At 48.3% G+C, this 72,089-nt stretch overlaps 2 protein-coding genes and 1 long non-coding RNA gene across 3 annotated transcripts in view; 2 read left to right on the top strand and 1 right to left on the bottom strand.

The window, feature by feature from the left end:
• UBE2B (ubiquitin conjugating enzyme E2 B) overlaps window positions 1-3,389 on the top strand; it is a 189,604-nt gene extending 186,215 nt beyond the window's left edge. The window contains exon 6 of the mRNA XM_063928287.1: window positions 2,918-3,389. Coding sequence (XP_063784357.1) covers window positions 2,918-3,046 — 129 coding nt within the window. The 3' untranslated portion in view covers window positions 3,047-3,389. The remainder of the gene's footprint in view (window positions 1-2,917) is intronic.
• A 40,733-nt stretch (window positions 3,390-44,122) lies between these two features.
• CDKN2AIPNL (CDKN2A interacting protein N-terminal like) lies at window positions 44,123-45,620 on the bottom strand. The gene is made up of 3 exons (XM_063928286.1): window positions 45,342-45,620; window positions 44,990-45,089; window positions 44,123-44,443 (listed from the first exon to the last, which is right to left on the bottom strand). The coding sequence occupies exons 1-3, from the start codon at window positions 45,515-45,517 to the stop codon at window positions 44,435-44,437; spliced, it is 285 nt and encodes a 94-aa protein (XP_063784356.1). The 5' UTR covers window positions 45,518-45,620; the 3' UTR covers window positions 44,123-44,434.
• Window positions 45,621-45,644: 24 nt separating this feature from the next.
• LOC134933229 (uncharacterized) lies at window positions 45,645-66,525 on the top strand. Its single transcript, XR_010179645.1, has 3 exons — window positions 45,645-51,393; window positions 51,524-51,660; window positions 66,395-66,525. It is a non-coding gene; the product is annotated as an uncharacterized LOC134933229 (long non-coding RNA).
• Window positions 66,526-72,089: the final 5,564 nt, after the last annotated feature.

The following is a 72,089-nucleotide window of genomic DNA, read 5'->3' as shown; positions in this document are numbered from 1 at the left end:
AGGAGGAAACTCTGCCCCCGCAATGGCGCGTTTTCACCTCAGAGTTTTTCATACAGTATTTATACTGGCGGGGGTAGGGCTGTGCCTGGGCATCTTATGCCCCCTTTTAGCCAGTATTTTGCATTTTGAACCCACTGCTTCACTTATGAGCAGATGTACTGAGTGGTGGAGATAAGGGGGGTACACACGGAGAAATCCGTGCTTACATTCTAAGCAATCTGATTAGTTTGCTTAGAAATTAAGCATGGATCTCTCCGTGGGTGCAATATATCGCTGACTCTAGATTTGGCCTGCATGCATGCCAAATCTAGTGAGAGGGCTCATTTCACCGCTGGGTGAAATGAGCGCCCTCCTCCCTCAACACACATTGTGCTGTGCCGTCTGTGCTTGATTGCTCAGCATACATCTCCCTCATGTGTACGGGGCTATAGCTAAGCTACCAACCAAACTGTCCTTTTTCAAGCATAGCCTCTAACATGGCAGTTAGGAGCTGAATACATTGTACTTTATTGCTACACTTTATCACTCTCCAAAGCTTAGTATATCTGCCTCTCAGTCAGACAGGAGCTGGAGTATGAATTAATAGGGTTAGCTGACTGCACTTGCAGTCTCCTGCTTGGTTATAATTACACTCCAGTCAGTGTGTGTCAAACTCCAGCAGTAGCAGCATCGTGGGCAGGTAAATAACACCTGCTTCTGCCAATTGGAGAAGCCATCTCTCTCTCTCTCTCTGTGTGTGAGATGGGGGTGGAAGGCTTGAGTGGGTGCTGATGCTCCCGTACCTGGTTGTTAGGCACAGAGAACTAGCCTGGGTCTTCTTTATTCCAACATCTAGGGTGGGACCAAACCAGGCATTGCTGTCAGCACTCAACTGCTACCTTCTCACCCTCACCTTCAGACCCTCATCACTAAGCCTGACAGTCTCCTCCTATGATCCAAGTCCATAGTCTCCTCAGGAGAGCTTTTGCAATCCGGAAGGGGGCCATGAGACCTATAAATGGGCATATGGGAGCTCTGATGTAGCATATAAAGGGATATGAAGGTGCTCTGAGGATGATATGTTCATTTTTGTCTGAGGTGGGAAGCCAAAAGTAAATTTTTGCCCTGGGCCCCACTTCTACAAACGGCCCTACATTCAAATCAGTTCACCCTTAAGGTAAACCATTTTCATAGATCAATTATATTTCTCTGATTTTCCATCCACATCAAGTATATAGAATAGGGAAAAATATAATAGTTACTGGCATTATGCCTTCTTAGAAGGGTATACACTTCATATTATAAGTTGCACTAACATTAAATAAAAAAAAAAAAAAAGATTCACAGTACATGGGTGGTCATTCCGAGTTGTTCGCTCGGTAAATTTCTTCGCATCGCAGCGATTTTCCGCTTAGTGCGCATGCGCAATGTCCGCACTGCGACTGTGCCAAGTAAATTTGCTACGCAGTTAGGTATTTTACTCACGGCATTACGAGGTATTTTCTTCGTTTTGGTGATCGTAATGTGATTGACAGGAAGTGGGTGTTTCTGGGCGGAAACAGGCCGTTTTATGGGTGTGTGCGGAAAAACGCGGGAGTGGCTGAAGAAACGGAGGAGTGTCTGGGCGAACGCTGGGTGTGTTTGTGACGTCAAACCAGGAACGACAAGCACTGAACTGATCGCAGATGCCGAGTAAGTTTGGAGCTACTCAGAAACTGCTAAGAAGTGTCTATTCGCAATTTTGAGAATCTTTCGTTCGCAATTTTACTATGCTAAGATTCACTCCCAGTAGGCGGCGGCTTAGCGTGTGTAAAGCTGCTAAAAGCAGCTTGCGAGCGAACAACTCGGAATGACCCCCATGATCACAACACTCTGCAAACATCTGTGTACCAGAACATGCAGTATAGTGCCTATCAGCCATACAAAAAGTCGTTGGCCCCTTTCATCCAGTGACTACTCCGATGTGAAGTCAGGTAGGGTTACACTGAAGCATTTTGATCATATTTGTCTCAAAGTGTGTACCTGCTGTTCAAAGTAATCACTGTTCACTCCCTTTGAGCCAATAGAATGACAATCTACTGATAACGTGGTTACCTGCATCTCAAATGTATTACATCTCCCAGAAATCTTTCACTCTTGAAGATATGTCCATATACGCATTGACTTCCATGTTCCACATACCGTAAGCAAAGTGATCATTACACCAGAGAACAGTGAATAATGTATAGCACTTTCCCCTAATTCAGTTTGCGAGTCCCGGTTCATTACATTACACGGCCATGATTTTGAGGAGCTGAAAAAGTGTTGACACCACCCATCCCAACTTTTTTTTTTTCTTCATTTAACAAAGGTACGCACAACGACAACTTTCCAATCTGTCCCAGCAGCTGGAGCAAGTTCAGTGGTTGTCTGGACTGGTGGGAGAAGAGGCCCCGTCTTCGTCCCCCCTCCCATTGTTCACCTATTGTTGTGGGAGTCATCCTCTGTATATAGTTTAAAAATGCAGATGATGAGTGGGAAGCAATGGTGTTACAAATGTTGGGCAGCCATATTGTTCTTAGACATACAGTATGTTTCATTAACACGTATACTGAAAATACATTTTCTTTTTTAATGTATTGTATTTTTAAGACAATTTAGAAAATGTGTAAAGGGGAAATCCATAGGAATAGATCCATTTGCAAGTATGTGTGTGTAACCAAATACAGAACCATTCTGTAGATCTTGTGGAAATCATTGGCTTACCCACTTGAGTGATTTAATTGTGAGGGCAGGACTGGATGTAATCAGTGCCTTGTCAGAAGAATGGAAGCAAGCAGGAATCCAGACCATAAAATATTGAAAATTGGAGGGTCATCTGATGTTGTAAGGTTCTGCTGAAAGTGTGTATGTACAACAGTTTTATCTGTCACTTATCTGAAACTTTATTTATTTACAGTCACTTCTTGATGAACCAAATCCGAATAGCCCTGCGAACAGTCAAGCAGCACAACTTTATCAGGAAAACAAACGTGAATATGAGAAAAGGGTATCTGCAATTGTTGAACAAAGTTGGAATGATTCCTAATATAGCCCTCCCTCTGCTTCACCAGCCTTCCTTTTATTTTTTTGGTGTGTACAATTTACCATCACAACAGACAGAAATGGAGGATACTACGAATGCCACAATTAAGGATTTCCATACGTTGATGACAATACACAGAATACTCTTAGTCCCATTTTTCCTGTATCCCTTGTTTGAAAGTGTAAGAGCTTGTGTATGTCTACTAGTGTATTTTTTTATTGCATGTTGTGCATGGTTTGAAAAATAAGTTATTGCTACATTTGTAATATATCCGGTTTGTAATTTTTCCTCTAATGTATAATGTTGGCATGGAATTTTCATAAAACACATCTTTTGTAAATCTAAACTATTTTTTCTTTTATCCTTCACCACTTCTCCCTTAAGGTATATGAATGCCACATGCAAATATTGACAGCACATACATACATACATACATACATTTTATTTATTTATATATATATATATATATTTTACTTACCGGTAAATCTATTTCCCGTAGTGGATGCTGGGGACTCCGTAAGGACCATGGGGAATAGACGGGCTCCGCAGGAGACTGGGCACTCTAAGAAAGATTTAGTACTACTGGTGTGCACTGGCTCCTCCCTCTATGCCCCTCCTCCAGACCTCAGTTAAGGAAACTGTGCCCGGAAGAGCTGACATTACAAGGAAAGGATTTTGGAATCCAGGGTAAGACTCATACCAGCCACACCAATCACACCGTATAACTTGTGATAACATACCCAGTCAACAGTATGAACAACAACAGAGCATCAGACAAACCTGATGCCACCATAACATAACCCTTATTTAAGCAATAACTATATACAAGTATTGCAGAAGAAGTCCGCACTTGGGACGGGCGCCCAGCATCCACTACGGACTACGAGAAATAGATTTACCGGTGAGTAAAATCTTATTTTCTCTAACGTCCTAGTGGATGCTGGGGACTCCGTAAGGACCATGGGGATTATACCAAAGCTCCCAAACGGGCGGGAGAGTGCGGATGACTCTGCAGCACCGAATGAGCAAACACAAGGTCCTCCTCAGCCAGGGTATCAAACTTGTAGAACTTTGCAAGTGTTTGAACGCGACCAAGTAGCTGCTCGGCAAAGCTGTAATGCCGAGACCCCTCGGGCAGCCGCCCAAGAAGAGCCCACCTTCCTTGTGGAATGGGCTTTTACTGATTTTGGAGGCGGCAAGCCAGCCGCAGAATGAGCCTGCTGAATCGTGTTACAGATCCAGCGAGCAATAGTTTGCTTTGAAGCAGGAGCACCCAGCTTGTTGGATGCATACAGGATAAACAGCGAGTCAGTTTTCCTGACTCCAGCCGTTCTGGCTACATAAATCTTCAAAGCCCTGACTACATCTAGTAACTTGGAATCCTCCAAGTCACGAGTAGCCGCAGGCACCACAATAGGTTGGGTCAAATGAAAAGATGAGACCACCTTTGGCAGAAATTGCGGACGAGTCCGTAATTCTGCCCTGTCCATATGGAAAACCAGATAGGGGCTTTTACATGACAAAGCCACCAATTCTGACACACGCCTAGCCGAAGCTAAGGCCAATAGCATGACCACTTTCCACGTGAGATATTTTAACTCCACGGTCTTAGGCGGCTCAAACCAGTGCGATTTCAGGAAACTCAACACCACGTTAGGATCCCAAGGTGGCACAAAAGGGGGCAGCACTCCCTTTACAAACGTCTGAACTTCAGGTAGAGAAGCTAGTTTTTTATGAAAGAAAATGGATAGGGCCGAAATCTGGACCTTAATGGACCCCAATTCTAGGCCCAAAGTCACTCCCGACTGTAGGAAATGATGGAAACGGCCCAGCTGGAATTCATCTGCAGAGGCCTTCCTGGCCTCACACCCAGCAACATATTTTCGCCGTATACGGTGATAATGTTTAGCCGTCACGTCCTTCCTAGCCTTTATCAGCGTAGGAATAACCTCATCCGGAATCCTTTTTTTCTACTAGGATCCGGCATTCAACCGCCATGCCGTCAAACGCAGCTGCGGTAAGTCTTGGAACATACAAGGTCCCTGCTGCAACAGATCCTGCCCTAGAGGCAGAGGCCATGGGTCCTCTGTGAGCATTTCTTGCAGCTCTGGATACCAAGTCCTTCTTGGCCAATCCGGAACAATGAGTATTGTTCTCACTCCTCTTTTCCTTATGATTCTCAGCACCTTGGGTAAGAGAGGAAGAGGAGGAAACACATAAACCGACTGGAACATCCACGGTGTCACCAGTGCGTCTACAGCTATCGCCTGAGAGTCTCTTGACCTGGCGCAATACCTCTGTAGCTTTTTGTTGAGGCGGGATGCCATCATGTCCACCTGTGGCAGTTCCCACCGACCTACAATCTGTGCGAAGACTTCTTGATGAAGTCCCCCCTCTCCCGGGTGGAGGTCGTGCCTGCTGAGGAAGTCTGCTTCCCAGTTGTCCACTCCCGGAATGAACACTGCTGACAGTGCTCATACGTGATTCTCCACCCATCGAAGAATTCTGGTGGCTTCTGCCATTGCCACCCTGCTCCTTGTGCCGCCTTGACGATTTACATGAGCCACTGCGGTGATGTTGTCTGATTGGATCAGCACCGATTGGTTGCGAAGCAGGGTCTCCGCTTGACTTAGGGCGTTGTATATAGCCCTTAGTTCCAGGATATTGATGTGAAGGCAAGTTTCCTGACTTGACCACAGCCCTTGGAAACTTCTTCCCTGAGTGACTGCTCCCCACCCTCGGAGGCTTGCATCCGTGGTCACCAGGACCCAGTCCTGAATGCCGAACCTGCGGCCCTCGAGAAGTTGAGTACTCTCCAGCCACCACCGGAGAGACACCCTGGCCCCGGGGGATAGTGTGATTAACCGATGCATCTAAAGATGTGATCTGGACCACTTTGTCCAGTAAGTCCCATTAGAAGGTCCTCTCATGGAACCTGCCGAAAGGAATGGCCTCGTATGATGCCACCATCCTTCCCAGGACTCGAGTGCAGTGATGCTCTGACACCTGTTTTGGTTTTAATAGATTCCTGACCAGTGTCACGAGCTCCTGAGCTCTATCGGGAGATAAACCCTTTTCTGGTCTGTGTCAAGGATCGTGCCTAGGAGAGGCAGATGAGCTGTAGGAACCAACTGCGACTTTGGAATATATAGAATCCAGCCGTGTTGCCGTTACACTTCCAGAGAAAGTGATACGCTGTTCAGCCACTGCTCTCTTGATCTCGCTTTTATGAGGAGATCGTCCAAGTACGTGATAATAGTGACACCTTGCTTCCGCAGGATCACCATCATTTCCTCCATTACCTTGGTGAATATTCTCGGGGCCGTGGAGAGACCAAACGGCAACGTCTGAAATTGGTAATGACAATCCCGTACCGCAATTCTGAGGTACGCCTGATGAGGTGGATAAATGGGGACATGAAGGTACGCCTCCTTTTATGTCCCGAGTCACGATAAAATCCCCCCTTTCAGGCTTGTAACGACCGCTCTTAGCGATTCCATCTTGATCCTGATCCTTTTCAGGTTTATGTTCAGGGATTTTAAATTCAATATGGGTCTGACTGAACAGTCTGGTTTCAGGACTACCACATGGTCGAATAATAACCCCCTCCTTGTCGAAGGAGGGGAACCTTGACCACCACCTGTTGAAGCTACAATTTGTGAATTGCAGTTAACCCTGTTTCCCTCTCGTGGGGGGAAGCCGTCAGGGAGGAGGCATCTTCTCAAAGTCCAGCTTGTATCCCTGAGACACAATATCTATTGCCCAGGGATCTAACAGGGAGTGAACCCACTTGTTGCAGAACTTACGAAAGCGTGCCCCCACCGGGCCTAGCTCCGTCTGTGGAGCCCCAGCGACATGCGGTGGATTTTTGTAGAGGCCGGGGAGGACTTCTGTTCCTGGGAACTAGCTGTGTTGTGCAGCTTCTTTCCTCTGACCCCGCCTCTGGCAAGAAAGGACGCATTTCGGACTTTCTTGTTTCTTTGTTCGAAAAGCTGCATTTGATAATGACGTGCTTTCCTAGGCTGTGCAGGAATATAAGGCAAAATATCTGAATTACCAGCTATAGCTGTGGAGACCAGGTCCGAGAACCCTTCTCCACACAATCCTCAGCCTTCCATATGCCACTTAAGTTGGCATCATCTGTCCTTTGCATATTCTACAGGACACGTCAAGCAGAAATCGACATAGCTTTGACTCTAGGACCCAGTATACTCATGTCTCTTTGGGCATGTTTGATTATATATATATCTCTTAAGACAGCATCTTTAATATATATACATCTCTCTCTCTCTCTCTATATATATATATATATATATATATATATATATATATATATATATATATATATATATATATATATACATACATACATACATACATACACACACACACACACACACACACACACACACACACACACACACTACGGTCTCAATTTCAGCTGATAAGGTACCTGTCCACGCCGCCCCAGCGCTATAAACCCATGCCGACACAATCGCCGGTCTGAGTAGTGTACCAGAATGTGCACGCTATCTGCAGGATCCCTGAGAATAGCAAGTGCTACCTTCTGGGCAAACATGACACCCTAAGGGAAGATTCCCATCACATCCTGGCCCTAGTGGGGAAAGGATACTGCCTAAGAATTCTTTGTGGGAAGCTGCAGTCTCTTGTCTGGAGATTCCCGCTCTTTTTCCTCATGAGAGGAGGGAAATTTACCTCAGCTTTCTTCCCCTTAAACATGTGTACCCTTGTGTCAGGGACAAATGAGTCATCAGTGATATGCAAATCATCTTTTATTACAATAATCATATATTGAATACTTTTCTGCCATTTTGGCTGTAACTTTGCATTATCGTAGTCGACACTGGAGTCAAACTCCGTGTCGATATCAGTGTTTATTATTTTGGATAGTGAGCATTGTGAGACTCTGAAGGTCTCTGCGCCATAGGGACAGACATGGGTAGATTTCCTGTCTGTTCTCTAATCTTTTGTGCAATAAATTCACCTTAGCACTTACACATATCCAAACAGGTGTCGGCGTTGTCGACTGAGACACCCTCTCACACACACTTGCTCTATCTCCTCCTCAGGGGAGCCTTTTACCTCAGACATGTCGACACACACGTACCGACACACCACACACACACACAGGGGATGCTCTATTTGAAGACGGTTCCCCCACAAGGCCCTTTGGAGAGAGAGAGAGAGAGTATGCCAGCACACACCCCAGCGCTATATGACCCAGGAATCACACAGTAACTTAGTGTTAACCCAGTAGCTGCTGTATATATTGTTTTTACGCCAAATTTATGTGGCACCCCTCTCTATTTCATCCTTTTCTATCGTGCTTCTGCAGGGGAGAGCCTGGGGAGCTTCCTCTCAGCTGTGGAGAGAAAATGGCGCTGGTGAGTGCTGAGGAAGAAGCCCCGCCCCCTCAGCGGCGGGCTTCTGTCCCGCGATTTTGTGTAAAAATAATGGCGGGGGCTCATGCATATTACAGTGCCCAGCTGTATATATGCTGCTTTTTGCCAGGAGGTACTCAATTGCTGCCCAGGGCGCCCCCCCCTGTGTTCTGCACCCTACAGTGACCGGAGTGTGTGGGTTAGTGTGGGAGCAATGGCGCACAGCTGCAGTGCTGTGCGCTACCTCATATGAAGACAGGAGTCTTCTGCCGCCGATTTTGACGTCCTCTTGCTTCAACCCGCTGTCTTCTGGCTCTGCGAGGGGGACGGCGGCGCTGCTCCGGGAACGGACGACCAAGGTTAAGTTCCTGTGTTCAATCCCTCTGGAGCTAATGGTGTCCAGTAGCCTAAGAAGCGAAACCTAGCCACAGTTAGTAGGTTTGCTTCTCTCCCCTCAGTCCCACGTAGCAGAGAGTCTGTTGCCAGCAGAAGCTCTCTGAAAATAAAAAACCTAACTAAAATACTTTCTTAATAGCAAGCTCAGGAGAGCTCACTAAAATGCACCCAGCTCCTTCCGGGTACAGATTCTAACTGAGGTCTGGAGGAGGGGCATAGAGGGAGGAGCCAGTGCACACCAGTAGTACTAAATCTTTCTTAGAGTGCCCAGTCTCCTGCGGAGCCCGTCTATTCCCCATGGTCCTTACGGAGTCCCCAGCATCCACTAGGACGTTAGAGAAATATATATAATTTTTTTTTATAAAAGTCTCTATAGCTTGATTTTTTTTTTATATTTTAAAGAAAGCTGATAAATTAATAACTCACAATAGAGTTGATTGAACAATCTTTGACTTGTTTTTCTTATTTCAAACCATGTTTGTATTTCAACTATAACCTACTGCTTCATAAATAGCAACTAAGAGTAGGGTTCCCCATCACAAGTACATATTTAGGTAAATTCAAGAAATTGTTAAAGTACAGAATAGAAACCGCCAGTCAGTAAAGGTTTAGAAAATATATAGCATTATTTTCTCTTGTAATCTATTTGAATATGCACAGTATCTACTTTTTGTGTTTTTTTTTTTTTTCTCTTTCTCTCCCAATGGGGCGAATGTGCAATTTACAATCCTTTGCAGGAATGTAATCGTTAATTGGTCAACCGTTCATGACCATGGCTTTTCTGCTGAACAGGAGGGGTGTCAGTGCTGCGGAGGGTGTGGTCAGAATTGAAAGTCTGCCAGGACTGGAATGAGGTGGCGAATGACACCTGGCTGGATAGGAGGTGCTGCTTTCACACCTCTTCTAGCAGACAATCTCTAGAATGGCCTCAGTCCTCAAGCACTTTTTCTGACTCCTCTCACTGATATCCAGTTGCTTTTATGAGCCTTGGAAATAAATAAGATTGAGAAGTTACCCAAAGCAACCAATAAGCATCTCTCATTTCAAAGACTGTGCTAGATAAATGACAGAAGCTAATTGGTTGCTTTGGGCAACTCTCTCTATTCTCCAAGGCTTGATACATCTGCCCCTAAATGAAATTCTAGAGGTAATGGAGCCAACAGGGAAATGTGTTGCAGGAGGTGTTTACCTATAGGTAGTTGTCCCAAAGTACATATAGAGTATATAGCACCTTATACAGTATTTAAATGATAGTGAGGTGGTGTTGTGTGCCATAAAAGCACTAAGCAACTTATGTGACTGCTGGCATGCATCTTCATACAGTATGTGTGAAACTAATGGATGTTTTATACTGACTTGCATCAGTTTTAAAGTCCCAGCTTTTGAAGGCTGAGTGTAGCCATAATGAAAGGTCTAAACATGGATGGTACTTTTCTGCAGTCTGACAACAAATTCAATCAAAATCTAAGCAAAGAATTCATAATAATGTAATTTGTGAACAGCTATTTGGAGTTACCTTATGGTAAAATGCCTTGTTAAATTGTCAGTTACTTTTCTCTGACGTCCTAGTGGATGCTGGGTACTCCGTAAGCAGTAGCGGATCTTGCCACGGGCAAGCAGGACTTTTGCCCGGGGCGCCGCCTTCCGGAGGGCGCTGGCGCCATGGCAAGATCCGCCACTGCTGTGCCCTCCGCTGCCCGCTGTGTCCCCCGGCTCTGCGTCTGTGGTCCCCTGTGAAGGGAACTAGACGCGTAGCATCTAGTTTCCCTTCGCGGAGAGGACTTTTGCTGAGCGGTGCGCGATGACGTCATGGGACCATGGGGAATAGACGGGCTCCGCTGGAGACTGGGCACTCTTAAAAGAAAGATTAGGTACTATATCTGGTGTGCACTGGCTCCTCCCTCTATGCCCCTCCTCCAGACCTCAGTTAGAATCTGTGCCCGGCCCGAGCTGGTTGCACACTAGGGGCTCTCCTGAGCTTCTAGTAAAGAAAGTATTTGTTAGGTTTTTTATTTTCAGTGAGATCTGCTGGCAACAGACTCACTGCTACGAGGGACTAAGGGGAGAGAAGCGAACCTACCTGCTTGCAGCTAGCTTGGGCTTCTAAGGCTACTGGACACCATTAGCTCCAGAGGGATCGAACACAGGCCCAGCCTCGATCGTCCGGTCCCAGAGCCGCGCCGCTGTCCCCCTTGCAGAGCCAGAAGCAAGAAGAACATCCTGAAAATCGGCGGCTGAAGACTCCGGTCTTCATTAAGGTAGCGCACAGCACTGCAGCTGTGCGCCATTGCTCCCTATGCACACCACATACTCCGGTCACTGATGGGTGCTGGGGGGGGGGGGGCGGGCGCCGGGGGGGGGGGGGGGGGGGGGGCGCCCTGGGCTGCAATTAGAGTACCTTACATTGGCAAACAGCACATAATATAGTCTAAAAAACTATATATGTGCAAAAATCCCCCGCCATAATATAAATATAAGAGCGGGAGAAGTCCGCCGAGAAGGGGGCGGGGCTATCTCCCTCAGCACACTGGCTCCATTTCCTCTTCACAGCTCCGCTGGAAGACAGCTCCCCAGGCTCTCCCCTGCAGTTTCCAGGCTCAAAGGGTAAAAAAGAGAGGGGGGGGGGGGGGGGCACTAAATTTAGGCGCAAACTGTATATGTAAAGCAGCTATAGGGAGAAATCACTTTGTGTTAGTGTAAATCCTTGATTATATAGCGCTGTGGTGTGTGCTGGCATACTCTCTCTGTCTCCCCAAAGGACTTTGTGGGGTCCTGTCCTCAGTCAGAGCATTCCCTGTGTGTGTGCGGTGTGTCGGTACGGCTGTGTCGACATGTTTGATGAGGCTTATGTGGAGGCGGAGCAGGTGCCGATAAGTGTGATGTCACCCCCTTCGGGGTCGACACCAGAGTGGGTGGATATGTGGAAGGTTTTACACGACAGTGTCAACTCCTTGCATAAAAGGTTTGATGACATAACAGCTGTGGGACAGCCGGCTTCTCAGCCAGTGCCTGCCCAGGCGTCTCAAAGGCCATCAGGGGCTCAAACGCCCGCTACCTGAGATGGCAGACACAGATGTCGATACGGAGTCTGACTCCAGTGTCGACGAGGACGAGACTAATGTACATTCCACTAGGGCCATCCGTTGCATGATTACGGCAATGAAAAATGTGTTGCACATTTCTGACATTAACCCAGGTACCACTAAAAAGGGTATTATGTTTGGGGAGAAAAAGCAACCAGTGGTTTTTCCCCCATCAGATGAGTTGAATGAAGTGTGTGAAGAAGCGTGGGCTTCCCCCGATAAGAAACTAGTGATTTCTAAAAAGTTACTGATGGCGTACCCTTTCCCGCCAGAGGACAGGTTACGTTGGGAGACATCCCCGAGGGTGGATAAGGCGCTCACACGCTTGTCAAAAAAGGTGGCACTGCCGTCTCAGGATACGGCCGCCTTAAAGGAGCCTGCGGATAGAAAGCAGGAGGCTATCCTGAAGTCTGTATATACACACTCAGGTACTATACTGAGACCTGCAATTGCTTCAGCTTGGATGTGTAGTGGTGCAGCAGCTTGGTCCGATACCCTGTCAGAAAATATTGATACCCTCGACAGGGATACGATTTTGCGAACCATAGAGCATAGTAAAGACGTCGTCTTATATATGAGAGATGCACAGAGGGATATTTGCCGGCTGGCATCTAGAATTAATGCAATGTCCATTTCTGCCAGGAGAGTATTATGGACTCGGCCGTGGACAGGTGATGCGGATTCTAAAAGGCACATGGAGGTTTTTTCCTTACAAGGGTGAGGAATTGTTTGGGGATGGTCTCTCGGACCTCGTTTCCACAGCAACAGCTGGGAAGTCGACATTTTTACCTCAGGTTCCCTCACAGCCTAAGAAAGCACAGTATTATCAGGTACAGTCCTTTCGGCCCCAGAAAGGCAAGCGGGTCAAAGGCGCTTCTTTTCTGCCCAGAAGCAAGGGAAGAGGGAAAAAGCTGCACCAGACAGCCAGTTCCCAGGATCAAAAATCCTCCCCCGCTTCCTCTAAGTCCACCGCATGACGCTGGGGCTCCACAGGCGGAGCCAGGTGCGGTGGGGGCGCGTCTCCGGAACTTCAGCGACCAGTGGGTTCGCTCACAGGTGGATCCCTGGGTTCTGCAAGTAGTATCACGGGGATACAAGCTGGAGTTCGAGGCGACTCCCCCTCGCCGTTACCTCAAATCAGCCTTGCCTGCTGCTCTCAGAGAAAGGGAGGTAGTACTGGCGGCAATTCACAAGCTGTATCTTCAGCAGGTGATAATCAAGGTACCCCTCCTTCAACAGAGACGGGGTTACTATTCCACAATGTTTGGGGTACCGAAACCGGACGGTTCAGTGAGACCCATTCTAAATTTGAAATCCTTGAACATTTATATAAAAAAGTTCAAGATGGAATCGCTCAGGGCGGTTATTGCAAGCCTGGAAGAGGGGGATTTTATGGTGTCTTTGGACATCAAGGATGCTTACCTGCATGTCCCCATTTATCCACCCCACCAGGAGTACCTCAGGTTTGTGGTACAGGATTGTCATTACCAATTCCAGACGTTGCTGTTTGGTCTGTCCACGGCACTGCGGGTATTTACCAAGGTAATGGCCGAAATGATGATGCTCCTCCGAAAGAAGGGAGTCATAATTATCCCGTACTTGGACGATCTCCTTTATAAAGGCGAGGTCCAAAGAGCAGTTGCTAGTCAGCGTAGCACTATCTCAGGAAGTGCTGCATCAGCACGGCTGGATTCTGAATATCCAAAAGTCACAGCTGATTCCTGCGACGCGTCTGCTGTTCTTGGGCATGATTCTGGACACAGAACAGAAGAAGGTGTTTCTCCCGGAGGAGAAGGCCCAGGAATTATCTCTGGTCAGGAACCTCCTGAAACCAAAGCAGGTGTCGGTGCATTTCTGCACGCGAGTCCTGGGAAAGATGGTAGCTTCTTACGAAGCAATTCCCTTTCGGCAGGTTCCATGCAAGGATCTTTCAGTGGGATCTGTTAGACAAGTGGTCTGGATCGCATCTCCAGATGCATCGGTTGATCACCTTGTCCCCGAGGGCCAGGGTGTCTCTGCTGTGGTGGCTGCAGAGTGCTCATCTGCTCGAAGGCCGCAGATTCGGCATACAGGACTGGGTCCTGGTGACCACGGATGCAAGCCTCCGAGGTTGGGGGGCAGTCACCCAGGGAAGAAACTTCCAAGGACAATGGTCGAGTCAGGAAACTTCCCTACACAAATATTCTGGAACTAAGGGCCATTTACAACGCCCTGAGTCAAGCAGAACCCCTGCTTCAAAACCAACCAGTTCTGATTCAGTCAGACAACATCACAGCAGTCGCCCATGTAAATCGACAGGGCGGCACAAGAAGCAGGATGGCAATGGCAGAAGCCACAAGGATTCTTCGATGGGCGGAGAATCACGTGCTAGCACTGTCAGCAGTGTTCATTCCGGGAGTGGACAACTGGGAAGCAGACTTCCTCAGCAGACACGACCTCCACCCGAGAGAGTGGGGACTTCATCCAGAAGTCTTCAAGCTGATTGTAAATCGCTGGGAACGGCCACAGGTGGACATGATGGCGTCCCGCCTCAACAAAAAGCTAAAAAGATATTGCGCTAGGTCAAGGGACCCTCAGGCGATAGCTGTGGACGCTCTAGTGACACCGTGGGTGTACCAGTCGGTGTATGTGTTCCCTCCTCTTCCTCTCATACCCAAGGTACTGAGGATAATGAGAAAAAGGGGAGTAAGAACTATACTCATTGTTCCGGATTGGCCAAGAAGAACTTGGTACCCAAAACTTCAGGAAATGATCTCGGAGGACCCATGGCCTCTGCCGCTCAGACAGGACCTGCTACAGCAGGGGCCCGGTCTGTTCCAAGACTTACCGCGGCTGCGTTTGACGGCATGGCGGTTGAACGCCGGATCCTAAAGGAAAAGGGCATTCCAGATGAAGTCATTCCTACGCTGATAAAAGCTAGGAAGGATGTGACAGCAAAACATTATCACCGCATATGGCGGAAATATGTTGCTTGGTGTGAGGCCAGGAAGGCCCCAACGGAGGAATTTCAGCTGGGTCGATTTCTGCACTTCCTACAGTCAGGAGTGACTATGGGCCTAAAATTGGGTTCCATAAAAGTCCAGATTTCGTCCCTGTCTATTTTCTTTCAAAAAGAACTGGCTTCACTGCCTGAAGTTCAGACGTTTGTTAAGGGAGTGCTGCATATTCAGCCCCCTTTTGTGCCTCCAGTGGCACCTTGGGATCTCAATGTTGTGTTGGATTTCCTAAAATCACATTGGTTTGAGCCACTTAAAACCGTGGAGCTAAAATATCTCACGTGGAAAGTGGTCATGCTGTTGGCCTTGGCTTCGGCCAGGCGTGTGTCAGAATTGGCAGCTTTGTCGTGTAAAAGCCCATATCTGATTTTCCATATGGACAGGGCAAACTTGAGGACTCGTCCCCAATTTCTCCCAAAGGTGGTATCAGCTTTTCATTTGAACCACCTATTGTGGTGCCTGCGGCTACTCGGGACTTGGAGGATTCCAAGTTGCTGGACGTAGTCCGGGCCCTAAAAATCTATGTTTCCAGGACAGCTGGAGTCAGAAAAACTGACTCGCTATTTATCCTGCATGCACCCAACAAGCTGGGTGCTCCTGCTTCAAAGCAGACTATTGCTCGCTGGATCTGTAGCACGATTCAACTTGCACATTCTGCGGCTGGACTGCCGCATCCTAAATCAGTAAAAGCCCATTCCACGAGGAAGGTGGGCTCTTCTTGGGCGGCTGCCCGAGGGGTCTCGGCTTTACAACTTTGCCGAGCTGCTACTTGGTCGGGTTCAAACACATTTGCAAAATTCTACAAGTTTGATACCCTGGCTGAGGAGGACCTTGAGTTTGCTCATTCGGTGCTGCAGAGTCATCCGCACTCTCCCACCCGTTTGGGAGCTTTGGTATAATCCCCATGGTCCTTACGGAGTACCCAGCATCCACTAGGACGTCAGAGAAAATAAGAATTTACTCACCGGTAATTCTATTTCTCGTAGTCCGTAGTGGATGCTGGGAGCCTGTCCCAAGTGCGGACTCTCTGCAATACGTGTATATAGTTATTGCTTAACTAAAGGGTTTTGTTATGAGCCATCTATTAATGAGGCTCATTTGTTGTTTATACTGTTAACTGGGTATAGTTATCACAAGTTGTACGGTGTGATTGGTGTGGCTGGTATGAGTCTTACCCTGGATTCCAAATCCTTTCCTAGTAATGTCAGCTCTTCCGGGCACAGTTTCCCTAACTGAGGTCTGGAGGAGGGGCATAGAGGGAGGAGCCAGTGCACACCAGATATAGTACCTAATCTTTCTTTTAAGAGTGCCGGCGGAGCCCGTCTATTCCCCATGGTCCTTACGGAGTACCCAGCATCCACTACGGACTACGAGAAATAGAATTACCGGTGAGTAAATTCTTATTTTAATTGTGATTACTCAGTGTATTGAGTACTATATTACTCCCTCGTAAGCTTGAATTGTATGGTAGCCACCAAACCACAATAAATGAAGTTGTAGTACTGATACACGTTCTAATATTATAACCATTTATCACTTTTAAAAACTAGACTAAACACTTCTGAGGCATTTAATCATGGTGTTCGGATTCCTTAATGTTATTTCTAAAATTACCCTCTTAGTGCAACATGTTACCTTTCAGTATCATTTGAGAAAAAACCTAGACCTTTCAGTGCTTGAGCACTAGATATTTAACACTTTAGCTAATAGTTCTGTGATCGCGCTGAGCAAAAAGATGTGGGTCCCATGGACCCCTCACTGTGAGAAATTGGGGTCCTAATTCTCTGTTTCTGGGTCCCATCACAGTTTATACTTTTGAGCTCTCCATGTGCCTCCCTACAGGTCCATCGGATCCCACTAAATAGCATACCACTCAACGTGCCCCTTTAATGAATGTTGAACACCTTCATAATTTTACATTTGTGTGCGTGTGTGTGAACAGTCACACAATGCACACTCCACACTGCCAAAGAACATGCACATAACTCTCACTCCTCTGCCATAGTCACAACACACACTTATCTCAATCCATAAATACAAAACACATACTCACCTCTATACATACAGGCACAATGCACACTCCTCTCCCAGAGAACAGACAAAACAGAGTACTAAAATCCCACCGTACAGGCATAGACAAAACCCATTCATCAGTACAAGCACAGAAGCAACCCACATTCCACTCCATCATCTATATACTGATATGACCCTTTTTTTTTTTTACCCCCTCCAGTCATCACTGAGTGAGTTATGGCAGACAAAACACATGAATCTCCTATTGAGGTACAGAAAAACAGCCATCTCCCTAACGCAGGCATGTCCAAACTGTGGCCCTCCAGCTGTTGTGAAACTACATATCCCAGCATGCCCTGACACAGTTTTGCTGTCAGAGAATGCTAAAGCAGTGTCAGGGCATGCTGGGATGTGTAGTTTCTCAACAGCTGGAGGGCTGCAGTTTGGACATGCCTGCCCTAACGTTTTCAGGAGTTAACCACATATTAAGCATCCATGTAGGAGGGATGTAATTCAAATACCTATCGCATCGGCCCTGCAGCAGACGATGCCCAATATATCTGCAGATATATCGGCGCATCTGGCTCTGTGTAAGTGCGGTCCACCGACTTCCTGTACACTTGCTGCAGGGACTACTGGAGAATGACTTCTCCAATGGGTGGGCATTTAAATACCCGCCCACTTGTGACATCAAGCATGATACATCGAGGGGGGCGACTGGTAAGTGTATATGCCCTCCCTAATCCTATACAATAAAAAGCGAACACTGCTCCTTACCTCTGAAGGGAATACAAGTGTTTTAGACAATGGCTGCCACTAGATAGCATCAGACGGAGCAAGCTCCAGTTGGAGGCACACAGTCACTGACATTACTGTTATGTCGTTCTGTCAGTTTGACAAGCTGGTAACTGGGTGTTAACTAAGTTGGCAGGCCAGCCCTGTGTATACCAAAATAGTATAATACTGTTTTAATACAATAACAAAAGCACAAACAGTGGCAGCGATGCTAGCCTCTCACCTGGTGAGTGGTCTCCTCAGAATAAGCGGACAAATGAGCGTGAGAATAGAAAAGTCCAGGCGTCCCTGCAAGCTCAAAATCCACCTGGTTCGAATCAGGATCACTGCCTCCAGCCTCCTTGCCAATGCGTTTCGATACTTCCGGTATCTTTATCAAGGACTTTTCTATTCTCATTTGTCTGCTTATTCTGAGTAGACCACTCACCGGGTGAGAGGCTAGCATCGCTGCCACTGTTTGTGCTTTTGTTATTGTATTAAAAAACAGTATTATACTATTTCTCTGACGTCCTAGTGGATGCTGGGGACTCCGTCAGGACCATGGGGATTAGCGGCTCCGCAGGAGACAGGGCACAACATTTAAAAGTTTGACCACTAGGTGGTGTGTACTGGCTCCTCCCCCCATGACCCTCCTCCAAGCCTCAGTTAGGTTTTTGTGCCCGTCCAAGCAGGGTGCAATCTAGGTGGCTCTCATAAAGAGCTGCTTAGAGTAAAAGTTTTGATAGTTTTATTATTTTCAGTGAGTCCTGCTGGCAACAGGCTCACTGCAACGAGGGACCTAGGGGAGAAGAAGTGAACTCACCTGCGTGCAGGATGGATTTGCTTCTTAGGCTACTGGACACTAGCTCCAGAGGGACGATCACAGGTACATCCTGGATGGGTCACCGGAGCCGCGCCGCCGACCCCCTTGCAGATGCCGAAGTAAGAAGAGGTCCAGAAACCGGCGGCTGAAGGCTTTTCAGTCTTCATGAGGTAGCGCACAGCACTGCAGCTGTGCGCCATTGCGCTCAGGCACACTTCACACCGGCGGTCACTGAGGGTGCAGGGCGCTGGGGGGGGCGCCCTGGGCAGCAATGTTAATACCTTTCTGGCTAAAAAGAATACATCACATATAGTCCATGAGGCTATATGGATGTATTTCACCCCTGCCAGGTCTCAGAAAAACCGGGAGAAGAGCCCGCCGGAATAGGGGGCGGGGCCTATCCTCAGCACACAGCGCCATTTTCCTACACAGCTCCGTTGCTAGGAAGGCTCCCAGGCTCTCCCCTGCACTGCACTACAGAAACAGGGTAAAAAACAGAGAGGGGGGGCATTTTTTGGCGATATTATATATATTTAAGCAGCTATAAGGAAACAACACTTATATAAGGTTGTTCCTATATAATTATAGCGCTTTGGTGTGTGCTGGCAAACTCTCCCTCTGTCTCCCCAAAGGGCTAGTGGGGTCCTGTCTTCTATCAGAGCATTCCCTGTGTGTCTGCTGTGTGTCGGTACGTGTGTGTCGACATGTATGAGGACGATGTTGGTGTGGAGGCGGAGCAATTGCCGGTAATGGTGATGTCACCCCCTAGGGAGTCGACACCGGAATGGATGGCTTTGTTTATGGAATTACGTGATAATGTCAGCACGCTGCAAAAGTCGGTTGACGACATGAGACGACCGGCAAACCAGTTAGTACCTGTACAGGCGTCTCAAACACCGTCAGGGGCTGTAAAACGCCCTTTGCCTCAGTCGGTCGACAGACACCGAATCTAGTGTCGACGGTGAAGAAACGAACGTATTTTCCAGTAGGGCCACACGTTATATGATCACGGCAATGAAGGAGGCTTTGCATATCTCTGATACTGCAAGTACCACAAAAAGGGGTATTATGTGGGGTCTGAAAAAACTACCTGTAGTTTTTCCTGAATCAGAGGAATTGAATGACGTGTGTGATGAAGCGTGGGTTACCCCTGATAAAAAACTGCTAATTTCAAAGAAGTTATTGGCGTTATACCCTTTCCCGCCAGAGGTTAGGGCGCGCTGGGAAACACCCCCTAGGGTGGACAAGGCGCTCACACGTTTATCCAAACAAGTGGCGTTACCGTCTCCTGATACGGCCGCCCTCAAGGATCCAGCTGATAGGAGGCTGGAAAATACTCTAAAAAGTATATACACACATACTGGTGTTATACTGCGACCAGCAATCGCCTCAGCCTGGATGTGCAGTGCTGGGGTGGCTTGGTCGGATTCCCTGACTGCAAATATTGATACCCTGGATAGGGACAGTATTTTATTGACTATAGAGCAATTAAAGGATGCATTCCTTTATATGCGAGATGCACAGAGGGATATCTGCACTCTTGCATCAAGAGTAAGTGCGATGTCCATATCTGCCAGAAGAAGTCTATGGACACGACAGTGGTCAGGCGATGCGGATTCCAAACGGCATATGGAAGTATTGCCGTATAAAGGGGAGGAATTATTTGGGGTCGGTCTATCGGATTTGGTAGCCACGGCAACAGCCGGGAAGTCCACCTTTTTACCTCAAGTCCCCTCCCAGCAGAAAAAGACGCAGTCTTTTCAGCCGCAGTCCTTTCGTTCCTATAAGAACAAGCGAGCAAAAGGACATTCATATTTGCCCCGAGGCAAAGGAAAGGGTAAGAGACTGCAGCAAGCAGCCCCTTCCCAGGAGCAGAAGTCCTCCCCGGCTTCTGCAAAGGCCTCAGCATGACGCTGGGACCTTACAAGCGGACTCAGGGGCGGTGGGGGGTCGCCTCAAGAATTTCAGCGCACAGTGGGCTCACTCGCAGGTGGACCCCTGGATCCTGCAGGTAGTATCTCAGGGTTACAGGTTGGAATTCGAGAAGTCTCCCCCTCGCCGGTTCCTAAAATCTGCTTTGCCAACGTCTCCCTCAGACAGGGCGACGGTATTGGAAGCCATTCACAAGCTGTATTCTCAGCAGGTGATAATCAAGGTACCCCTTCTACAACAGGGAAAGGGGTATTACTCCACGCTATTTGTGGTACCGAAGCCGGACGGCTCGGTAAGACCTATTCTAAATCTGAAATCTCTGAACCTGTACATACAAAGATTCAAGTTCAAGATGGAGTCACTCAGAGCAGTGATAGCGAATCTGGAAGAAGGGGATTTTATGGTGTCCTTGGACATCAAGGATGCTTACCTTCATGTCCCAATTTGCCCTTCACACCAAGGGTACCTCAGGTTCGTGGTACAAAACTGTCATTATCAGTTTCAGACGCTGCCGTTTGGATTGTCCACGGCACCCAGGGTCTTTACCAAGGTAATGGCCGAAATGATTATCCTTCTTCGAAGAGAAGGCGTATTAATTATCCCTTACTTGGACGATCTCCTGATAAGGGCAAGATCCAGAGAACAGCTGGAGGTCGGAGTAGCACTAACTCAAGTAGTGCTCCAACAGCAAGGGTGGATTCTGAATTTTCCAAAATCCCAACTGATCCCGACGACACATCTGCTGTTCCTAGGGATGATTCTGGACACTGTTCAGAAAAAGGTATTTCTTTCTGAGGAGAAGCCAGGGAGTTATCCGAACTCGTCAGGAACCTCCTAAAATCAGGGACAGTGTCTGTGCATCAATGCACAAGAGTCCTGGGAAAAATGGTTGCTTCTTACGAAGCGATTCCATTCGGCATATTCCATGCACGAATTTTTCAGTGGGATCTGCTAGACAAATGGTCCGGATCGCATCTGCAGATGCATCAGCGGATAAAATTGTCGACAAGGACAAGGGTCTCTCTGCTATGGTGGTTGCAGAGTGCTCATCTGTTAGAGGGCCGCAGATTCGGCATACAGAACTGGGTCCTAGTGACCACGGATGCCAGCCTGAGAGGCTGGGAAGCGGTCACACAAGGAAGAAACTTCCAGGGCGTGTGGTCAAGCCTGGAAACGTCTCTTCACATAAATATACTGGAACTAAGAGCAATCTACAATGCTCTAAGCCTGGCAAAACCTCTGCTTCAGGGTCAGCCGGTGTTGATCCAGTCGGACAACATCACGGCAGTCGCCCACGTAAACAGACAGGGCGGCACAAGAAGCAGGAGGGCAATGGCAGAAGCTGCAAGGATTCTTCGCTGGGCGGAAAATCATGTGATAGCACTGTCAGCAGTGTTCACCACATGATTGTAGTCCATTGGGAAAGACCAATGGTGGACATGATGGCGTCCCGCCTCAACAAAAAACTGGACAGGTATTGCGCCAGGTCAAGAGACCCTCAGGCAATAGCTGTGGACGCTCTGGTAACACCATGGGTGTACCAGTCAGTGTATGTGTTCCCTCCTCTGCCTCTCATACCCAAGGTACTGAGAATTATACGGCAAAGGGGAGTAAGAACGATACTAGTGGCTCCGGACTGGCCAAGAAGGACTTGGTACCCGGAACTTCAGGAGATTGCTCACGGAAGATCCGTGGCCTCTACCTCTAAGAAGGGATCTGCTTCAGCAGAGACCGTCTATTCCAAGACTTACCGCGGCTGCGTTTGACGGCATGGCGGTTGAAAGCCGGATCCTAAGGGAAAAAGGCATTCCGGAAGAGGTCATCCCTACCCTGGTCAAAGCCAGGAAGGAGGTGACTGCACAACATTATCACCGCATTTGGAGAAAATATGTTGCATGGTGTGAGGCCAGGAAGGCCCCGACAGAGGAATTTCAACTGGGTCGATTCCTACATTTCCTGCAAACAGGATTATCTATGGGCCTCAAATTAGGGTCCATTAAGGTTCAAATTTCGGCCCTGTCGATTTTCTTCCAGAAAGAATTGGCTTCAGTTCCTGAAGTCCAGACTTTTGTAAAAGGAGTACTACATATACAGCCCCCGGTTGTGCCCCCAGTGGCACCGTGGGATCTCAATGTAGTTTTGGATTTTCTCAAATCCCATTGGTTTGAGCCACTCAAATCGGTAGATTTGAAATATCTTACATGGAAAGTAACCATGCTACTGGCCCTGGCTTCAGCCAGGAGAGTGTCGGAATTGGCGGCTTTATCGTATAAAAGCCCATATCTGATTTTCCATTCGGACAGGGCAGAATTGAGGACGCGTCCTCATTTTCTGCCTAAGGTGGTATCAGCTGGGTGCTCCTGCTTCTAAGCAGACTATTGCTCGCTGGATTTGTAGTACAATTCAGCTTGCACATTCTGTGGCAGGCCTGCCACAGCCAAAATCTGTAAATGCCCATTCCACAAGGAAGGTGGGCTCATCTTGGGCGGCTGCCCGAGGGGTCTCGGCTTTACAACTTTGCCGAGCTGCTACTTGGTCAGGGGCAAACACGTTTGCAAAATTTTACAAATTTGATACCCTGGCTGAGGAGGACCTGGAGTTCTCTCATTCGGTGCTGCAGAGTCATCCGCACTCTCCCGCCCGTTTGGGAGCTTTGGTATAATCCCCATGGTCCTGACGGAGTCCCCAGCATCCACTAGGACGTCAGAGAAAATAAGAATTTACTCACCGGTAATTCTATTTCTCGTAGTCCGTAGTGGATGCTGGGCGCCCATCCCAAGTGCGGATTGTCTGCAATACTTGTACATAGTTATTGTTACAAAAAAATTGGGTTGTTTATTGTTGTGAGCCATCTTTTCAGAGGCTCCTACGTTATCATACTGTTAACTGGGTTCAGATCACAAGTTGTACGGTGTGATTGGTGTGGCTGGTATGAGTCTTACCCGGGATTCAAAATCCTTCCTTATTGTGTACGCTCGTCCGGGCATAGTATCCTAACTGAGGCTTGGAGGAGGGTCATGGGGGGAGGAGCCAGTACACACCACCTAGTGGTCAAACTTAAATTTTGTGCCCTGTCTCCTGCGGAGCCGCTAATCCCCATGGTCCTGACGGAGTCCCCAGCATCCACTACGGACTACGAGAAATAGAATTACCGGTGAGTAAATTCTTATTTTTTGGAATATTTTCTTCTCTTGGAGGACATATGAGGTATCCATTGTGGGTTGTACCCCCTCAAATATCACATGCTGTTTTGTCTACCTGATACGTAGACCCCTCTAAAGGGTAGGAGTCCTCATTTTTCTATATAGAGGAACTGAATATATTGCCCTATGAGGTGTTATGTTTATTTTCTTTTAAGGATCTATTTGGAAGACTGATATCTACTCTGAGCCACTTTAATTAGATGATTCTGTGATGTCATTACTAAGCGCCAAGGGAATCGATGTTGATGATTTTGGCGTTCTGATATGGTATTGGAGTGTTGGTGCTCCACATCAACTGGTTCACACAGGCAGCTCTTTGCGCATTTGAAAATCTGACCAATTTGTTTTTTGTACAGGTGTATACCAAGCTTTACTGTACTCGTTTTCCAGAAACATCCTCATACCCTATAAAAAAAACACCATTACATTTGCTGACTGCACAGACAGTAACTACATCTCTTCTAAATATACAGCACTTCCCCATCTGCTGTAAGTAACATAACTATCCGCTGGCTGCACAGTAAGGATCACCAGTGCAGTGATTGCAGGCTGGGACCATACATGTGTTTTATTGCCCTGCTAGCTAAGGTGGCATTATGCTATTGTACAGATACAGTATGCGAAGACAGTAGAGCAGGCATTCCCAACCACGGTCCTCAAGGCACACCAACAGTGCAGGTTTTAGTGATATCCAGGCTGCAGCACAGATAGTTAAATCAAAATAACTGTGCTACTAATTATCTGTGCTGCAGCCTGGATATCACTAAAACCTGCACTGTTGGTGTGCTTTGAGGACCGTGGTTGGGAATGCCTGCAGTAGAGAGTACTGCATACCTGAATGGCCAAATATAGATAATGGAAGCCCACTTCTTGCTAAACAGGTTATAAGTGAGGCACCTCAGACTTAGGGGTAAATTTACTAAAATGGGAGTTCTGTGGTTGCTATGAGCAACATCCCATCTTCAATAGAACTCCCACCTTCGTAAATTTACCCCATAGTGTAAAAAACAAAACATGCATACAGCCACAAACATACTCATTTTCAGATACCTGTAGATATAATAAAGTGCCTGTATGCATATGTACACAGACACACACAGTATTGAAAATGGGAGCGCTTAATGTGATTTAGGTGTGCAATACCTGTAAAGAAAAGGGTTAGTGCATAATGTTTAAAAAAGACCCCGCAGTCAGTTATGGTGCAGACTAACAATACTTTCCCTAACTTTACCGGAGATCGCGGGAACCAGCCGGCCACAGAGGAGGACACCCGGCTACAGGTTAGTAAGAGTCAGGAAAAGCATAGCTAGTCTGCACCTTATTGCTACCCTCAATGCAGCTCCAGCCACTGGCATTAACAACTGAAACCCTCCACAGCTGTAACTGACTGCACAGGCAAATCGCTTTTAATAAACTCCCAAAAAGAGCTTTTAAACATTATGCACTATCCCTTTTCTGTACAGGTATTGCACACAAATCATATTAAGCACTCCCATTTTCAATACCACTCCAAGTCTTATAGTGGCTGAGCCTGACACGTGGCCATTCACTTCCTGATACTACGGCATGCGGCTATGAGTAAGGGAATCAGCACCAACCATGCTAAGTTATACTCTCCCTGTCTATGGTATGTTCAGACTGAATGACAGTAACTGAGTGGGTGGGGAGTCTCCCACTGACACGGCAGCACCACAGCAGGATTACCATTAGTTGTGGTGCACAGTGGTCATCACAGTGCGTAAAATACACGTTACAGCAAGTATTAGCGAACACTGGAACTATGTGTACGTGGTGCTGGGTCGTAGCCTAAATTACTCTAGAAATTGATCCGTTACCTTCATTGTCTGCATCCTTTCCTCTTACTATTATTATCCTTTATTTATATGGCACCACAAGGGTTCTGCAGCACCCAATTACAGAGTACATAAAGAAATAATCAAAACAGGAAATAGCAACTTCCAGGTGAAGATAATAAGACAAGTACAGGGGAAATAAACATAGCAACAGATGACACTGGAGTAAGTATCAGGTGGCAGAAGACTGCTGGATTTGGTGCAGTTGAAGATTATTAAAAGTAAGAAAAAGGATAAGTACATGAGGGAAGAGGGCCCTGCTCTTGAGCGCTTACATTTTAAAAAGGGATGGCTCTATCACATTGGAACTAGGCTGATGGTGGAAGCAAATGATTCCAGTAAAGCAACCCAGGCCCATTGTGAGTAAAAGTTTAGTGCCATGGAACTTGGGATTTCACTGTGGACTCAACAAAGGAGTTGACCTGATGTTGGACTTGCCTCCAGTACGTGAGAGTTTATAATTATTTAATGCTAGTCGGCATGGCATAAGAAACCTTTTCAGTTATGAAATAGGACTGGGTGGGAGGTTTCCCATTTACAAGCAGGAAGAAATTAGATTGTTTCTGGAAAGCTCTACTGCATCTTGACCATGGAAGATAAAATAAGAATTTACTCACCGGTAATTCTATTTCTCGTAGTCCGTAGTGGATGCTGGGTACTCCGTAAGGACCATGGGGTATAGACGGGCTCCGCAGGAGACTGGGCACTCTTAAAAGAAAGATTAGGTACTATATCTGGTGTGCACTGGCTCCTCCCTCTATGCCCCTCCTCCAGACCTCAGTTAGGGAAACTGTGCCCGGAAGAGCGGACATTACTAGGAAAGGATTTGGAATCCAGGGTAAGACTCATACCAGCCACACCAATCACACCGTACAACTTGTGATAACTATACCCAGTTAACAGTATGAACAACAAATGAGCCTCATTAACAGATGGCTCATAACAAAACCCTTTAGTTAAGCAATAACTATATACACGTATTGCAGAGAGTCCGCACTTGGGACGGGCTCCCAGCATCCACTACGGACTACGAGAAATAGAATTACCGGTGAGTAAATTCTTATTTTCTCTGACGTCCTAGTGGATGCTGGGTACTCCGTAAGGACCAGGGGGATTATACCAAAGCTCCCAAACGCGCGGGAGAGTGCGGATGACTCTGCAGCACCGAATGAGCAAACTCAAGGTCCTCCTCAGCCAGGGTATCAAACTTGTAGAATTTTGCAAATGTGTTTGAACCCGACCAAGTAGCAGCTCGGCAAAGTTGTAAAGCCGAGACCCCTCGGGCAGCCGCCCAAGAAGAGCCCACTTTCCTTGTGGAATGGGCTTTTACTGATTTAGGATGCGGCAGTCCAGCCGCAGAATGTGCAAGTTGAATCGTGTTACAGATCCAGCGAGCAATAGTCGGCTTTGAAGCAGGAGCACCCAGCTTGTTGGGTGCATGCAGGATAAATAGCGAGTCAGTTTTTCTGACTCCAGCTGTCCTGGACACATTTTTAGGGCCCGGACTACGTCCAGCAACTTGGAATCCTCCAAGTCACGAGTAGCCGCAGGCACCACAATAGGTTGGTTCAAATGAAAAGCCGATACCACCTTTGGGAGAAATTGGGGACGAGTCCTCAATTCTGCCCTGTCCATATGGAAAATCAGATATGGGCTTTTACACGACAAAGCTGCCAATTCTGACACACGCCTGGCCGAAGCCAAGGCCAATAGCATGACCACTTTCCACGTGAGATATTTTAGCTCCACGGTTAAGTGGCTCAAACCAATGTGATTTTAGGAAATCCAACACAACGTTGAGATCCCAAGGTGCCACTGGAGGCACAAAAGGGGGCTGAATATGGAGCACTCCCTTAACAAACATTTGAACTTCAGGTACTGAAGCCAGTTCTTTTTGAAAGAAAATAGACAGGGCCGAAATCTGGACTTTTATGGAACCCAATTTAAGGCCCATAGTCACTCCTGACTGTAGGAAGTGCAGAAATCGACCCAGCTGAAATTCCTCCGTTGGGGCCTTCTTGGCCTCACACCAAGCAACATATTTTCGCCATATGCGGTGATAATGTTTTGCTGTCACATCCTTCCTAGCTTTTATCAGCGTAGGAATGACTTCATCCGGAATGCCCTTTTCCTTTAGGATCCGGCGTTCAACCGCCATGCCGTCAAACGCAGCCGCGGTGAGTCTTGGAACAGACAGGGCCCCTGCTGTAGCAGGTCCTGTCTGAGCAGCAGAGGCCATGGGTCCTCTGAGATCATTTCCTGAAGTTCTGGGTACCAAGTTCTTCTTGGCCAATCCGGAACAATACCTTGGGTATGAGAGGAAGAGGAGGGAACACATACACCGACTGGTACACCCACGGTGTCACTAGAGCGTCCACAGCTATCGCCTGAGGGTCCCTTGACCTGGCGCAATATCTTTTTAGCTTTTTGTTGAGGCAGGACGCCATCATGTCCACCTGTGGCCGTTCCCAGCGATTTACAATCAGCTTGAAGACTTCTGGATGAAGTCCCCACTCTCCCGGGTGGAGGTCGTGTCTGCTGAGGAAGTCTGCTTCCCAGTTGTCCACTCCCAGGATGAACACTGCTGACAGTGCTAGAACGTGATTCTCCGCCCATCGAAGAATCCTTGTGGCTTCTGCCATTGCCATCCTGCTTCTTGTGCCGCCCTGTCGATTTACATGGGCGACTGCCGTGATGTTGTCTGACTGAATCAGAACTGGTTGGTTTTGAAGCAGGGATTCTGCTTGACTCAGGGCGCTGTAAATGGCCCTTAGTTCCAGAATATTTATGTGTAGGGAAGTTTCCTGACTCGACTATTGTCCTTGGAAGTTTCTTCCCTGGGTGACTGCCCCCCAACCTCGGAGGCTTGCATCCGTGGTCACCAGGACCCAGTCCTGTATGCCGAATCTGCGGCCTTCGAGCAGATGAGCACTCTGCAGCCACCACAGCAGAGACACCCTGGCCCTCGGGGACAGGGTGATCAACCGATGCATCTGGAGATGCGATCCGGACCACTTGTCTAACAGATCCCACTGAAAGATCCTTGCAAGGAATCTGCCGAAGGGAATTGCTTCGTAAGAAGCTACCATCTTTCCCAGGACTCGCGTGCAGTGATGCACCGACACCTGCTTTGGTTTCAGGAGGTCCCTGACTAGAGATGATAATTCCTGGGCCTTCTCCTCCGGGAGAAACACCTTCTTCTGTTCTGTGTCCAGAATCATGCCCAAGAACAGCAGACGCTTCGCAGGAATCAGCTGTGACTTTGGGATATTCAGAATCCAGCCGTGCTGATGCAACACTTCCTGAGATAGTGCTACGCTGACTAGCAACTGCTCTTTGGACCTCGCCTTTATAAGGAGATCGTCCAAGTACGGGATAATTATGACTCCTTTCTTTCGGAGGAGCATCATCATTTCAGCCATTACCTTGGTAAATACCCGCGGTGCCGTGGACAGACCAAACGGCAGCGTCTGGAATTGGTAATGACAGTCCTGTACCACAAACCTGAGGTACTCCTGGTGGGGTGGATAAATGGGGACATGCAGGTAAGCATCCTTGATGTCCAATGACACCATAAAATCCCCCTCTTCCAGGCTTGCAATAACCGCCCTGAGCGATTCCATCTTGAACTTTTTTATATAAAATGTTCAAGGATTTCAAATTTAGAATGGGTCTCACCGAACCGTCTGGTTTCGGTACCACAAACATTGTGGAGTAGTAACCCCGTCCCTGTTGAAGGAGGGGTACCTTGATTATCACCTGCTGAAGATACAGCTTGTGAATTGCCGCCAGTACTACCTCCCTTTCTCTGAGAGCAGCAGGCAAGGCTGATTTGAGGTAACGGCGAGGGGGAGTCGCCTCGAACTCTAGCTTGTATCCCTGTGATACTACTTGTAGAACCCAGGGATCCACCTGTGAGCGAACCCACTGGTCGCTGAAGTTCCGGAGACGCGCCCCCCACCGCACCTGGCTCCCCCTGTGGAGCCCCAGCGTCATGCGGTGGACTTAGAGGAAGCGGGGGAGGATTTTTGATCCTGGGAACTGGCTGTCTGGTGCAGCTTTTTCCCTCTTCCCTTGCCTCTGGGCAGAAAAGAAGCGCCTTTGACCCGCTTGCCTTTCTGGGGCCGAAAGGACTGTACCTGATAATACGGTGCTTTCTTAGGCTGTGAGGGAACCTGAGGTAAAAATGTCGACTTCCCAGCTGTTGCTGTGGAAACGAGGTCCGAGAGACCATCCCCAAACAATTCCTCACCCTTGTAAGGCAAAACCTCCATGTGCCTTTTAGAATCCGCATCACCTGTCCACTGCAGAGTCCATAATACTCTCCTGGCAGAAATGGACATTGCATTAATTCTAGATGCCAGCCGGCAAATATCCCTCTGTGCATCTCTCATATATAAGACGACGTCTTTAATATGCTCTATGGTAAGCAAAATCGTATCCCTGTCGAGGGTATCAATATTATCTGACAGGGTATCGGACCAAGCTGCTGCAGCACTGCACATCCAAGCTGAAGCAATTGCAGGTCTCAGTATAGTACCTGAGTGTGTATATACAGACTTCAGGATAGCCTCCTGCTTTCTATCCGCAGGCTCCTTTAAGGCGGCCGTATCCTGAGACGGCAGTGCCACCTTTTTTGACAAGCGTGTGAGCGCCTTATCCACCCTAGGGGATGTCTCCCAACGTAACCTGTCCTCTGGCGGGAAAGGGTACGCCATCAGTAACTTTAGAAATCACTAGTTTCTTATCGGGGGAAGCCCACGCTTCTTCACACACACTTCATTCAACTCATCTGATGGGGAAAAACCACTGCTTGCTTTTTCTCCCCAAACATAATACCCTTTTCTCTGACGTCCTAGTGGATGCTGGGACTTCCGTAAGGACCATGGGGAATAGCGGCTCCGCAGGAGACTGGGCACAAAAGTAAAAGCTTTAGACTAGCTGGTGTGCACTGGCTCCTCCCCCTATGACCCTCCTCCAAGCCTCAGTTAGATTTTTGTGCCCGAACGAGAAGGGTGCATGCTAGGTGGCTCTCCTGAGCTGCTTAGAAGTAAAAGTTTAAATAGGTTTTTTATTTTCAGTGAGTCCTGCTGGCAACAGGCTCACTGCATCGTGGGACTAAGGGGAGAAGAAGCTAACTCACCTGCGTGCAGAGTGGATTGGGCTTCTTGGCTACTGGACATTAGCTCCAGAGGGACGATCACAGGTTCAGCCTGGATGGGTCCCGGAGCCGCGCCGCCGGCCCCCTTACAGAGCCAGAAGAGCGAAGAGGTCCGGAGAAATCGGCGGCAGAAGACGTTCCTGTCTTCACATAAGGTAGCGCACAGCACTGCAGCTGTGCGCCATTGCTCTCAGCACACTTCACACTCCGGTCACTGAGGGTGCAGGGCGCTGGGGGGGAGCGCCCTGAGACGCAATAAAAACACTGTAAAAACCTTTTATGGCTAAAGAAATGCATCACATATAGCTCCTGGGCTATATGGATGCATTTAACCCCTGCCAGTTTTCCTGAAAAAAGCGGGAGAAAAGGCCGCCGTGAAGGGGGCGGAGCCTTTCTCCTCAGCACACAAGCGCCATTTTCTTTCACAGCTCCGCTGGAAGGACGGCTCCCTGACTCTCCCCTGCAGTCCTGCACTACAGAAACAGGGTAAAACAGAGAGGGGGGGCACTATTGGCAGCTAATATATAAATACAGCAGCTATAACAGGGAGTAACACTTATATAAGGTTATCCCTGTATATATATATAGCGCTCTGGTGTGTGCTGGCAAACTCTCCCTCTGTCTCCCCAAAGGGCTAGTGGGGTCCTGTCCTCTATCAGAGCATTCCCTGTGTGTGTGCTGGGTGTCGGTACGATTGTGTCGACATGTATGAGGAGAAAAATGATGTGGAAGCAGAGCAATTGCCTGTGTTAGTGATGTCACCCCCTAGGGAGTCGACACCTGACTGGATGGTCGTATTTAAAGAATTACGTGACAATGTCAGCACTTTGCAAAAAACTGTTGACGACATGAGACAGCCGGCAAATCAGTTAGTGCCTGTTCAGGCGTCTCAGACACCGTCAGGGGCGCTAAAACGCCCGTTACCTCAGATGGTCGACACAGACCCAGACACGGATACTGAATCCAGTGTCGACGGTGAGGAGACAAACGTAATGTCCAGTAGGGCCACACGTTACATGATCACGGCAATGAAGGAGGCATTGAACATTTCTGACACTACAAGTACCACAAAAAAGGGTATTATGTGGGGTGTGAAAAAACTACCAGTAGTTTTTCCTGAATCAGAGGAATTAAATGAGGTGTGTGATAAAGCGTGGGTTTCCCCCGATAAAAAACTGCTGATTTCTAACAAATTATTGGCACTATACCCTTTCCCGCCAGAGGTTAGGGCACGTTGGGAAACACCCCCTAGGGTAGATAAGGCGCTCACACGCTTATCAAAACAAGTGGCGTTACCGTCTCCTGATACGGCCGCCCTCAAGGAACCAGCTGATAGAAGGCTGGAAAATATCCTAAAAGGTATATACACACATACTGGTGTTATACTGCGACCAGCAATCGCCTCAGCCTGGATGTGCAGTGCTGGAGTGGCTTGGTCGGATTCCCTGACTGAAAATATTGATACCCTGGATAGGGACAGTATTTTATTAACTATAGAGCATTTAAAGGATGCATTACTATATATGCGAGATGCACAGAGGGATATTTGCACCCTGGCATCAAGAGTGAGTGCGATGTCCATTTCTGCCAGAAGGGCGTTATGGACGCGACAGTGGTCAGGTGATGCAGATTCCAAACGACATATTTGGGGTCGGTCTATCAGACCTGGTGGCCACGGCAACGGCTGGAAAGTCCACCTTTTTACCCCAGGTCACCTCTCAGCAGAAAAAGACACCGTCTTTTCAAACTCAGTCCTTTCGTTCCTATAAGAACAAGCGGGCAAAAGGCCACTCATTTCTGCCCCGGGGCAGAGGAAGGGGAAAAAGACTGCACCAGGCAGCCTCTTCCCAGGAACAGAAGCCCTCCCCCGCTTCTGCCAAGTCTTCAGCATGACGCTGGGGCTTTACAAGCGGACTCAGGCACGGTGGGGGCCCGTCTCAAAAATTTCAACGCGCAGTGGGCTCACTCGCAAGTGGACCCCTGGATCCTGCAGGTAGTATCACAGGGGTACAAATTGGAATTCGAGACGTCTCCCCCTCGCCGATTCCTGAAGTCTGCTCTTCCAACGTCTCCCTCCGACAGGGAGGCAGTATTGGAAGCTATTCACAAGCTGTATTCCCAGCAGGTGATAATCAAGGTACCCCTCCTACAACAGGGAAAGGGGTATTATTCCACGCTGTTTGTGGTACCGAAGCCGGACGGCTCGGTGAGACCAATTTTAAATCTAAAATCCTTGAACACTTACATAAAAAGGTTCAAATTCAAGATGGAATCACTCAGAGCAGTGATAGCGAACTTGGAAGAAGGGGACTATATGGTATCTCTGGACATCAAAGATGCTTACGAAGAAAAGGCGTCTTAATTATCCCTTACTTGGACGATCTCCTGATAAGGGCAAGATCCAGGAAACAGTTAGAGTTCGGAGTAGCACTGTCCCAGGTAGTGCTACGTCAGCACGGGTGGATTCTAAATATCCCAAAATCACAGCTGATTCCAACAACACGTCTACTGTTCCTGGGGATGATTCTGGACACAGTCCAGAAAAAGGTGTTTCTCCCGGAGGAGGAGGCCAGGGAGTTATCCGAGCTAGTCAGGAACCTCCTAAAACCAGGCCAAGTGTCAGTGCATCAATGCACGAGAGTCCTGGGAAAAATGGTGGCTTCTTACGAAGCAATTCCATTCGGAAGATTCCATGCAAGAACTTTTCAGTGGGATCTGCTGGACAAATGGTCCGGATCGCATCTTCAGATGCATCAGCGGATAACCCTATCTCCAAGGACAAGGGTGTCTCTCTCCTGTGGTGGTTACAGAGTGCTCATCTTCTAGAGGGCCGCAGATTCGGCATTCAGGATTGGATGCTGGTGACCACGGATGCCAGTCTGAGAGGCTGGGGAGCAGTCACACAGGGAAGAAATTTCCAGGGCTTGTGGTCAAGCATGGAAACGTCTCTTCACATAAATATTCTGGAACTAAGGGCCATTTACAATGCCCTAAGTCAAGCAAGGCCTCTGCTTCAGGGTCAGTCGGTATTGATCCAATCGGACAACATCACGGCAGTCGCCCATGTCAACAGACAGGGCGGCACAAGAAGCAGGAGGGCAATGGCAGAAGCTGCAAGGATTCTCCGCTGGGCGGAAAATCATGTGGTGGCACTGTCAGCAGTGTTCATTCCGGGAGTGGACAACTGGGAAGCAGACTTCCTCAGCTGACACTACCTCCACCCGGGGGAGTGGGGACTTCACCCAGAAGTCTTCCAAGTGATTGTAAACCGTTGGGAAAAACCAAAGGTGGACATGATGGCGTCCCGTCTCAACAAAAAACTGGACAGATATTGCGCCAGGTCAAGGGACCCTCAGGCAATAGCGGTGGACGCTCTGGTAACACCGTGGGTGTACCAGTCGGTGTATGTGTTCCCTCCTCTGCCTCTCATACCCAAAGTACTGAGAATCATAAGAAGGAGAGGAGTAAGAACTATACTCGTGGCTCCGGATTGGCCAAGAAGAACTTGGTAGCCGGAACTGCAAGAGATGCTCACGGAGGACCGGTGGCCTCTACCTCTAAGAAAGGACCTGCTCCAGCAGGGACCTTGTCTGTTCCAAGACTTACCGCGGCTGCGTTTGACGGCATGGCGGTTGAACGCCGGATCCTGATGGAAAAAGGCATTCCAGATGAAGTCATCCCTACCCTGATCAAAGCCAGGAAGGATGTAACCGCGAAACATTATCACCGCATTTGGCGGAAATATGTTGCGTGGTGTGAGGCCAAGAAGGCCCCCACAGAGGAATTTCAACTGGGTCGTTTCCTGCATTTCCTGCAAGCAGGACTGTCTATGGGCCTAAAATTAGGATCCATTAAGGTTCAGATTTCGGCCCTGTCGATCTTCTTCCAGAAAGAACTGGCTTCAGTGCCTGAAGTTCAGACGTTTGTCAAGGGGGTACTGCATATACAGCCTCCTTTTGTGCCACCAGTGGCACCTTGGGATCTCAATGTAGTTTTAGGGTTCCTAAAATCACATTGGTTTGAACCACTCACCACTGTGGAATTAAGATATCTCACATGGAAGGTGGTCATGCTGTTAGCTCTGGCGTCAGCCAGGCGTGTCTCAGAATTGGCGGCTTTGTCATATAAAAGCCCTTACCTAATTTTTCATTCAGACAGGGCAGAATTGAGGACTCGTCCTCAATTTCTCCCTAAGGTGGTTTCAGCGTTTCACATGAACCAACCTATTGTGGTGCCTGCGGCTACTAGGGACTTGGAGGACTCCAAGTTGTTGGACGTAGTCAGGGCCCTGAAAATATATGTTTCCAGGACGGCTGGAGTCAGAAAATCTGACTCGCTGTTTATCCTGTATGCACCCAACAAGCTGGGTGCTCCTGCTTCTAAGCAGACGATTGCTCGTTGGATTTGTAGTACAATTCAGCTTGCACATTCTGTGGCAGGACTGCCACAGCCAAAATCTGTAAAAGCCCATTCCACAAGGAAAGTGGGCTCATCTTGGGCGGCTGCCCGAGGGGTCTCGGCTTTACAACTTTGCCGAGCAGCTACTTGGTCAGGGGCAAACACGTTTGCAAAATTTTACAAATTCGATACCCTGGCTGAGGAGGACCTGGAGTTCTCTCATTCGGTGCTGCAGAGTCATCCGCACTCTCCCGCCCGTTTGGGAGCTTTGGTATAATCCCCATGTCCTTACGGAAGTCCCAGCATCCACTAGGACGTCAGAGAAAATAAGAATTTACTTACCGATAATTCTATTTCTCGTAGTCCGTAGTGGATGCTGGGCGCCCATCCCAAGTGCGGATTGTCTGCAATACTTGTATATAGTTATTGTTACAAAAAAAAATAAAAAAATAAGATTTTACTTACCGATAAATCTATTTCTCGTAGTCCGTAGTGGATGCTGGGGACTCCGTCAGGACCATGGGGATTAGCGGCTCCGCAGGAGACAGGGCACAAAACTAAAGCTTTAGGATCAGGTGGTGTGTACTGGCTCCTCCCCCTATGACCCTCCTCCAAGCCTCAGTTAGGACACTGTGCCCGGACGAGCGTACACAATAAGGAAGGATATTGAATCCCGGGTAAGACTCATACCAGCCACACCAATCACACCGTATAACTTGTGATCTAAACCCAGTTAACAGTATGACAAACGTAGGAGCCTCTGAACAGACGGCTCACAACAATAACAACCCGATTTTTTTGTAACAATAACTATGTACAAGTATTGCAGACAATCCGCACTTGGGATGGGCGCCCAGCATCCACTACGGACTACGAGAAATAGATTTATCGGTAAGTAAAATCTTATTTTCTCTGACGTCCTAAGTGGATGCTGGGGACTCCGTCAGGACCATGGGGATTATACCAAAGCTCCCAAACGGGCGGGAGAGTGCGGATGACTCTGCAGCACCGAGTGAGAGAACTCCAGGTCCTCCTCAGCCAGGGTGTGCCCCTGACCAAGTAGCAGCTCGGCAAAGTTGTAAAGCCGAGACCCCTCGGGCAGTCGCCCAAGATGAGCCCACCTTCCTTGTGGAATGGGCATTTATATATTTTGGCTGTGGCAGTCCTGCCACAGAATGTGCAAGCTGAATTGTACTACACATTCAACTAGCAATCGTCTGCTTAGAAGCAAGAGCACCCAGTTTTTTGGGTGCATACAGGATAACAGCAAGTCAGTTTTCCTGACTCCAGCCGTCCTGGAAATCTATATTTTCAGGGCCCTGACAACATCTAGCAACTTGGAGTCCTCCAAGTCTCTAGTAGCCGCAGGTACCACAATAAGCTGGTTCAGATAAAACGCTGACACCACCTTAGGGAGAAACTGGGGACGAGTCCGCAGCTCTGCCCTGTCCGAATGGACCATCAGATATGGGCTTTTGTGAGACAAAGCCGCCAATTCTGACACTCGCCTGGCCGAGGCCAGGGCCAACATCATGGTCACTTTCCATGTGAGATATTTCAAATCCACAGATTTGAGCGGTTTAAACCAACGTGATTTTAGGAATCCCAGGACTACGTTGAGATCCCACAGTGCCACTGGAGGCACAAAAGGGGGTTGTATATGCAGTACTCCCTTGTCAAATTTCTGGACTTCAGGAACTGAAGCCAATTCTTTCTGGAAGAAAATAGACAGGGCCGAAATTTTGAACCTTAATGGACCCCAATTTAAGGCCCATAGACACTCCTGTTTGCAGGAAATGCAGGAATCGACCGAGTTGAAACTTCTTCGTGGGGCCTTCCTGGCCTCACACCACGTAACATATTTTCGCCACATGTGGTGATAATGTTGTGCGGTCACCTCCTTAATGGCTTTGACCAGGGTAGGAATGACCTCTTCCGGAATGCCTTTTTTCCCTTAGGATCCGGCGTTCAACCGCCATGCCGTCAAACGCACCCGCGGTAAGTCTTGGAACAGACATGGTACTTGCTGAAGCAAGTCCCTTCTTATCGGCAGAGGCCCCGAGTCCTCTGTGAGCATCTCATGAAGTTCCGGGTACCAAGTCCTTCTTGGCCCATCCGGAGCCACGAGTATAGTTCTTACTCCTCTACGTCTTATAATTCTCAGTACCTTTGGTATGAGAAGCAGAGGAGGGAACACATACACCGACTGGTACACCCATGGTGTTACCAGAACGTCCACAGCTATTTCCTGAGGGTCTCTTGACCTGGCGCAATACCTGTCCAGTTTTTGTTCAGGCGGGACGCCATCATGTCCACCTTTGGTCTTTCCCAACGGTGCACAATCATGTGGAAACAACTTCTCGATGAAGTCCCCACTCTCCCGGGTGGAGGTCGTGCTGAGGAAGTCTGCTTCCCAGTTGTCCACTCCCGGAATGAAAACTGCTGACAGTGCTATCACATGATTTTCCACCCAGCGAAGAATCCCTGCAGTTTCTGCCATTGTCCTCCTGCTTCTTGTGCCGCCCTGTCTGTTTACGTGGGCGACTGCCGTGATGTTGTCCCACTGGATCAATACCGGCTGACCTTGAAGCAGAGGTCTTGCTAAGCTTAGAGCATTGTAAATTGCTCTTAGCTCCAGTATATTTATGCGGAGAGAAGTCCCCAGACTTGATCACACTCCCTGGAAATTTTTTCCCTGTGTGACTGCTCCCCAGCCTTTCAAGCTGGAATCCGTGGTCACCAGGACCCAGTCCTGAATGCATAACTGTGGCACTTTAGTAGATGAGCACTCTGCAGCCACCACAGAAGAGACACCCTTGTCCTTGGAGACAGGGTTATCCGCTGATGCATCTGAAGATGCGATCCGGACCATTTGTCCAGCAGATCCCACTGAAAAGTTCTTGCGTGAAATCTGCCGAATGGAATCGCTTCGTAAGAAGCCACCATTTTTCCCAGGACCCTTGTGCAATGATGCACTGACACTTTTCCTTGTTTTTGGAGGTTCCTGACTAGCTCGGATAACTCCCTGGCTTTCTCCTCCGGGAGAAACACCTTTTTCTGGACTGTGTCCAGAATCATCCCTAGGGACAGCAGACGTGTCGTCGGAGACAGCTGCGATTTTGGAATATTTAGAATCCACCCGTGCTGTCGTAGAACTACTTGAGATAGTGCTACTCCGACCTCCAACTGTTCTCTGGACCTTGCCCTTATCAGGAGATCGTCCAAGTAAGGGATAATTAAGACGCCTTTTCTTTGAAGAAGAATCATCATTTCGGCCATTACCTTGGTAAAGACCCGGGGTGCCGTGGACAATCCAAACGGCAGCGTCTGAAACTGATAGTGACAGTTTTGTACCACGAACCTGAGGTACCCTTTGTGAGAAGGGCAAATTTGGACATGGAGGTAAGCATCCTTGATGTCCAGGGACACCATATAGTCCCCTTCTTCCTGGTTCGCTATCACTGCTCTGAGTGACTCCATTTAGAATAGGTCTCACCGAGCCGTCTGGCTTCAGTACCACAATATAGTGTGGAATAATACCCCTTTACTTGTTGTAGGAGGGGTACTTTGATTATCACCTGCTGGGAATACAGCTTGTGAATTGTTTCCAATACTGCCTCCCTGTCGGAGGTAGACGTTGGTAAAGCAAACTTCAGGAACCTGCGAGGGGGAGACGTCTCGAATTTCCAATCTGTACCCCTGGGATACTACTTGTAGGATCCAGGGGTCCACTTGCGAGTGAGCCCACTGCGTGCTGAAACTCTTGAGACGACCCCCCACCGCACCTGTTTGTACGGCCCCAGCGTCATGCTGAGGACTTGGCAGAAGCGGTGGAAGGCTTCTGTTCCTGGGAATGGGCTGCCTGCTGCAGTCTTCTTCCCTTACCTCTATCCCTGGGCAGATATTATGGGGACGAAAGGACTGAGGTTGAAAAGACTATGTCTTTTTCTGCTGAGATGTGACTTGGGGTAAAAAAGGTGGATTTTCTAGCTGTTGCCGTGGCCACCAGGTCCGATGGACCGACCCCAAATAACTCCTCCCCTTTATACGGAAATACTTCCATGTGCCGTTTGGAATCTGCATCACCTGAACACCGTCATGTCCAGAAACATCGTCTGGCAGATATGGACATCGCACTTACTCTTGATGCCAGAGTTTCGCATATATAGAAATGCATCTTTTAAATGCTCTATAGTCAATAAAATACTGTCCCTGTCAAGGGTATCAATATTTCCAGTCAGGGAATCCGACCAAGCCACCCCAGCGCTGCCCATCCAGGCTGAGGCGATCGCTGGTCGCAGTATAACACCAGTATGTGTGTATATACTTTTTAGGATATTTTCCAACCTCCTATCAGTTGGCTCCTTGAGGGCGTCCGTATCTGGAGACGGTAACGCCACTTGTTTTTATAAGCGTGTGATCGCCTTATCCACCCTAAGGTGTGTTTCCCAACGCGCCATAACTTCTGGCGGGAAAAGGTATACCGCCAATAATTTTCTATCGGGGGAAACCCACGCATCATCACACACTTCATTTAATTTATCTGATTCAGGAAAAACCACATGTAGTTTTTTCACACTCCACATAATACCCTTTTTTGTGGTACTTGTAGTATCAGAAATATGTAACATCTCCTTCATTGCCCTTAACAAGTAACGTGTGGCCCTAAAGGAAAATACGTTTGTTTCTTCACCGTCGACACTGGAGTCAGTGTCCGTGTCTGTGTCGACCGACTGAGGTAAAAGGACGTTTTAACGCCCCTGACGGTGTTTTAGACGCCTGGACAGGTACTAATTGGTTTGCCGGCCGTCTCATGTCGTCAACCGACCTTGCAGCGTGTTGACATTATCACGTAATTCCTTAAATAAGCCATCCATTCCGGTGTCGACTCCCTAGAGAGTGACATCACCATTACCGGCAATTGCTCCGCCTCCTCACCAACATCGTCCTCATACATGTCGACACACAAGTACCGACACACAGCACACACACAGGGAATGCTCTGATAGAGGACAGGACCCCACTAGCCCTTTGGGGAGACAGAGGGAGAGTTTGCCAGCACACACCAAAAACGCTATATTATACAGGGACAACCTTTATATAAGTGTTTTTCCCTTATAGCATTTTAATATATATATACATATCGCCAAATAAGTGCCCCCCCTCTCTGTTTTAACCCTGTTTCTGTAGTGCAGTGCAGGGGAGAGCCTGGGAGCCTTCCCACCAGCCTTTCTGTGAGGGAAAATGGCGCTGTGTGCTGAGGAGAATAGGCCCCGCCCCCTTTTCGGCGGGCTTCTTCTCCCGTTTTTCTGAGACCTGGCAGGGGTTAAATACATCCATATAGCCTCCAGGGGCTATATGTGATGTATTTTTAGCCAGAATAAGGTATTATACATTGCTGCCCAGGGCGCCCCCAGCAACGCCCTGCACCCTCCGTGACCGTTGGTGTGAAGTGTGTGACAACAATGGCGCACAGCTGCAGTGCTGTGCGCTACCTTCATGAAGACTGAAAAGCCTTCTGCCGCCGGTTTCTGGACCTTCAATCTTCAGCATCTGCAAGGGGGGTCGGCGGCGCGGCTCCGGGACGAACCCCAGGGTGAGACCTGTGTTCCGACTCCCTCTGGAGCTAATGGTGTCCAGTAGCCTAAGAAGCCAATCCATCCTGCACGCAGGTGAGTTGAACTTCTCTCCCCTAAGTCCCTCGATGCAGTGAGCCTGTTGCCAGCAGGACTCACTGAAAATAAGAAACCTAAAAACTTTTTTCTAAGCAGCTCCTTAAGAGAGCCACCTAGATTGCACCCTGCTCGGACGGGCACAAAAACCTAACAGGCTTGGAGGAGGGTCATAGGGGGAGGAGCCAGTACACACCACCTGATCCTAAAGCTTTAGTTTTGTGCCCTGTCTCCTGCGGAGCCGCTAATCCCCATGGTCCTGACGGAGTCCCCAGCATCCACTTAGGACGTCAGAGAAAATCGGGTTGTTTATTGTTGTGAGCCATCTTTTCAGAGGCTCCTACGTTTATCATACTGTTAACTGGGTTCAGATCACAGGTTGTACGGTGTGATTGGTGTGGCTGGTATGAGTCTTACCCGGGATTCAAAATCCTTCCTTATTATGTACGCTCGTCCGGGCACAGTATCCTAACTGAGGCTTGGAGGAGGGTCATAGGGGGAGGAGCCAGTGCACACCAGCTAGTCTAAAGCTTTTACTTTTGTGCCCAGTCTCCTGCGGAGCCGCTATTCCCCATGGTCCTTACGGAAGTCCCAGCATCCACTACGGACTACGAGAAATAGAATTATCGGTAAGTAAATTCTTATTTTTAGTGGTACCTGGGTTAATGTCAGAAATGTGCAACACATTTTTCATTGCCGTAATCATGCAACGGATGGCCCTAGTGGAATGTACATTAGTCTCGTCCTCGTCGACACTGGAGTCAGACTCTGTGTCGACATCTGTGTCTGCCATCTGAGGCGTTTTTGAGCCCCTGATGGCCTTTGAGACGCCTGGACAGGCACTGGCTGAGAAGCCGGCTGTCCCACAGCTGTTATGTCATCGAACCTTTTATGCAAGGAGTTGACACTGTCGTGTAATACCTTCCACATATCCACCCACTCTGGTGTAGGCCCCGCAGGGGGTGACATCACACTTATCGGCACCTGCTCCGCCTCCACATAAGCTTCCTCAAACATGTCGACACAGCCGTACCGACACACCGCACACACACAGGGAATGCTCTGACTGAGGATAGGACCCCACTAAGTCCTTAGGGGAGACAGAGAGAGAGTATGCCAGCACACACCACAGCGCTATATATCACAGGGATGCACACTATACTGAGTGATTTTTCCCAATAGCTGCTATTATACACAATTTGCGCCTAAATTTATGTGCCCCCCCCCCTCTCTTTTTTACCCTAGAAGTCTGGAACTGCAGGGGAGAGCCTTGCAAATGGGATTAAAGGGAAAGTATGCCTTTTTGCAGATGACACAAAGGTATGCAACAGGGTAGACACATCAGGTGGGGTAAAACAAATGATTGAGGATCTAGGTAGACTAGAGGAATGGTCAAGAGTCTGGCAATTACAGTTTAATGCCAAAAAATGCAAAATCATGCACTTGGGTCTCAAAAATCCTAAAGCTAAATACAGTATTAATGGCACTATACTGGAAACTACTGAGGAGGAAAGGGATCTAGGAGTCACTATTTCAGATGACTTAAAGGCAGGTAAGCAATGTAACAAGGCAATGAGGAAGGCTAGTCAGATGCTTGGCTGCATTGGGAGAGGAATCAGCAGCAGAAAGAAAGAAGTAATAATGCCACTGTATAGGTCATTGGTACGGCCTCATCTAGAATACTGTATTCAGTTCTGGAGGCCATATCTTCAAAAGGATATTAATACATTAGAAACTGTACAAAGGAGGGCAACTAAAATGGTGCATGGCCTACATCACAAAACATACCCAGAAAGACTAAGAAATCTCAATATGTATAGTTTGGAGCAGAGAAGAGAAAGGGGGGACATGATAGAAACTTTCAAATATATGAAGGGTTTTAACAAAGTCCAGGAGGGAAACATTCTCCAAATGAAGAGAAGCAATAGGACACGAGGACATGCACTGAGACTGGAGGGGGGGAGGTTCAGGGGAAATTTGCGGAAAAATTATTTCACAGAAAGGGTAGTGGACAAGTGGAATAGCCTCCCATCAGAGGTGGTAGAGGCTAAGACAGTAGAGCAATTTAAACATGCATGGGATAGACATAAGGATATCCTTACAAAGAAATAAGGATCAAATAAGGTTAGTGATAAAAAAAAATAATATATAAAAAAAAAAAAAAAAAGGGGCAGACTAGATGGGCCAAGTGGTTCTTATCTGCCGACAAATTCTATGTTTCTATGTTTCTATGGGGAGCTGTCTTCCAGCGGAGCTGTGAAGAGAAATGGCGCCGGTGTGCTGAGGAAGATAGCCCCGCCCCTTTCTCGGCGGACTTCTCCCGCTTTTTTATATGCTTTATGGCGGGGGATTATGCACATATACAGTTTAATAACTGTATTATGTGCTATTTAGCCATGTAAGGTACTCTAATTGCTGCCCAGGGTGCCCCCCCAGCGCTTTGCACCCATCAGTGACCGGAGTGTGTGGTGTGCAGAGGGAGCAATGGCGCACAGCTGCAGTGCTGTGCGCTACCTTAATGAAGACCGGAGTCTTCAGCCGCCGATTTTCAAATTTTCGTTCTTCTGGCTCTGCGAGGGGGACGGCGGCGCGGCTCCGGGACCGGAGGACCGAGGCTGGGCCTGTGTTCGATCCCTCTGGAGCTAATGGTGTCCAGTAGCCTTAGAAGCCCAAGCTAGCTGCAAGCAGGTAGGTTCGCTTCTCTCCCCTCAGTCCCACGAAGCAGTGAGTTTGTTGCCAGCAGATCTCACTGAAAATAAAAAAACCTAACAAATACTTTCTTTTCTAGGAAGCTCAGGAGAGCCCCTAGGGTGCATCCAGCTCTGGCCGGGCACAGATACTAACTGAGGTCTGGAGGATGGGCATAGAGGGAGGAGCCAGTGCACACCAGATATAGTACCTAATCTTTCTTTTAAGAGTGCCCAGTCTCCTGCGGAGCCCGTCTATACCCCATGGTCCTTACGGAGTACCCAGCATCCACTAGGACGTCAGAGAAAAAGCATATATGAATTAGAAAAAGAAAAAAAAAACATTTAGTATATGAAACACGTGATGTGTGAGAAAAGTCTGCATTCAAGTCATAAAAAGTTTGTTGAAAGCTTGAAGTGTAGAGAGCAGGAATGAAAATGCACATATACTTACCTTTATCGGTTTCCAAATCAGTCACAAGGCTCTTAATAATTTTCACTCACTATACATTTTCATGCCACAATCCCTTACTTCTCACCCTACATTTATCAGAAGACTAGTTAGCATGAAAGTGACCCCAACTATTCAGGAAACCACCCCTCAAGTGAATCATCTCCCCACATTGACAGCAGCCACAAAAGCATGTAAAATGTACCAGACACAATATTAATATAATGCACAATAGTTTCAGTTCATCATGATTTATTTTTGTTTCAAAATTACCTGTTTGGCTGTCATTAGAAGCATGATAAAAAAAAAACAAAAACAAAAAAAAAACAGTTTTATATAAAGTCTTATTACATTTAAAAAAAATAAAAAGTAAAATAATGCCTTTTTGCTGGTGTTTCACACGACACTATTCAAGTTTTTAAAAAGTTACACTTTCAGGATAATCAGTTTCTCACATGAATAAATTCTTGCGTAAACAGTTGCAGTCAATCCTATCAAGTACTGTGATAACATATCAGTCATAATAATCCATAATACACTCCACAAATTATCGATTCTGTATGAAAGGAAAAAAAAAAAAGTCAGGATTATTAAATGAATTAGGTAACCACAAATTGTTTAGGTTGAACAGCTAAAAAAATTAACACACAAAGCCATGACAGAATAAATAACATTAAAGGTCATATATTGTAATAGAAAAAAAAAAAGGAACCTTAAACGCTTTCTAAACAACACAAGTAATTTTGTTTACATAGCTCAGCACAGCCGATCAGCAATATGTCTGTGAATCTGGCCGTGGGTACGGGTGGTCAGGCGACTGCCCGTACACTTGCTGCAGGGACAGATGGCACAGAGGACTGACACATCAAGCGACATGTCAGTCCCATGTGTACCCAACTTAAGTCACATCCACAAGTAAGTTTGCTTATATGCCACACTTTCGGTACTTCTGGAGTGTGAGCAAAAATGTGTGAGTCCAGTGTAGAAGTTGCAGTGCCTGCAATGGTGTGGATACACTGTTGCAAGAAAAACTTGCGCCTTTTGTGGGTAATTAAAACGACAGCTGGTGTTATATCATTTGAACCACACAACAGAAGCTTACCCGTTTCATGATTTCATCTCTAGTTGTAAAGTGCGGAGCATCTTCTACTTCAATCCCTTCTGCCATATCAAATACCCTTTCCAAAAGTTCCTCACTGTATCTGAATAAGTAGGAACATATGGTATCAGTTTAGGTGCCCACAGTACTTGTTATAATGCAGAAAAAAAGAAAAAATAGGACGTGAAAACGCTGCTGCCTCCCGTAACACTATGACAACCACAGAGATGTTGTACACATAATTTGTATAGTATTGGACATCCCCATCATTAATTAGCACGTTCATATAAAATGTTACAAAAAAATCACATAGATCTCATTTTATGAAAGCAACCGAACAATAGGCAGAACTTACTGGCAGCCCATAAATATATGGTTGGCCCAGACCATAGACAAAGCTAGCAATCTATCCTCTTCGATCTCCCCTTGGAAACTGCCAAGGTTTTTTAGCAGGAACTCTCTTCGGGCCCTCCATTGTTTATCACTCTCGGAAAAGCTCTGGAACTGCTGCACGGACTCCGCTCCCGCCATGTTGCGTATTGTAGCTTAAGGGCGGAAGCGCTTGTACGACGAAGACGCTGGCGTGTAGTACTACTTCCGGTGTGCTATCTACGGCACGTTCGTCGAACTCTCCTTCCTGCTATCTATGGTAATACGTTTTCCGGCCACCGGCGTGACGCAGCGTAGAGGCGCAGGCGCAGTCACTTATGCAGTGCGCACTTCCTGTGAGGTTTCCTGCGGCCATCTTGTACGAGTCTTGGGATGCAGCCATGGTAGAGACTAGATCCCCTTCGGTTTCAGTAACTGAAGAGGAACTAGATTATTTATTATAAACCCTGTATTTCCCCTTGTGTTTATGTACGTTTTTGTCCCCTGCTGTTCAGATACAGAATTAGAAGTGGATCTAGCTCATTGTCTTTAAAAACAGTAATTCCACTTCAGTTAATGTTACAGCTACATCAACTGCACGGGAAATGGCATACGCCGCCTACAGGTCAGGAATGGAATTAGAAGTGGTTCTAGCTCATTGTTTATAAAAACAATAATTCCACTTCAGTTAATGTTTCAGCTATAGCTACTGTAGGGGAAATAGCATACGCCGCCTACAGGTCAGGAATGGAATTAGAAGTGGATCTAGCTCATTGTTTATAAAAACAATAATTCCACTTCAGTTAATGTTACCGCTACATCTACTGCACGGGAAATAGCATACACCGCCTACAGGTCAGGAACGGAATTAGAAGTGGATCTTTCTCATTACATGATATTTGGTACACTTATAAAGGAGTATCCCCTCTATCATTGTACCAAATATGGGGTGAATCGGTCCGGTAGAACCGGAGATATGTAGGGCTAAACATGGCAAATTTTTGGCCCACTTAGGGAACTAGAGCGACTGTAAGCTTCAGCCGGTGTCTTGGGAACTTGTACCAAAACAGAAATCTCTACTTGGAAAAAAGCACCTCAACTTCTTCCGACCGGTGCATTAGATGTTTTTGAATCCGGGGAACGACCCAGTCCCGGTTGGCTTAATAGTCCGCATATCCCATTGCGGTGCTGTTCAGCTGAGGCCAACCTAGGGAACCAGAGTATTTGTGCCCTTGAGCCGGTGTCCTGGGAACTTGCGCTGAAACAAAACTCTGTACTTAGAAAAAAGCACCTCAACAACTTCCGACCGGTGCATGGGTGTGTTTGAACCCTGGGGGGTCGCAGTCCCGGAGGGCTTAATAGTCCAGAAATTAGGGGGTGGCGGGAGGCCCAGTCCCTTCCAGTGTACCGATTTCCCCCAAACTTCGCCCATTTCTAGATAGACATCATGGGGGCATGTCTGGCAATTTTGGGGTGATTCTGATTTATGGAACATGATCAACCGACCGGAGAACCGCAAGGACTTTACCCCGTCAGAGCCCCCGGGTAAGTCAATGGCAAAGTACCGGTGCCTGGATGTCCTAGATCTCCGGTTCTGGAGGAGTTATTTACATGAAATTTAGACAGGTAGATGAGTATCCTCTCTATCAGTGTACCAAATCTGGGCTGATTTGGTCCAACAGAATCGGATATAGACCAGCAAAGTGACGTTTCTCTACCCGGGAGAGGACGGGTTAAGCCCTGCCCAAGTACTGCTGACTGGAAGTCATGTATCTCTGGTTCTAGATAAGCTAAATACTTTCAGAACCGAAAAATATAGACCGACAAAGTCACCAATCTCTACCCAGGCACAGCCTGGGTAAAGTCAATGGGAAAGTACCAATGCCTGGAAGTCCTGTAACTCTGATTCTGAAGGAGCTAATTACATGAAATTTGTTAGACATCTAAATCCCCTCTACTAACGTACCAAATCTGGGGTGATTCGGTCCAGCAGAACCGGCGATATAGACCAGCAAAATGGCCTCTCTCTACCCGGGAGAGGACGGGTTAAGTTCTGACCAAGTACCGGTGACTGGAAGTCCTGGATCTCCTGTTCTGGAGGAGGTTAATTTGGTACACTAATAGCAAAGTATCCCCTCTTCTAGTGTGCCCAATTTGGGATAAATCGATCTGGTAGAACCGGAGATATAGACCATTAAAGTTACCGCCACTCACTTTTCCACAGAAATGCATTGGATGAAAGATAGGCCCCAACCGCATCCTGCCTCGATTTTGCTCATTCCCTGGGATATATTGGTTTCGGTGTAATTTGAAAGCGGAATATTTCTGCTTTTAGGGGAAACCAGAACCAAGTTTCTATGTGCCCGGGATTAAAGGTTAAGACCTGTTAAGTAAGCAAAAAAAAGCTTTGCCATTGTAAGTCAATCGGACCGAATGGACCGGATTTGAGCCCGAAATATATCCGGTTCAAAGAAAGTTATTAGAAAATGGAGAGATACGTTTTGAAGAGGGGGAGCTCAGCTTTCAAACCCCATATTTGTAGACCTTCAGGAACCAGAGCTACACAATTTGAAAACCCAAGTTAATTTTGAACTGCGGTTCTGCAACTTTGAGCTTGAATATCTCCGGTTCTGGATGGGCTAGATTTCAATGGTTCCTGAATCCCCAGGGTCCCCTCTTTCCAACGAGCCCCTTCTCATAATTTTAGGGTGCACGGGGGCGGAACGCGGTCAAATCGCCACTCGCTAGTCCGGTTTCCAAAGTGAGGACTTGGTCATTTTTTAAACTTTTGGCCAGTGGGTCAACTTTGAACGGTTGTATCTCCGGTTCCCGAGTACGTAGAGACATGCGTTCAGTATCCCCTGATAGCTTAGAGTCCCCTTTAATTTAAGAGTCTACAACTGAATATATAACCCTAAAGTTGGAAGAGATATCAGAGTTCAACCGCAAATTAACGGGTCTCATTAAAGTCTATGGGGATTTTGGTCAAGTTTGAACAGTTGTATCTCCGGTTTCTGTGGTCTTTAAAAAATCCAAGATATGTTTTGTAGCGCTGGATCTCTTCTCTCAGCATACCAATCTGCTTGTATATAGGGGGTCATTCCGAGTTGAACGCACGCTGCATCTTTTTGCAGCCCGTGTGATCAACTAGACGCCGCCTATGGCTTTCTTGCATAGCAAGGCTGCGATCACTTGTGCATCCCTGCTGTGCAAATAAAGTTTTGTGCAGAAAAAGACCAGGGTATGAGTTACTTACCCTGTGTGATGAATCCAGCGTTGATGGTCCTGGAATTGACGTCAGACATCCGCCCTCCAAACGCCTGCGTTCGCCGCCCCACTCCCAAAAAACGGTCAGTTGACGCCCCGGAACACCTTCCTCCTGTCAATCTTCTTGCGGTCGTCACTGCGACCGCTTTCTTCACTAGCAGTGTCATTGCCTGGCGACGCCGGGCAATGACGCGCCTGCCCAATGCAGCCGCAGCGCATGCGCCTTTCCGACCCGATCGCACAGCTGCGACGAAGCACAGCGTGTGATCGGGTCGGAATGACCCCCATAGACTCCAAAGAACCTTCTATAGTGATTATACGTTTTGTAGCCCTGGATCTCTTCTCTCAGCATACCAATCTGCTTGTATATAGACCCACAAGGAACCGGAGCTACACTGGTTGGAAGCCGGTGACCATAACAGTGAACTGCTCCATTATAGTCTATAGTAATTCTATGTTTTGTAGCCCTGGATCTCTTCTCTCAGCTAACCGTGAACCGCTCCATTAAAGTCAACTTTGCCCTGTTGCATCTCCGGTTCCAGGGGGTCCATAAAAAAAATAGGATTTTAATACCTACCGGTAAATCCTTTTCTCTTAGTCTGTAGAGGATGCTGGGGACCCCAAAAGCACCATGGGTTATAGACGGGATCCGCAGGAGACATGGGCACACTATAAGACTTTGAATGGGTGTGAACTGGCTCCTCCCTCTATGCCCCTCCTCCAGACCTCAGTTATAGGAACTGTGCCCAGAGGAGACGAACATTTCGAGGAAAAGGATTTTGTTAAACTAAGGGTAAGATACATACCAGCTCACACCACACCACACTATTGTAAACGTCGATTTACATATAGGACTAAAAGCAACACTTTAAAAACATTAAATACACTTTAAAATGGAGCCGCTGCGGCCGCTTGTGATCAAACCTTAGCCTACGTACTTTTTACACCGTTAGCGTACAAAGCCCCGTGCCGTGTACGTACTTTGCGTACAAACGCCGTGCTGGCCGTACAAAGTACATGCAGTGAGTACACACCCAAAGACACGCCGTGAGCACTCTGCAGCTACATGTGTGACTGAAATACACATAACCTTAGCATGGAAAAGAGACACGACACCAGATTGTATTTAAGATGCTGGGTTCCGACACAACATATAATTGCTGAAAGGGGGTTACAATAACAACAATACAATACAATAGAAAAATGGCTACAGTCAATGGTACATACGTTTTGGTTTCGCCTGCGCTTCCCGGCCCGGTCCTCAGTCATCAAGGTAGATGACCTTCAGAGTCTGTGTGTGACCACGCATACAGCTGGCTTTTTATACAATAGTCCAAAACCTAACACAATGGAAACTGTAATCTTTGTCCATTGGACACAGGGATGGTCATTTACAGTATAGGAGAGGTCATAGGTTGGTTTGAATAGGTGGGCGATGTCTGTTCCAGGTGCACTTGCAGATGGTCTCCTCTGGGTTCCTGCTGCATACCAAGTGTACAGTAAATACAGTTAATATTTATATTCTGCTCCTGCTCAGAACTATTCGCAGGAGCGTGCGATCTTCTGCAAACCAACACCGGAATATTGCTCTTAAAATACCCTACAGCTGGATACCAAACACCACCTTATAACCTAGTTCTGTCCCCTCCTATCTTGTAAAGGTGAATCCCTTTGTTCTGATACCATTTAAACTAGTGTAATTTGCTGGTGTGGTGCAGGGAGACTATGGGGTACAGGTTGAGTATCCCATATCCAAATATCCGAAATACGAAATATTCCGAAATACGGACTTTTTGAGTGAGAGTGAAATAGTGAAACTTTTGTTTTTTGATGGCTCAATGTACACAAACTTTGTTTAATACACACAGTTATTAAAAATATTGTATTAAATGACCTTCAGGCTGTGTGTATAAGGTGTATATGAAACATAAATGAATTGTGTGAATGTACACACACTTTTTTTAATGCACAAAGTTATAAAAAATACTGGCTAAAGTTACCTTCAGGCTGTGTGTATAAGGTGTATATAAAACATAAATGCATTCTGTGCTTAGATTTAGGTCCCATCGCCATGATATATCATTATGGGATGCAATTATTCCAAAATACGGAAAAATCCGATATCCAAAATACCTCTGGTCCCAAGCATTTTGGATAAGGGATACTCAACCTGTATATGCAATTGCGGTCAAATTGCCGCGAAAGTCGAAAAACGGGGCATTTTCGTCAAAAAAACATGTCGAATTGGATTCGACAATGCAATACAGTACTTTTCGTCAAAATACCTGCCGTTTCAGATTCGACTTTTTGCAAATCGACATTTTCAAAATTCAACATGTCTGCAATGGTCAAAATGCGGCTTTTCGACAAAAGTATATTCAATTGAAGATTGTCGATTCGACAACAGTGCTTTTCAACAGAAATTTCGTCAATTTCATTCCGCCTCACTTTGCTGGCGGAATCTAATAAAAATATTTAAAAACATGTTCTTTTTTTTTTTTTTTTTTATTGCTAATAGCATATCTATTTTTATTAGAAGGGATTATGTACTTGGATTGTCTATTTTTGACTCACAAGTATTTTTTAATAGATTTTTAAAAAGAATATTTTTTTCTTCACTCTGCTGAGGGGAATGTACCCATGCTTCAACAGTTTTACCCAGGATACACTTCTGCAAAACCACTCCAGTATTGGACCAGTTTACCCCACTCCACCATGGATGTCCTACTTGTGATGTGGACCTGAACCACCGCCATGAGTCACTCTTTCAGGTGAGATGTATTGGCCAAAACTCCATCTTGTCTGAGTAACCTGTGTATATGCGCAGTGTTGCTGGGACCTTTTGTTCTTTCCCAGGGTGGAGGAAACACTCTCAAATTACCTCCTTATTCTCTTCCACAGGTCTTGCGGAGTATCCTTCAAGGTGCAGGAACCGGCGTGGATGAAGGGACCGGACAGTTCCCGTGCTGTACCATGGGCGACCTACTTGTGATGTGGACCTGGACCTCCGCCATGTAGCAGACCCCCCCCCCCCTCAGGTGAGATGTATTGCCCAAAACTCCCTCTTGTCCAAGTAACCCAGGCATGTCCCAACTGCGGCCCTCCGGCATTTGCAAAACTGCATATTCAATCATGCCCTGACACAGCAATGCTTACGCTGTGTCAGGGCATGCTTGGATGTGTAGTTTCTCAAGTGCCGGAGGGTTGCATTTGGGACAAAGGCCAATGTAACCTGCTTTTGTTCAAGTATTGCTTGTACCTTGTCTTTGGATGACACCATACTTTCTCTTACGTCCTAGAGGATGCTGGGGACTTCAAAAGGACCATGGGGTATAGATGGGATCCGCAGGAGCTTGGGCACACTGAAAAGACTAAAAAAAGTGGGTGTGAACTGGCTCCTCCCTCTATGCCCCTCCTCCAGACCTCAGTTAGACTTTGTGCCCAGGACTGACTGGACACTCACTAGGGGAGCTCTCCTGAGTTTCTCTGGAAAAGACTTTGTTAGGTTTTTTATTTTCAGGGAGACCTGCTGGCTACAGGCTCCCTGCATCGTGGGACTGAGGGGAGAGAAGCAGGACCTACTTCTTCTTAGTTTAAGGGCTCTGCTTCTCGGCTACTGGACACCATTAGCTCCAGAGGGTTCGATCACTTGGTGCGCCTAGCTGCTCGTTCCCGGAGCCACGCCGTCACCCCCCTCACAGAAGACAGAAGTTGGGTGAGTATGAGAAGACCAGAAGACTTCAGGACGGCAGAAGACTTCAGTAAAGGTACAGCGCAGTGGCAACGCTGCGCTCCATGCTCCCACACACACATTTCCTCCAGCACTCACAGGGTGCAGGGCGCTGGGGGGGGCGCCCTGGACAGCATGTTACTGGGTCTTCTGGGGCCGGCAGATGTTTGTTCGGTTCATTTGCACCGTTTTCGGGACCCCGCTGGCATTTTAGTGAGTTTGAATTTGGCGGGCTGAAGCGCGTCGGGAGGGGGAGGAGCTTAGCCACGCGGCTCACAGGCGCCATTTTCTCCTCGTGTGCGGACAGGAGACGCTGGTCAGGGACCTCCACGAGCTCCATCAAAGTAACGGGGAGCTTGCATATTTGGTATAGTGGGCAGCGCTGGTACATATATTTTCCTTCGTGGGATATATGGGCGCTGGGGTGTGAGCTGGCATACTCCCTCTGTGTTTCTCTGTCCGGGCTTCCTTGTGGGCCTGTCCCCTAGCTGAGGCATTGTATGTGTGTGTCGGTGGGTCGATACTAGGTGTCGACATGTCTGAGGCTGAATGTTATTCACCGGAGGAGGTTTTGGGGGAGGCAGATGTGGGTATGGGGTTGGCTCTGTCGACGCAGCCGACACCTGACTTACTTGCACTGTTGAATACAATTAATTCTAATGTAACTTCTTTATCGAAGAGATTAGATAAATCTGAATCACAGACACAGGTGTGGAAAAAATCCATGGAGGATGCTTTATCACAGGTACAGACCCCGTCGGGGTCGATAAAGAGGCCGTTCACTCAAGTGGTAGATACGGATACCGACACGGATTCTGAATCCGATGTCGACTTCACTGAGGCTCCTTTACATCCTAGATTAGTTAAGAGTACATGATTGCGGCTATAAAAGATGTGTTATGCATTTCTGAAGAACCTGCCGTACAGGAAACAAGGATTTGCTTGTTTAAGGAGAAAAAACCTGAGGTGCAGTTTCCCCCCTCTCATGAGATGAATGCTCTTTGCAGTGGCGGAACTAGCGAGCGGTGGGCCCATGTGCGACAAAATGGCTTGCCCCCCCATCCCATCCAAGTCCACCCCCTCACCCCTGGAGAGGATCTGGTGAGGGGGACCTGCTCAGGGAAGTGGATACCTAGCAACAGTGCCGTAACTGGACATTTTAGCACTGTGTGCAAGAAATGGCATCGGAGCCCCACCTCTGCATGCAAAACAGGGGCAGTGCGCGGCGTAGGCACCCGCAAAAATACATAGTGGCGTGGCTTCGTGGGGAAGGGGTGTGGCCACAAAATAATACCAATTCATAAAACGGTGCACAGTAGTCTCCATTATTCAAATTACGCCGCACAGTAGCACCACTACACCAGGTAGAGACCCTTTTACACCTTAGGGCGGACAGATTCCTCTTTTTACACATTACAGCAGACAGCGTCCCCTTTTTACACATTACGGCAGACAGCGTCCCCCTTTTTTACACATAACGGCAGACAGCGTGCTCTTTTTACACATAGCAGCAGACAGCGTGCCCTTTTTACATATAACGGCAGACAGCGTGCACTTTTTACACATAACGGCAGACAGCGTCCCCTTTTTACACATAACGGCAGACAGCGTGTCCTTGTTACACATAGCGCAGACAGCGTACACTTTTTACAAATAACGGCAGACAGCGTGCCCTTGTTAAACATAGCGGCAGACAGCGTACCCTTTTTACACATAACGGCAGACAGCGTGCCCTTTTTACACATTACGGCAGACAGCGTGCCCTTGTTACACATTACGGCAGACAGCGTGCCCTTGTTACACATTACGGCAGACAGCGTGCCCTTGTTACACATTATGGCAGACAGTGTGCCCTTGTTACACATTACGGCAGACAGTGTGCCCTTGTTACACATTACGGCAGACAGCGTGCCCTTGTTACACCTTACGGCAGGCAGATTCCCCCTTTCTACACATTACGGCAGGCAGATTCCCCCTTTTTACACATTGCAGAAAGCAGATTCCCCCTTTTTACACATTGCGGCAGACAGTCCACCTTTTTACACATTGCGGCAAGCAGATTCCCCGTTTTTACACATTGCGGCAGGCAGATTCCCCCTTTTTACACATTGCAGCAGGCAGATTCCCCGTTTTTACACATTGCGGCAGGCAGATTCCCCGTTTTTACACATTGCGGCAGGCAGATTCCCCCTTTTTACACATAGCGGCAAGCAGATTCCCCCTTTTTACACACTACGGCAGGCAGATTCCCCCTTTTTACACATTGCGGCAAGCAGATTCCCCCTTTTTACACACTACGGCAGGCAGATTCCCCCTTTTTACACATTGCGGCAAGCAGATTCCCCCTTTTTACACATTGTGGCAGACAGTCCCACTTTTTTGTAGAAAGAAAAGAAAGAAAGAAAGAAAGAAGAAATATACTTACCCTCTCCGCTGGCTCAGGCTCCTCGGTGCAGCGTCAGACGATTCCCGGGCAGGAGAGAAGGAGGAGGAGGGAGGTGGAGGAGGGTGCCGCAGCAGCACTGTGTTATTGGTGGAGGCGCTGCTGCCCCTCTGCTTCACTATAGGCTGTTCTCGGAAGACAGCCTATAGTGAAGCAGAGGGGCAGCAGCAGCAGCGCCTCCACCAGTAACAAAGCGCTGCTGCAGCTCCCTCCTCCGGCTCCCTCCTCCTCCTTCTCCCCCGTACCACTGCTCCTCTCCTCTCTGGGCGGCTGTGCGCTGTGGGCAGCGGTTGCCCGCAGCGCACAGCGGCATGTAATGAGTCAGTTTGACTCATTACATGCTTTGGGCATGTAATGGTTGCACTGGCGGTAGTTCTGCCTCTGGCTCTTTGTGAAAAGGCTTGGGAGTCGCCAGACAAGAGGTGGCAGATTCCCAAGAGGATTTACATGGCGTATCCTTTGCCATCTATTGATAGGGGAAAATGGGAGGCGTCTCCTAATGTTGATAAAGCTTTATCTCGTTTGTCTAAGAAGGTGGCGCTTCCGTCTCCTGACACGCCAGCTCTCAAGGATCCGGCGGATCGCAAGCTGGAGACATCTCTAAAGTCCATTTTCGCTAATAAGGGTGCATTGCTCAGACCTGCTGTGGCGTCGGTATGGGTGAGTAGTGCTATTGCTAAATGGACTGAGAATTTAGCTTCTGATATGGATACCCTCGATAAAGATACTGTTCTTTTAACTCTTGGTTATATCAAGGACACTGCAGATTACCTGAAGGATGCGGCGAGGGATGTTGGTCTCTTGGGGTCAAGAGCCAATGCCATGTCGATTTCGGCCAGAAGGGCGCTGTGGATACATCAATGGAATGCTGACGCGGATTCCAAGAGAGCTATGGAAGCGTTACCCTTCAAAGGTAATGTCCTGTTTGGGGAAGGCTTGGCGGACCTGGTGTCTACCGCGACAGCGGGTAAGTCCTCGTTTCTTCCCTATGTTCCCACACAACACAAAAAACCACAACATCAGCAGATGTAGTCCTTTCGTCCAAATAAATACAGGCGAGGAAAGGGTTCGTCCTTTCTCGCTTCAAAAGGTAGAGGAAGGGGAAAGAAGTCGCCTGCAGTGTCAGGCGCCCAGGACTAGAAGTCCACCCCTGCCACTACCAAGTCCACCGCATGACGCTGGGGCTTCCCTGGGGGAGTCCGTCCCGGTGGGGGGCTGTCTGCAGTTCTTCAGTCGAGTCTGGGTCCAATCGGACTTGGATCCTTGAGTTCTAGAGATTGTATCTCAGGGCTACAGGCTGGAGTTTCAGGAGACGCCCCCTCACCGGTTTTTCATGTCAACCCTGCCAGTGTCTCTTCCGGACAGGGAGGTCGTGCTGGCAGCAATACAAAAGTTGTGTCTCCAGAGGGTCATTGTTTCCGTTCCCCCGTCTCAACAGGGGGAGGGGTTCTACTCGAGCCTCTTTGTGGTGCCGAAACCGGACGGTTCGTTCAGACCGATTCTGAACCTAAAATCCTCAATCCATACTTGAAAGTTTTCAAGTTCAAGATGGAATCTCTTCGAGCGGTGATTGCCAGCCTAGAAGGGGGAGATTTTATGGCGTCAGTGGACATAAAGGATGCCTACTTACACGTCCCAATTTATCCTCCGCATCAGGCTTTCCTAAGGTTTGCGATACAGGATTCTCATTACCAATTTCAGACGTTGCCGTTTGGGCTTTCCACGGCCCCGAGGATTTTCACCAAGGTCATGGCGGAGATGATGGTTCTCCTTCGCAGGCAAGGGGTTACAATTATCCCGTACTTGGACGATCTCCTGATAAAAGCGAGGTCCAAGGAACGTTTGCTGAGGAGTGTGAGTTTGGTACTGTTGGTGCTCCGGCAGCACGGTTGGGTGCTAAATTTGCCGAAATCTCAGTTGATTCTGGCTAGGGAGGCCAATCCCGGGATCGGGATCGGCGGGATCCCGGGATTTGGGCCCAAAAATGCCGGTATTTGAATGCCGGGATTCACGGGATTACACTGCGCATGTGCGGGAGGAAGTGTGTGTAAGTAATACTACTTACAATTAGGCGGGCGGCAGCCATAGACGAACGCTGAACGCGGCGGCACTTCAAATGTGGCGCCGGCCGCCAGCCAATCAGAGCTGGCGGACCGGCAGCCAATCAGGGAAGCTGCCGCAGCAGCGGCAGCCAATCAGGTGCGACTGCTGCGGCCACTTCCCTGATTGGCTGCTGGCCTGCCAGCTCTGGTTGGCTGACGGCCGGCGCTTCATTTGAAATGCCGCCGCGTTCAGTGTGTCCATGGCTGGCGTCCACCTAATAGTAAGTGGTATTACTTACACCCAGCCTCCCTCCCGCGCCGCTACCAACCCTCCCCGCTACCTACTGTACATCCTCCCGCCCAGCTACCTACACCCTCCCGCACCGCTACCTACACCCTCCCGCCCAGCTACCTACACCCTCCCGCCCAGCTGCCTACACCCTCCTGCACCGCTACCTACACCCTCCCGCCCAGCTAGCTACACCCTCCCGCACCGCTACCTACATCCTCCCGCCCAGCTACCTACACCCTCCTGCACTGCTACCTGCACCCTCCCGCCCTTCCCCGCCGCTACCTACACTCTCCCGCACCGCTACCTACCCTCCAGCGCTGCTCCCTACACCCTTCTTCACCGATTTCTACTGCAATCCCGGGAATCCCGGGATTGAGCGTTTTTCAATCCCGAATCCCGGGATTGAAAAAACGGCCCGGGATTGGCCTCCCTAATTCCGGCCACTCGGCTGTCGTTTCTGGGCATGATTCTGGACACGGAGTTACGAAGAGTATTTCTTCCAGAAGAAAAAGCTCTAGAACTGCAGTCGATGGTCAGGGAACTTCTGCTGCCGAAGACTGTGTCCATCCATCAATGTACTCGGGTTCTGGGGAAAATGGTTGCGGCGTACGAAGCCATTCCGTTTGGCAGGTTTCATGCCCGGGTGTTTCAGTGGGATTTGCTGATCAAATGGTCCGGGTCTCACCTGCACATGCACCGGAAGATAAGTCTATCTCCCAGAGCCAGAATTTCTCTCCTGTGGTGGATGCAAAGTTCTCACCTCCTGGAAGGTCGCCGGTTCGGTATCCTGGACTGGGTGCTTCTGACAACAGATGCAAGTCTCCGGGGCTGGGGCGCAGTCACCCAAGGAAGAAACTTCCAGGGGAAATGGTCGCTCCAGGAAGCTTGTCTCCACATAAATGTTCTCGAGTTAAGAGCCATTTACAACGGCCTGCAACAAGCAAGAAGCCTTCTTCAGGGTCGACCTGTCCTGGTGCAGTCAGACAACATCACAGCGGTGGCACATATAAACCGTCAAGGCAGAACAAGGAGCATAGCGGCAATGGCGGAGGCCACAAGAATCCTTTGCTGAGCGGAACAACACGTGAGCGCTCTGTCAGCAGTCTTCCTACCGGAAGTGGACAACTGGGAAGCAGATTTCCTCAGCAGACACGATCTCCATCCGGGAGAGTGGGCTCTTCACCAAGAGGTATTTGCAGAGGTGACAAACTGTTGGGGAATTCCGTTAATCGACATGATGGCGTCTCGTCTCAACAAGAAGCTTCCGAGGTATTGTTCCAGGTACAGAGACCCACAAGCAAGTGCAGTAGACGCCCTGGTGTCTCCGTGGGTGTTCAGGTCGGTGTATGTGTTCCCTCCACTTCCTCTAATTCCAAAGGTACTGGGGATCATTCGACGAGCAAGGGTTCAGGGGATTCTCGTCGTTCCAGATTGGCCAAGGAGGGCCTGGTACCCGGATCTTCAGGAGTTACTGGTGGAAGATCCTTGGCCGCTTCCTCTAAGAGAGGACCTGTTGTTGCAGGGTCCATGCGTGTTTCCAGACTTACCACGGCTGCGTTTGACGGCATGGAAGTTGAGCGCCAGATCTTAGCTCGTAAGGGTATTCCCGGGGAGGTCATTCCCACTCTCATTAAGGCTAGGAAGGAGGTTACGGCGAAACATTATCACCGTATTTGGAGAAAGTATGTATCCTGGTGTGAGACCAAAATGGCTCCTGCGGAAGAGTTTCACTTGGGTCGTTTTCTCCATTTTTTGCAGGCAGGTGTAGATGCGGGCCTAAAATTAGGCTCCATCAAGGTGCAGATCTCGGCTTTGTCTATTTTCTTTCAAAAGGAATTAGCTGTCCTCCCAGAGGTTCAGACTTTTGTGAAAGGAGTAATGCATATCAATCCTCCGTTTGTTCCTCCTGTGGCTCTATGGGATCTTGATGTGGTCTTACAGTTTCTCATGTCTTCCTGGTTTGAGCCTTTGCGTAAGGTTGAGTTGAAGTTTCTCACTTGGAAGGTAGTGATGCTGTTGGCGCTGGCGTCTGCCAGGCGGGTGTCAGATTTGGTGGCTTTATCTCATAAGAGCCCGTATTTGATTTTTCATCCTGATAGGGCAGAATTGCGGACTCGTCAACAATTTTTGCCGAAGGTGGTGTCTTCGTTTCACATTAACCAACCTATTGTGGTGCCGGTGGCTATGGATGCTGGGGCGGTTCCAAAGTCTCTGGATGTGGTGAGAGCTTTGAAGATCTACGTCGCCAGAACGGCTGTTGCCAGGAAAACTGAGGCGCTGTTTGTCCTGTATGCTTCTCTCAAGATTGGTCATCCTGCTTCGAAACAGACTATTGCACGCTGGATTTGTAGTACGATCCAGCAGGCTCATTCTTCGGCCGGGCTACCCGTGCCGAAGTCAGTAAAAGCCCATTCTACCAGAAAAGTGGGTTCGTCTTGGGCGGCTGCCCGAGGCGTATCGGCTTTACAGCTTTGCCGTGCAGCCACCTGGTCAGGGGCAAACACTTTTGCCAAGTTCTATAAGTTTGATACCCTGGCTGATGAGGACCTTACGTTTGCTCAGTCGGTGCTGCAGAGTCGTCCGCACTCTCCCGCCCGGTCTGGAGCTTTGGTATAGACCCCATGGTCCTTTTGGAGTCCCCAGCATCCTCTAGGACGTAAGAGAAAATAGGATTTTGGTACTTACCGGTAAATCCTTTTCTCCTAGTCCGTAGAGGATGCTGGGCGCCCATCCCAGTGCGGACTGTTACTGGCAATGTTTTCGTGTTGGTTAACTTGGTTTATACACGGGTAGTGTATTTCTGGTTTTCAGCTTGTTGCTGTTGTTATTTCATATGGTTATCTGGTTTACTATTACTCCGGTGATACGGTATGTTTGTGGTGTGGGCTGGTATGTTTGTAGCCCTTAGTTTACACAAAAAATCCTTTCCTCGAAATGTCCGGCTCTCCTGGGCACAGTTCCTATAACTGAGGTCTGGAGGAGGGGCATAGAGGGAGGAGCCAGTTCACACCCAGTTTAAGTCTTTTCAGTGTGCCCAAGCTCCTGCGGATCCTGTCTATACCCCATGGTCCTTTTGGAGTCCCCAGCATCCTCTACGGACTAGGAGAAAAGGATTTATCGGTAAGTACCAAAATCCTATTACAGGTTGAGTATCCCATATCCAAATATTCCGAAATACGGAATATTCCGAAATACGGACTTTTTTGAGTGAGAGTGAGATAGTGAAACCTTTGTTTTTTGATGGCTCAATGTACACAAACGTTGTTTCTCTGACGTCCTAGTGGATGCTGGGGACTCCGAAAGGACCATGGGGAATAGCGGCTCCGCAGGAGACTGGGCACAAAAGTAAAAGCTTTAAGACTACCTGGTGTGCACTGGCTCCTCCCCCTATGACCCTCCTCCAAGCCTCAGTTAGATTTTTGTGCCCGAACGAGAAGGGTGCAGTCTAGGTGGCTCTCCTGAGCTGCTTAGAAAAAAGTTTAGTTTTAGGTTTTTTATTTTCAGTGAGACCTGCTGGCAACAGGCTCACTGCATCGAGGGACTAAGGGGAGAAGAAGCGAACTCACCTGCGTGCAGAGTGGATTGGGCTTCTTAGGCTACTGGACATTAGCTCCAGAGGGACGATCACAGGCCCAGCCATGGATGGGTCCCAGAGCCGCGCCGCCGTCCCCCTTACAGAGCCAGAAGAGCAGAAGAGGTCCGGAAAAATCGGCGGCAGAAGACGTCCTGTCTTCAATAAGGTAGCGCACAGCACCGCAGCTGTGCGCCATTGCTCTCAGCACACTTCACACTCCGGTCACTGAGGGTGCAGGGCGCTGGGTGGGGGCGCCCTGAGACGCAATATAAACACCTTAGGGGGCAAAAAATGCATCACATATAGCTCCTGGGCTATATGGATGCATTTAACTCATGCCTGTTTTTCCATAAAAAAGCGGGAGAACGGCCGCCGAGAAGGGGGCGGAGCCTATCTCCTCAGCACACTGGCACCATTTTTCCTCACAGCTCCGTTGGAGGGAAGCTCCCTGACTCTCCCCTGCAGTCCTGCACTACAGAAACAGGGTAAAACAAGAGAGGGGGGGCACTAATTTGGCAGATAAATCTATACAGCAGCTATATAAGGGAAAAACACTTATATAAGGTTATCCCTGTATATATATAGCGCTCTGGTGTGTGCTGGCAAACTCTCCCTCTGTCTCCCCAAAGGGCTAGTGGGGTCCTGTCCTCTATCAGAGCATTCCCTGTGTGTGTGCTGTGTGTCGGTACGTTGTGTCGACATGTATGAGGAGGAAAATGGTATGGAGGCGGAGCAATTGCCTGTATTAGTGATGTCACCCCCTAGGGAGTCGACACCTGACTGGATGGTCTTATGGAAGGAATTACGTGATAGTGTCAGCACTTTACAAAAGACTGTTGACGACATGAGACAGCCGGCAAATCAGTTGATACCTGTACAGGCGTCTCAAACACCGTCAGGGGCTCTAAAGCGCCCGTTACCTCAGGTGGTCGACACAGACCCAGACACGGACACTGACTCCAGTGTCGACGGTGAGGAAACAAACGTATTTTCCAGTAGGGCCACACGTTACATGATCACGGCAATGAAGGAGGTTTTGAACATTTCTGATACTACAAGTACCACAAAAAAGGGTATTATGTGGGGTGTGAAAAAACTACCCGTAGTTTTTCCTGAATCAGATGAATTAAATGAGGTGTGTGATGAAGCGTGGGTTTCCCCCGATAAAAAACTGCTAATTTCTAAAAAATTATTGGCATTATACCCTTTCCCGCCAGAGGTTAGGGCGCGTTGGGAAACACCCCCTAGGGTAGATAAGGCGCTCACACGCTTATCAAAACAAGTGGCGTTACCGTCTCCTGATACGGCCGCCCTCAAGGAACCAGCTGATAGGAAGCTGGAAAATATCCTAAAAAGTATATACACACATACTGGTATTATACTGCGACCAGCAATCGCCTCAGCCTGGATGTGCAGTGCTGGGGTGGCTTGGTCAGATTCCCTGACTGAAAATATTGATACCCTGGACAGGGACAATATATTATTGACTATAGAGCATTTAAAGGATGCATTTCTATATATGAGAGATGCACAGAGGGATATTTGCACTCTGGCATCAAGAGTAAGTGCGCTGTCCATTTCTGCCAGAAGAGGGTTATGGACGCGACAGTGGTCAGGTGATGCGGATTCCAAACGGCATATGGAAGTATTGCCGTATAAAGGGGAGGAGTTATTTGGGGTCGGTCTATCGGACCTGGTGGCCACGGCAACGGCTGGGAAATCCACCTTTTTACCCCAGGTCACCTCTCAGCAGAAAAAGACACCGTCTTTTCAGGCTCAGTCCTTTCGTCCCCATAAGGGCAAGCGGGCAAAAGGCCACTCGTATCTGCCCCGGGGCAGAGGAAGGGGAAAAAGACTGCAGCAGACAGCCTCTTCCCAGGAACAGAAGCCCTCCCCCGCTTCTGCCAAGTCCTCAGCATGACGCTGGGGCCTTACAAGCGGACTCAGGCACGGTGGGGGCCCGTCTCAAGAATTTCAGCGCGCAGTGGGCTCACTCGCAAGTGGACCCCTGGATCCTGCAGGTAGTATCTCAGGGATACAAATTGGAATTCGAGACGTCTCCCCCTCGCCGGTTCCTGAAGTCTGCCTTACCAACGTCTCCCCCCGACAGGGAGGCGGTATTGGAAGCCATTCACAAGCTGTATTCCCAGCAGGTGATAATCAAGGTACCCCTCCTACAACAGGGAAAGGGGTATTATTCCACGCTGTTTGTGGTACCGAAGCCGGACGGCTCGGTGAGACCTATTTTAAATCTGAAATCCTTGAACACTTACATACAAAGGTTCAAATTCAAGATGGAATCACTCAGAGCAGTGATAGCGAACCTGGAAGAAGGGGACTATATGGTGTCTCTGGACATCAAGGATGCTTACCTCCATGTCCCAATTTGCCCTTCTCACCAAGGGTACCTCAGGTTTGTGGTACAGAACTGTCACTATCAGTTTCAGACGCTGCCGTTTGGATTGTCCACGGCACCCCGGGTCTTTACCAAGGTAATGGCCGAAATGATGATTCTTCTTCGAAGAAAAGGCGTCTTAATTATCCCTTACTTGGACGATCTCCTGATAAGGGCAAGGTCCAGAGAACAGTTAGAGGTCGGAGTAGCACTATCTCAAGTAGTACTACGACAGCACGGATGGATTCTAAATATTCCAAAATCGCAGCTGATTCCGACGACACGTCTGCTGTTCCTAGGGATGATTCTGGACACAGTACAGAAAAAGGTGTTTCTCCCGGAGGAGAAAGCCAGGGAGTTATCCGACCTAGTCAGGAACCTCCTAAAACCAGGCCAAGTGTCAGTGCATCAATGCACAAGGGTCCTGGGAAAAATGGTGGCTTCTTACGAAGCGATTCCATTCGGCAGATTCCACGCAAGAACTTTTCAGTGGGATCTGCTGGACAAATGGTCCGGATCGCATCTTCAAATGCATCAGCGGATAACCCTGTCTCCAAGGACAAGGGTGTCTCTCCTGTGGTGGTTGCAGAGTGCTCATCTTCTAGAGGGCCGCAGATTCGGCATTCAGGACTGGGTCCTGGTGACCACGGATGCCAGCCTGAGAGGCTGGCGAGCAGTCACACAGGGAAAAAATTTCCAGGGCTTGTGGTCAAGCATGGAAACGTCACTTCACATAAATATCCTGGAACTAAGGGCCATTTACAATGCCCTAAGTCAGGCAAGGCCTCTGCTTCAGGGTCAGCCGGTGCTGATCCAGTCGGACAACATCACGGCAGTCGCCCACGTAAACAGACAGGGCGGCACAAGAAGCAGGAGGGCAATGACGGAAGTTGCAAGGATTCTTCGCTGGGCGGAAAATCATGTGATAGCACTGTCAGCAGTGTTCATTCCGGGAGTGGACAACTGGGAAGCAGACTTCCTCAGCAGACACGATCTCCACCCGGGGGAGTGGGGACTTCACCCAGAAGTCTTCCACATGATTGTGAACCGTTGGGAAAAACCAAAGGTCGACATGATGGCGTCCCGCCTCAACAAAAAACTGGACAGATATTGCGCCAGGTCAAGGGACCCTCAGGCAATAGCTGTGGACGCTCTGGTAACACTGTGGGTGTACCAGTCAGTGTATGTGTTCCCTCCTCTGCCTCTCATACCCAAGGTACTGAGAATCATAAGAAGGAGAGGAGTAAGGACTATACTCGTGGCTCCGGATTGGCCAAGAAGGACTTGGTACCCGGAACTTCAAGAGATGCTCACGGAAGACCCGTGGCCTCTACCTCTAAGAAAGGACCTGCTCCAGCAGGGACCATGTCTGTTCCAAGACTTACCGCGGCTGCGTTTGACGGCATGGCGGTTGAACGCCGGATCCTGAAGGAAAAAGGCATTCCGGATGAAGTCATCCCTACCCTGATCAAAGCCAGGAAGGATGTAACTGTGCAACATTATCACCATATTTGGCGTAAATATGTTGCGTGGTGTGAGGCCAGGAAGGCCCCTACAGAGGAATTTCAACTGGGTCGTTTCCTGCATTTCCTGCAAATAGGACTGTCTATGGGCCTAAAATTAGGGTCCATTAAGGTTCAAATTTCGGCCCTGTCAATATTCTTCCAAAAGGAACTAGCTTCAGTTCCTGAAGTTCAGACGTTTGTCAAGGGAGTACTGCATATACAGCCTCCTTTTGTGCCTCCAGTGGCACCTTGGGATCTCAATGTAGTTTTGGGGTTCCTAAAATCACATTGGTTTGAACCACTCACCACTGTGGACTTAAAATATCTCACATGGAAAGTGGTAATGCTGTTAGCCCTGGCCTCAGCCAGGCGTGTCTCAGAATTAGCGGCTTTATCCTATAAAAGCCCTTACCTAATTTTTCATACTGACAGGGCAGAATTGAGGACTCGTCCTCAATTTCTCCCTAAGGTGTTTTCAGCATTTCACTTAAACCAGCCTATTGTGGTGCCTGCGGCTACTAGGGACTTGGAGGATTCCAAGTTGCTGGACGTAGTCAGGGCCCTGAAAATATATGTTTCCAGGACGGCTGGAGTCAGAAAATCTGACTCGCTGTTTATCCTGTATGCACCCAACAAGCTGGGTGCTCCTGCTTCTAAGCAGACTATTGCTCGTTGGATTTGTAGTACAATTCAGCTTGCACATTCTGTGGCAGGCCTGCCACAGCCAAAATCTGTAAAAGCCCATTCCACACGGAAAGTGGGCTCATCTTGGGCGGCTGCCCGAGGGGTCTCGGCTTTACAACTTTGCCGAGCAGCTACTTGGTCAGGGGCAAACACGTTTGCTAAATTCTACAAATTTCATACCCTGGCTGAGGAGGACCTGGAGTTCTCTCATTCGGTGCTGCAGAGTCATCCGCACTCTCCCGCCCGTTTGGGAGCTTTGGTATAATCCCCATGGTCCTTTCGGAGTCCCCAGCATCCACTAGGACGTCAGAGAAAATAAGAATTTACTTACCGATAATTCTATTTCTCATAGTCCGTAGTGGATGCTGGGCGCCCATCCCAAGTGCGGATTGTCTGCAATACTTGTACATAGTTATTGTTACAAAAAAATCGGGTTATTATTGTTGTGAGCCATCTTTTCAGAGGCTCCTCTGTTATCATGCTGTTAACTGGGTTCAGATCACAAGTTGTACGGTGTGATTGGTGTGGCTGGTATGAGTCTTACCCGGGATTCAAAATCCTCCCTTATTGTGTACGCTCGTCCGGGCACAGTATCCTAACTGAGGCTTGGAGGAGGGTCATAGGGGGAGGAGCCAGTGCACACCAGGTAGTCTTAAAGCTTTTACTTTTGTGCCCAGTCTCCTGCGGAGCCGCTATTCCCCATGGTCCTTTCGGAGTCCCCAGCATCCACTACGGACTATGAGAAATAGAATTATCGGTAAGTAAATTCTTATTTTAATACACAAAGTTATTAATAATATTGTATTAAATGACCTTCAGGCTGTGTATATAAGGTGTATATGAAACATAAATGAATTGTGTGAATGTACACACACTTTGTTTAATGCACAAAGTTATAAAAAATATTGGCTAAAATTACTTTCAGGCTGTGTGTATAAGGTGTATATGTAACATAAATGCATTCTGTGCTTAGATTTAGGTCCCATCACCATGATATCTCATTATGGTATCTAATTATTCCAAAATACGGAAAAATCCGTTATCCAAAATACCTCTGGTCCCAAGCATTTTGGATAAGGGATACTCAACCTGTATTATCTTCCACAGGTCTTGCGGAGTATCCTTCAAGGTGCTGGAACCAGCGTAGATGAAGGGACCGGACAGTTCCCCTGCTGTACCGTGGGCGACCTACTTGTGATGTGGACCTGGACCTCCGCCATGTAGCAGACCCCCCCCCCCCCCCCCTCAGGTGAGATGTATTGCCCAAAGCTCCCTCTTGTCCAAGTAACCCAGGCATGTCCCAACTGCGGCCCTCCGGCATTTGCAAACTGCATATCCAATCATGCCCTGACACAGCAATGCTTATGCTGTGTCAGGGCATGCTTGGATGTGTAGTTTCTCAAGTGCTGGAGGGTTGCATTTGGGACAAAGGCCAATGTAACCTGCTTGTGTTCAAGTATTGCTTGTACCTTGTCTTTGGATGACACCATACTATTCTCTTCCACAGGTCTTGCGGAGTATCCTTCAAGGTGCAGGAACCAGCATGGATGAAGGGACCGGACAGTTCCCCTGCTGTACCATGGGCGACCTACTTGTGATGTGGACCTGGACCTCCGCCATGTAGCAGACCCCCCCACCCCCCTCAGGTGAGATATATTGCCCAAAACTCCCTCTTGTCCAAGTAACCCAGGCATGTCCCAACTGCGGCCCTCCGGCATTTGCAAAACTGCATATCCAATCATGCCCTGACACAGCAATGCTTACGCTGTGTCAGGGCATGCTTGGATGTGTAGTTTTTCCAAGTGCCGGAGGGTTGCATTTGGGACAAAGGCCAATGTAACCTGCTTGTGTTCAAGTGTTGCTTGTACCTTGTCTTTGGATGACACCATACTATTCTCTTCCACAGGTCTTGCGGAGTATCCTTCCCAAGGTGCAGGAACCAGCGTGGATGTCAAGGGACAAGACAGTTCCCATGCTGTACCATGGGCAACCTACCACAATACCACTGCATCCCTGAAATGCCCTATTTTACATTTTATTAACTAATAATTTAAAGAAAAACCACACAAAACTTCTCATTTTAAAAATTTATTGAGAATTAAAATTTTATTTTTTTAATTAAAAAAATAAAATGTAATAAAAACAAAAAAAGTAGTGTGTGTTCTTTACATTCTTTTCTTGTGTAGAGATCTGTGGAAAAAAAAGAAATTCCATATTAAGTAAAGACACTAATGATGTCATGTTCATTCCTTTCCCAAGAACATTTGTGGAACCACACAGCCCAGAATGACCCATTGCTGGACTGTGTTGTTCCCCAAGTGCAGGCGGTCCAAAGTGGCAGAGTGGTGTCAGTGGTCAGCACTTTGTCACGCCTGCACTTGTGGAACCACACAGCCCAGCATGACCCATTGCTGGACTGTGTTGTTCCCCAAGTGCAGGCGGTCCAAAGTGGCAGAGTGGTGTCAGTGGTCAGCACTTTGACACGCCTGCACTTGTGGAACCACACAGCCCAGCATGACCCATTGCTGGACTGTGTTGTTCCCCAAGGGCAGGCGGTCCAAAGTTTCTTGAATATATACATTGAAACATGGCTTTACTCACCTTGGTACGCACAACACAAACTATGCCGTCCACTTAAATTTCTCTAACGTCCTAAGTGGATGCTGGGGACTCCGTAAGGACCATGGGGAATAGCGGCTCCGCTGGAGACTGGGCACATCTAAAAGAAAGCTTTAGGACTATCTGGTGTGCACTGGCTCCTCCCCCTATGACCCTCCTCCAAGCCTCAGTTAGATCTCTGTGCCCGAACGAGAAGGGTGCACACTAGGGGCTCTCCTGAGCTTCTTAGTGAAAGTTTTAGTTTAGGTTTTTTATTTTCAGTGAGACCTGCTGGCAACAGGCTCACTGCATCGAGGGACTAAGGGTAGAAGAAGCGAACTCACCTGCGTGCAGAGTGGATTGGGCTTCTTAGGCTACTGGACATTAGCTCCAGAGGGACGATCACAGGCCCAGCCTGGATGGGTCCCAGAGCCGTGCCGCCGGCCCCCTTACAGAGCCAGAAGGCAGAAGAGGTCCGGAAAATCGGCGGCAGAAGACGTCCTGTCTTCAACAAGGTAGCGCACAGCACTGCAGCTGTGCGCCATTGCTCTCAGCACACTTCACACTCCGGTCACTGAGGGTGCAGGGCGCTGGGGGGGAGCGCCCTGAGACGCAATAATAAACACCTTAAATGGCAAAAGAATGCATCACATATAGCTCCTGGGCTATATGGATGCATTTAACCCCTGCCAAAATACATAGAAAAACGGGAGATAAGGCCGCCGATAAGGGGGCGGAGCCTATCTCCTCAGCACACTGGCGCCATTTTCCCTCACAGCTCCGTTGGAGGGAAGCTCCCTGTCTCTCCCCTGCAGTCACTACACTACAGAAAGGGTTAAAAAAGAGAGGGGGGCACAAATTAGGCGCAGTATTAAAGATACAGCAGCTATAATGGGAAAAACACTTATATAAGGTTATCCCTGTATATATATAGCGCTCTGGTGTGTGCTGGCAAACTCTCCCTCTGTCTCCCCAAAGGGCTAGTGGGGTCCTGTCCTCTATCAGAGCATTCCCTGTGTGTGTGCTGTATGTCGGTACGTTTGTGTCGACATGTATGAGGAGAAAAATGATGTGGAGACGGAGCAGATTGCCTGTAATAGTGATGTCACCCCCTAGGGGGTCGACACCTGAGTGGATGAACTGTTGGAAGGAATACGTGACAGTGTCAGCTCTGTATAAAAGACAGTGGTTGACATGAGACAGCCGGCTACTCAGCTTGTGCCTGTCCAGACGTCTCATAGGCCGTCAGGGGCTCTAAAGCGCCCGTTACCTCAGATGGCAGATATAGACGCCGACACGGATACTGACTCCAGTGTTGACGGTGAAGAGACAAATGTGACTTCCAGTAGGGCCACACGTTACATGATTGAGGCAATGAAAAATGTTATTACACATTTCTGATAATACGAGTACCACCAAAAAGGGGTATTATGTTCGGTGAGGAAAAACTACCTGTAGTTTTCCTGAATCTGAGAAATTAAATGAGGTGTGTGATGATGCGTGGTTTTCCCCCGATAACAAATGATAATTTCTAAAATGTTATTGGCATTATATCCTTTCCCGCCAGAGGTTAGGGTGCGTTGGGAAACACCACCTAGGGGGGATAAAGCGCTCACACGCTTGTAAGGGCTCTACCCTCTCCTGAGATGGCCGCCCTTAAGGATCCTGCTGATAGAAAGCAGGAGGGTATCTTAAAATGTATTTACACACATACTGGTGTTATACTGCGACCAGCAATCGCCTCAGCCTGGATGTGCAGTGCTGGGTTGGCGTGGTCGGATTCCCTGACTGAAAATATTGATACCCTAGATAGGGACAGTATATTTTTGCCTATAGAGCATTTAAAAGATACATTTCTATATATGCGTGATGCACAGCGGAATATTTGCCGACTGGCATCAAGTCTAAGTGCGTTGTCCATTTCTACCAGTAGAGGGTTATGGACACGTCAGTGGTCAGGTGATGCGTATTCCAAACGGCATTTGGAAGTATTGCCTTATTAAAGGGAGGAGTTATTTGGGGTCGGTCTTTCAGACCTGGTGGCCCTGGCAACAGCTGGGAAATCCACGTTTGTACCCCAGGTCGCCTCTCAACATGAGAAGACGCCGTATTATCAGGCGCAGTCTTTTCGTGACAAGCGGGCAAAAGATTCCTCATTTCTGCCCCGTGACAGAGGGAGAGGAAAAAGGCTGCAGAAATCAGCCAGTTCCCAGGAACAGAAACCCTCTCCCGCCTCTGCCAAGCCCTCAGTATGACGCTGGGGCTTTACAAGCAGAATCAGGCACGGTGGGGGGCCCGTCTCAATGAATTTCAGCGCGCAGTGGGCTCACTCGCAAGTAGACCCCTGGATCCTTCAGGTGATATCTCAGGGGTACAAATTAGAATTCGAGACGTCTCCCCCTCGCCGTTTCCTAAAGTCGGCTTTACCGATGTCTCCTTCTGACAGGGAGACAGTTTTGGAAGCCATTCACAAGCTGTATTCCCAGCAGGTGATAATCAAGGTACCCCTCCTGCAACAGGGAACGGGGTATTATTCCACACTGTTGTGGTACCGAAGCCGGACGGCTCGGTGAGACCGATTCTAAATCTAAAATCTTTGAACACTTACATACAGAGGTTCAAATTCAAGATTGAGTCACTCAGAGCAGTGATTGCGAACCTGGAAGAAGGGGACTACATGATGTCTCGGGACATCAAGGATGCTTACCTTCATGTCAAAATTTACCCTTCTCACCAAGGGTACCTCAGGTTTATGGTGCAGAACTGTCACTATCAGTTCAGACGCTGCCGTATGGATGGTCCACGGCCCCCCGGGTCTTTACCAAGGTAATGGCCGAAATGATGATATTCCTTCGAAGGAAGGGAATTTTAGTTATCCCTTACTTGGACGATTCCCTGATAAGGGTAAGATCCAGGGAACAGTTGGAGGTCGGTGTAGCACTATCTCAGGTAGTGTTGCGGCAGCACGATTGGATTCTCAATATTCCAAAATCGCAGCTGGTTCCGACGATTTGTCTTCTGTTCCTAGGGATGATCCTGGACACAGTCCAGAAAAAGGTGTTTCTCCCGGAGGAGAAAGCCAGGGAGTTATCCGAGCTAGTCAGGAACCTCCTAAAACCGAGCCCAGTCTCAGTGCATCAATGCACAAGGGTTCTGGGTAAAATGGTGGCTTCCTACGAAGCAATCCCATTCGGCAGATTCCACGCAAGAACTTTCCAGTGGGACCTGCTGGACAAATGGTCCGGGTCGCATCTTCAGATGCATCAGCGGATAACCCTGTCACCAAGGACAAGGGTGTCCCTCCTGTGGTGGTTGCAGAGTGCTCATCTTCTAGAGGGCCTCAGATTCGGCATTCAGGACTGGGTCCTGGTGACCACGGATGCCAGCCTGCGAGGCTGGGGAGCAGTCACACAGGGAAGGAATATCCAGGGCTTATGGTCAAGCCTGGAGACATCACTTCACATAAATATCCTGAAGCTAAGGGACATTTACAATGCTCTAAGCTTAGCAAGACCTCTGCTTCAAGGTCAGCCGGTGTTGATCCAGTCGGACAACATCACGGCAGTCACCCACGTAAACAGACAGGGTGGCACAAGAAGCAGGAGGGCAATGGCAGAAGCTGCAAGGATTCTTCGCTGGGCGGAAAATCATGTGATAGCACTGTCAGCAGTATTCATTCCGGGAGTGGACAACTGGGAAGCAGACTTCCTCAGCACGACCTCCACCCGGGAGAGTGGGGACTTCACCCAGAAGTCTTCCACATAATTATAAACCGTTGGGAAAAACTCGACAGGTATTGCGCCAGGTCAAGGGACCAACAGGCAATAGCTGTAGACGCTCTGGTAACACCGTGGGTGTACCAGTCAGTGTATGTGTTCCCTCCTCTGCCTCTCATACCCAAGGTACTGAGATTGATAAGATGGAGAGGAGTAAGCACTATATTTGTGGCTCCGGATTGGCCAAGAAGGACTTGGTAACCGGAACTTCTAGAGATGCTCACGGAGGATCCGTGGCCTCTACCTCTAAGAAGGGACCTGCTCCAGCAAGGACCCTGTCTGTTCCAAGACTTACCGCTGCTGCGTTTGACAGCAGGGCGGTTGAACGCCGGATCCTGAAGGAAAAAAGGCATTCCGGATGAAGTCATCCCTATCCTGATCAAAGCCAGGAAGGATGTAACCGCAAAACATTATCACCGCATTTGGCG

This window comes from Pseudophryne corroboree, chromosome 6, assembly GCF_028390025.1.
Source record: "Pseudophryne corroboree isolate aPseCor3 chromosome 6, aPseCor3.hap2, whole genome shotgun sequence".
In the NCBI taxonomy this organism is placed as follows: Eukaryota; Metazoa; Chordata; class Amphibia; order Anura; family Myobatrachidae; genus Pseudophryne; species Pseudophryne corroboree.
Note: the sequence above shows the minus strand (reverse complement) of the source record. Positions and strands in the feature narration are given on the sequence as shown.

Bases quoted from the DNA above. Each gene is read 5' to 3' on its own strand.
- CDKN2AIPNL (XM_063928286.1), bottom strand. From the start codon at position 45,517: ATGGCGGGAGCGGAGTCCGTGCAGCAGTTCCAGAGCTTTTCCGAGAGT. The intron at 45,090-45,341 runs GTAAGTTCTGCC...CTACTTATTCAG, and splicing joins CATATATTTATGGGCTGCCA to ATACAGTGAGGAACTTTTGG.